The sequence below is a fragment of the Strix aluco genome, chromosome 9 (assembly GCF_031877795.1).
Source record: "Strix aluco isolate bStrAlu1 chromosome 9, bStrAlu1.hap1, whole genome shotgun sequence".
NCBI classification, from domain to species: Eukaryota; Metazoa; Chordata; class Aves; order Strigiformes; family Strigidae; genus Strix; species Strix aluco.
Window position 1 is genome coordinate 3,155,472 of NC_133939.1, and position 60,948 is coordinate 3,216,419.

At 49.2% G+C, this 60,948-nt stretch overlaps 2 protein-coding genes across 7 annotated transcripts; both read right to left on the reverse strand.

The window, feature by feature from the left end:
* Nucleotides 1–1,928: 1,928 nt before the first annotated feature.
* On the reverse strand, nucleotides 1,929–29,748 carry IGF2BP2 (insulin like growth factor 2 mRNA binding protein 2). Of its 4 annotated transcripts, XM_074833436.1 has the most exons (18): nucleotides 29,422–29,748; nucleotides 28,808–28,868; nucleotides 17,467–17,515; nucleotides 16,991–17,042; nucleotides 16,360–16,423; nucleotides 13,779–13,851; nucleotides 13,579–13,646; nucleotides 9,369–9,503; nucleotides 8,821–8,943; nucleotides 8,395–8,530; nucleotides 8,085–8,213; nucleotides 7,122–7,145; nucleotides 5,565–5,633; nucleotides 5,293–5,409; nucleotides 4,944–5,018; nucleotides 4,556–4,687; nucleotides 4,169–4,282; nucleotides 1,929–3,570 (listed from the first exon to the last, which is right to left on the reverse strand). In XM_074833436.1, exons 1-18 carry the CDS (start codon nucleotides 29,609–29,611, stop codon nucleotides 3,475–3,477), a joined length of 1,707 nt encoding a protein of 568 aa, XP_074689537.1. In that variant the 5' UTR covers nucleotides 29,612–29,748; the 3' UTR covers nucleotides 1,929–3,474. The 4 variants fall into 4 exon arrangements, with proteins under 4 accessions (XP_074689537.1, XP_074689534.1, XP_074689533.1 ...); XM_074833433.1 differs by having other exon boundaries at nucleotides 7,122–7,142; nucleotides 13,579–13,851; XM_074833432.1 differs by having other exon boundaries at nucleotides 13,579–13,851.
* Nucleotides 29,749–37,298: 7,550 nt separating this feature from the next.
* On the reverse strand, nucleotides 37,299–58,279 carry TRA2B (transformer 2 beta homolog). 3 transcript variants are annotated; one of them, XM_074833437.1, is made up of 9 exons: nucleotides 58,184–58,279; nucleotides 51,092–51,225; nucleotides 46,904–47,066; nucleotides 45,873–46,061; nucleotides 44,481–44,596; nucleotides 43,207–43,290; nucleotides 39,386–39,448; nucleotides 38,534–38,607; nucleotides 37,299–37,711 (listed from the first exon to the last, which is right to left on the reverse strand). In XM_074833437.1, exons 1-9 carry the CDS (start codon nucleotides 58,217–58,219, stop codon nucleotides 37,701–37,703), a joined length of 870 nt encoding a protein of 289 aa, XP_074689538.1. In that variant the 5' UTR covers nucleotides 58,220–58,279; the 3' UTR covers nucleotides 37,299–37,700. The 3 variants fall into 3 exon arrangements, with proteins under 3 accessions (XP_074689538.1, XP_074689539.1, XP_074689540.1); XM_074833438.1 differs by lacking the exon at nucleotides 37,299–37,711 and having other exon boundaries at nucleotides 38,526–38,607; XM_074833439.1 differs by lacking the exons at nucleotides 37,299–37,711; nucleotides 38,534–38,607; nucleotides 39,386–39,448 and adding an exon at nucleotides 39,519–40,303.
* Between the last annotated feature and the right edge of the window lie 2,669 nt (nucleotides 58,280–60,948).

The following is a 60,948-nucleotide window of genomic DNA, read 5'->3' on the forward strand; positions in this document are numbered from 1 at the left end:
TGCTTGTATAAATAACCATGTCAGATTGTTTCTGCAGTGACATAGTTACCATAACGTGACTCCTGACTGGTGATGAGGTATCTCCTCTCTTCAGCTCTGGGGGAAAGACGGTGGTTTTGGAGACATCCCCTCAGTCACTGTGGGTACGGTCAGCCTTCATGGCGCTCCTCCTTGCCTGAAGAGCTGCTGTCCTGGGAAAGCTGATAAGGTGGTTTGTCTGTGTTGTGGGTCAGCAGCTGCATCAGCCTTTGCTTTCAAACTGATTAGCTTAATCCGTCACAAAATCAGAGGAGATTCTCCAAAGAATGAACTATTACAAAGGCAATCTGTCGTGTTTTGTCCTTACATGAGATATTTAATCTCCTCTGGATCCCTGAGGACTCAGAATCTGTTTGTTAATGCTAGGAGCCAGGAGCTTTAAGTATCCTTTCCCTTAACTTCAATTCTCACCATTTGGGGGATGCAATTTTGAGGCTGACCCTGCAGTCTATTGCTGATGGTAGCGGAATTTTTATTTTTGGGGGGAAAAAAACACCACCAAAACAATGGTGCAGAGGGGCTAGTGGTGGAAGGATGCTTTCCCGGTCCCCCTTGAGCAGAGAGGGCTCAGATGTTAGATGGAAGGAGCAGGGTGATGCTGCCATGAACAGCTGACCTGGACGTGCAGCCAGCTGGTGCCTTCCCCATCCTCCACACGAACCAAAAAGCCCTTCTGTGGTGTAAACGCCGTTGGGGGGCGGCCGCTGCTGGTCGCTTCGAAGTGTCTGTGGGTGTTGAAAGCCTCCTTGTGTCAGCTGGTGGGGCAGTTGTAGCAGTCACTAGCCCCTCTGTCTGCAGGGGCATCCTGTGGGCTCTGGCCTTTCGGCTGTGGCTCGTTCATTGTGCTCTGAGAGCACCCTACAGTGAGCAACAGGCTCTTCACTTCTGTGCTTTGGATCAAGAGTTGCGTGCGGGCGCTGGGCCTCGCTTCTCGTTAGTAAATGGCCTTTTGGAGGTGACGAGAGAACACGTGTAGAGCCTGAGTAATTCTGCGTCCCCCGGCTGCTGCCCTGGCCGGGGGTGGGGGGGATGCACACTTGTGATGCTGGCTGCCCCGTGACACGGTTCTTACTCACAGGGAGGATGTGGGGGGCCCGGCCGGGCCAGTCTGGGTCTGACTGAGCTGGTCCTGCCAGGAGCAGGGTGACTCCTCGCCGCCTGGGGCTGGGGGTGGTAGGGGGACAGCACCCACAAAGACTGATGCTCTTTTTGCAGTTGTGCTGTAGGTGGGGAAGGGACACACGGGTGTGCCAAGTGACTCTGAGGCATTACACACGTGGCACCTTCCCAGGGGCCACCTTGCCCGGGGCACTGTGGCCCCAGAGTCCGGTGGGTGGGAGGGAAGGAAGCTCTGGTTCCCTCACCGTGGCACCCACCAGCACCCCACACCATGCCCAGGCGCAGCCCTACCCCTGCCCGCTTCTCAACGCAAGGGACAACCGAGCCCTGGTTTGGTCCTTTCCCCCTTCGGTGTTGCCCCTCCACCCGCCCCAGCGGTGGCTGGTGGGACCGAGCTTTTGGCCAGTTGGAGAAGCAGCCACGGGGGTGGGTAGGGCTACATGAGCACAATTAACACCCCGTTAATAACCGCAGCAGTGCCACAGCATCGCTTCGCCTTCGCTAACTGCGGAGAGGCACGGCCCCTGGTTTAGTGCGGGGAGAGGCAGCTTTGTGACAGCAACACCTCCCCAAGTGACTGGGTAAAGCTACACCTGCCCACGCCTGCAACCATCCTCCCTTAAAAAAAATATCCCCGCCACTCCCCCTCTCCCCCGGCTGCCCAGTGCTGGAGGCAGGAAAATGGGGTGGCTACCGGGGAACCCCCACCCCGAGCTCAGCCTGGCCATGACCAGTGCGAGGCACTCGAAAGAAAGCAACGGAGAGCAAGCTCAGGCTCTTGTTAGCTGGATATATTTCTCTTTTTTTTTTTTTTTTTTTTTTTGTTGTGGTGGGTTGTTTTTTCACAGAACACTTCGCAGTGGAGGAAAACGTGGCATCGCAGCCCACGGGTCCGGCGCTGGCACCTCACCCCGGCACGGGACCCACCGGCAACACGCTGCTCCCGTCCCTCCTCTTGCCCGTTGGGTTTCACCGCTTTCATTCATTGGGTGGTTTTTTTCTACCTTTTTTTTTTATTTTTTTTTTTTTCCATTTTTTTTCTTTTTAAACATTTCTCAAGCTTTCTCCGAAGGAATGGCCACTGGCTCTCAGCTAGCAGAAGGAGACTACGGAAGAGCTCTGGGACATGTGGGATGGTTTCCTTCTCCTGCCTCGCAGCTGACTTGGTCGAGATCGTTTTCCAACTCGTTTTTTATTAAAAAAATAAAAAAATGCTCCAACTATCAGTTTTACAAGGCATACAAAATCTCTAAAAGGGAAACACAAGCGCAAGGTGCTGAGGTACGAAAACCTGAGGTAGTTTTTGTGTGTATATGTATGCATGTGTCGTGGGGGGTTGTTGGGTTGGGTTTGGTTTTTTTTTTTAATTTAAAAAAATTTTGCTGGTTGTTTTTTCCAACCTCTTGTAAATCTGTTTCCCCCCACCATTACCCCCTCCTCTCCCTGCAAGAGGGATCTTTCCCCAAAGATCCCTGCCCAAAGCAGGCAGGGCTGGTGCTGCCCCTTGCTTTCCAGGGATGTTACCGTTGAGCATGGCTGGGTTGGGCAGGGATGGAGAGAGAGAGAGGGGACAGACAGACAGCTGGAAAGGGGGGACAGAACAGATGCAAACCCCAGTTTTGGACTCTGTGAAGCAAAGAGGAAAGGGCGCGTGAAAGAGATTCTTCTTTTAGGAGACGGTATCCCTTCTGTTGGCTCATACAGGCACTGCTCTTCTCAAAGCCCTTAAGAAACTGCTTTTTAACACTCATTTATTTTTTTTTTTTCCCCTGCTGGCAATCCTACATCTCTGCTCTACTGTGCATTAGAGAACCAATGGACTAGCTCATTTCCTTAAAACTCTAGAAAAGCCTGCTTTTGCTAAAAACAAACACCCGCCTCCCCCCGACCCCTCTGAAATTAAAAAAAAAAAATCCTTAAAAAATTTAAAAATCGGCGTTAGTTTCATTATTGATATATTAATTCTAAAATTGATGAGTGCCACGCTGTGCGCCGCAGCCCCCCACGCCGGGCGAGCTCCTCCGGCCATGCCTGGATGAAACGGGTGGCTTTTAGGAAATTAAAAATAAAAATATCTCTCTCTGCCTATGTTAGTCCAACTAAAGGGATAGCGTCGGGAGGCGATGGAGTAAGGGGGAGGCTGCGGGAGGGAGAGAGCCCTCCCCGTACCCCTCCGCTGCGCATCCTCGCAGTGCCCTGGCCGCGGGAGCAGGGCTCGGGGGGTCTTTGGTTTGCTCCCCTGACCTGCTGGGGGGGTCCAGCGGCGGCAGTTGGGGTTACATTCATCGGGCGGTGCTGGCCGGCACGGCGGGAGCCTCACTTGCTGTGCTGCGAGGCCGGGGCTCCCTGAGCGTGTTTCTGCTCCTGCTGCTTCACCTGCTGTACGATTTCCCTGATCTTGCGCTGTGCAGTCTTGGGGTGGGGGGGGGGGGGGCAGAAGCAAGAATCAGGGGTCAGGGTGGGCACCGCGAGCAGTTGTTCCCCCTCTAGGCACAACAGCATCTCGCCACCCTCCGAGCTTTTAATTACGGAACGAGCACGCGGTGCGGCCCAGCTGTAATTAAGGATTAGAAGGAGCTGCTCTGCTCCCGCACGGATGCGAGTGGAGCGCCGCAGGGTTTTTAGCTTGTGCTGCTTCTATCGCTTCCCAAGATCCTGAGTTTTGGGGTGCCACCATCCCACTCGAGTGGTCAGAAAACAAGGACGTGCACCCAGGTGGGATGTGGGTGCCTGCGAGAGCTCCCTGCCGGCACTGACGCCAGGGAGGAGCCGATTCACACCCCGGGGGCCACTACGCACGGTGCCCAAGACATGTACTTGAGCTAAATTAAACCAGTCTTTAATGCCAGCACAGCTGGGGAGAGCTGCCAAAACACCTTTAGTGTGCCCTGGGTGCACAGGAACCACCCAAAACAGAGCGGCAGGGTGCTCACGCAGCGCTGTGCTCGGTGGCTTTCCTTGGTGGATTAAACTGGCTGGGAATATCAGAAAAGCCACGGCCTAACCTTACCTGACTGGCAAAGAAATGCCCAATGATTTTAACGATGACCTCCTCGTTCTCGTCTGGGGTTTGGTCTCGCGGCACAATGACTTCTGCACTAGTTAAATTTTGCAGTTCGTTCACCTGGAGCAAATGAGAGAGCCCTGGGTTTTGTTGGGGAAAAGCCAAAGTCACCCCCAGCTCTGAGCCAGCACGTGGTACCAGGCTGCCCTGGGTCACACCCTGTCCCCTCCTTGGGATGGTCACCACCCAGCAGGAGACACCACCAGGACACAGGGCTGGGGTCAAGACGTTGCTGCGATCACTGAGCACCCAGGCTTTGCCCCCCCCATGCCAGGCAGGGGCGATGGGTGATGCCCTGGGGCAGGGGGGAGCATCCCTGCACCCCCCACCTACCGTCTTGCCACCTTTGCCTATCACGCGGCCGGCGGCGAAGGAAGGCACCTTGATGTGGGCTTCAAGCTTCACTTCTTCTTTTGGGTTAAAGAAGTTTTCCTCTTTCAGCTTCCCAAATATTCGCCCCTGGGCCTGGAGGGGAGACATAAGGGGAAGTAAAACCGGTGGAAGTAAAGCCCTGGCGGTGCCTGCTGGGCCCTCCCTCCCCGAGCGCGATGATGTGCCCATGTCCAGCAGCACCAAAACCACGGTCCTGAGCAAAGAGCTCCCCTGGCACCCGCGGAGGCAAACCCAGGCTGGCAACACAGCAGTGACCAAAGGGATTCTCTCGACTTGTCCCTTAACATCCCCCCAGCCACGGCCCCCACCCCGTCCGTGGCCAGCTCACCTTGAACTGAGCCTCGGGCGGCCCTGTGATGATGACCATCCGCTCGCTGGCGTCAGGACCTTCTGCCGGGGCTATCTACAGAGGGATGGGGGAGAAGGTGCATCAGTGTGGCCCTCCTTTGGCAAGAGCTCCCCTGTGTGGGACAACCCCCCCATGCAGGGACACCCCCCCATGCAGGAGCAGCCCCTCCCACTCAAGCAGGGGTGATAACCGGGGCGTTTCAGGACTGCGTTTCTACTAATCTGAGGAGTAAAACAACTCCCCAAGGGTTTCCATGCACTGCCCTTGGTAGTAGGAAGGGGAAACTGAGGCACGAAGCCCAGGACCAGCCCCGCAGCACCCTGCTCACCTTGATGGAGGCACCGGCAAACCGCGCCAGCTGCTTGATGTGCTGCCCCTTCTTCCCGATGATGGCCCCCACCGCCTGCGTCGGGATGAACAAGTTCACAACCTCCTGCTCTGGCAGCTGGCAAGGGCACAAAAAAGCAAGACAGTCAGGGGACCAGCCGAACCGGGGGCTGCCTGCCCCCCTGCCAGCATCCCAGGGCAGCAGCTGCCTGCCCCAGCCTCGTGCCCACCCTCCCAAAGCGCCCTCACAGAGGGAGGTACAGCGGCACTTACGGGGTGCTGATGGGGGAAGGCACCGGCTGGGGGGGCTCCATACAGACCCGAGAGGTACGCCGAGGAGCTCTATGGCGGGAGAGAAAACGAGGGTCAGTGACATCCCCAACACGCCAGCCCCTTCCCAGCCACCCCCAGCCCGACACGGAGCAGCGTGCCACCACCACAAGCTAGGCAGGGACACGGAGACAACCCTTCAGCCCCTGAAACCCCTCCCAGAGAGCGAGGGGGTACCCGAGGGCACATCACGGTGGGCGGCAGCCCGGATCCTGCACCTGCAGCACAGCGCAACAGGGCGGGGAGGTGGATGGGAGCTCCCAGTCACCCCCAGTTCTTCCCCGCTGCTGTTTTTCTGGCTGTGTCCTGCTAGTGTTTGTAGTGGAAAACTGGCCCCTACAGCCTTTTGGAGCAGCCTGGGAAGCTGAAACCGTGCTGTAACCACCATCGGTCCCCTGTGGAGAAGGTGGGAGTTTGGTGGGAACTGAGCAAAACATCTAGTTTTGCTCTGATTTCCATCACCATTTCCCTTTGGCAGTTCCAAGAGAAGAACAAGCAAAAAGGCTGAAGCTGTTCTCCCAAGACCTGGGCTGGGGACAGGGAGAAAGCAGTGGGTCTCTCCACAGCCAAAAGCAAGGGGTGCGTGCCAGCACCCCAAACCAACCCAACTCAACCCAACCCAACTCCTCTTCAACTCTTCTGTGTCTCAACCACATCAGACATTTCTCCTGGCAGCAGACACAACTCTCCTGGTTGCAAGCGCAACCAGATGCTACCTGCAAAGCTTGGTTACTTGGGCAGAGAAGACCCAGCTCCCCTGCCCATGGCAGACATCGCTCTTGCTTCCAACCCTCTACTTAAATTCACGGCACTGAGGCTTTTGTGCTCCTCCTCACACCGAGCTCATGCTCCCCGTGTCCACCCTCTGCTTCTGCCATCGGGCTGCTTCATGTCTCCTACACCAGCATCTCCTCTCCTGCCCAGCTGGTCCTCGTGGCTGGAGTGGGCACAGCACCTCCCCAGCTCCCCCCCTTCACCGTGACGCTCCTTCCTCGTCCTCCATCCTTGACAGGTCTCTAGAACTCTGGAGTTGAAGTGGCAGCCACCAGCCCCAGGTCCTGCTGAGGACACGGTCAGAAATGACCACTCTGAGGTGTGAAACACAAAGTACTTAAGGGAAAGGAGCTGCCACGGAGCCAAGCTGGTTTCCTATGAGGTTTTTTTGCCAGCTCCTTGTTTTACTATCAAAAATGATGGCAAAGGCAATTGCTCCTCTTGGCCTCACCGGGGTGGCTTGGAAAAGGCCACGCAAAGGTGAAGGAGCCCACACCAAACGCTGCCCTTCAGAAGACCTGCCCAGCTCCTCTCATCACACCAACAACCGCTCCAGCAGACGTTTCCCGAAGGCTGCGCTCGCTCGGGCGGCCGATGCAGGCAGAGCATCCTCCCCTTCGCGGGCCGGCAGCGCACAGACAGACAGACAGACCCTCTTGCTGCCCTCCAGGGCCATCACACGCGTCACACTCATCCACCCCTCCACACCACCAGCCTGTCACTCACCGTTCTCCTCCGACCGCTCTGCTGCTGGCGTCGCCAGGAAAAGAAAACAGCACAAGTAAATTAACCCGCGTGCCGGTCGCCACGCAGCCAAAGCTCATCAGCAGATGTATTTAGACAGACTAACAGAGACAGACCACAGAGCCTGGTCACCCTAAGGGTCCTCTGCAGATGCTAGTGGGGTGGGGATGGACCTTCTCTGTCAGCACTTTGGCCAGCGTGTTTCCCTGACACTGGATCATCCCTGCCTGCGTGCAACATCAGTGGTTTGGAAACTGCTTCCCAAGCTGGCTTTGCCCCAGGTCTCAGCAGCCACAGCACCCCAAGAAAGAGGAGAACCCTTGCCGGTGAAGTCAGGTGTGGATCAGCTCCCAGCAAGCACAGCCCTTCGGGTGCTAGGGCAGGGATCGGAGCTGACGGTGGTGGTGGTGGCACGGGGTGTGCTGCTCGTCCCCTTTCCCGCCACGCTCTGCACACCCTTTGGCGATGCCGGCAGGGTCAGGTGGCCACCGAGACCAGACCTGCAAGGCACAACTCAGTCCACACCATCACAACCCAGTGGTGGGTCTGGGGTCAGGACCAAAGACCACCTACATGGTTTTCCCATGCCGGCACAGGCACAGATTGCCCCCAGCCACCTTCAGAGAGCAGCACCCTTGAGACATGGCCAGTCCTTAAACACAGGTGAAACCAAGCTCAGCACAACATGAGGATGCAGCTGATCTTCCCAGGGAGCTAAATCCAAGGAGGGACAAGCCACGTTCATTCACTGTCTTCTCCACTCTGCTGCTGTGATGAGCATCTTCCCCAGATGGCCAAGAGTCAGAGCTCTTGTTCAAGGCTCCCCATGAGAAGGCTCCTACAGCTACAGTGTCCACCCAAACCCAACAACTACAGCAGGAGAGTCTAGGGACCACCCTGCCCCCAAGAACACATCCCCCACACCCCAAAACCTCTTGCACTTACTGCAAATGGGTGGTACGGGGCGGCCGCTGCAGCCCCTCGAGCCCCTGGGGTGGATGGGAGCATGGATAGCCCTGTTGAGAAGATGCCCAAAGCACTGAGGTTCAGTCCTGGGATCAGGTTGGCTTGTTGCTGGGAAAGCAAAGACAGGGAGTAACGTGTAAAAGGCAGAGTGAGGCTTTTGGGGTTCTCACCACACAGTGAGGACATGACTGGCGAGGGCCAAGCCTTGCCGTAACAGAAGGACTCCCCCCGCAATTTTCTCCTGGCCACCTCAGCAGTGGCATCCCATGCGGGAGGGCTGGGAGCTTACATTGATGGCCACCACGTCGTTCTCATAGGCCTCTCGCAACTTCTTCATGATCTCCACTTCGGCGTTGGAGCACGCCTCCGTGCTGCCCTTCACCGTGATGGTCCGCTCGGGGTTATAAATGGTTAAATCCTGCAAACTACCCCACAGATAAATCTGGAGATGCAGTTACATTTTTTTTTCTTCCAAGTCAAAAAAAAAAAAAAAAAAAAGAGGAAAACTCAAAATCAAAGATGAGGGTTCCCCCATGAGACAGCGTGAGACCACACGCCCTCTCCCTGCCCAATGTCACCATCCACCTGGGATGAGGAATGCCCACCCGGGATGGGGAACGTGCATGGGAGGACACAAGTGCTCTGTTTTCTGGCTCCCGTGCTGCCCGTACCGTGTTGAATGGAGGGGGATGGCTTGGTGCTCATCAGGACTTACGGGGAGATGGTGATCTTCGTGCCCGTGTCCTGCTCGATCTTCTTGAGGTTGCGGCCCTCCTTGCCAATCAACCTCCCCACCAGACTGTTGTGTGCTAGGATTTTCAAGGGAATCTCTTCTGCTCTAAAATGGATTAAAAAAAATAATAATCTAAAGGTCCATTTGGCCAGGAAACCAATTTCCAGCAACGGGTACTAATGATGTGGTGGAAGGAGCAGAAGAACCACCACCATTTCCCACCATTCTATCTCCTCAAGTTCTGGGGAACGGGAACGCAGGGACTTCCCAAGCCTATCTATATTTTGTGGTGCTCTGTTCTCCAAGTTTGCCTACATGCTCTTTGGACCCACCTGAGCTTCTGGTCTCTACAGCACCGTCAATGACATCAGGAAGAAGTTACTGAACTGTAAGTTATTAACTGACTCAGGACTCTATCCCGAAACTCTGAATGCCACCAGTTCCCTCAGGGGGTGGGGAGTGACAGAAGATGGCTGAATTTACCTCCTTTCCACCAAATCTGCCTGTTTTGCTGAGCCAGGGGCACTTACAATTTAGTTTCATCAGCCTCCTTTTGCATGATATCAAGGATCATGCGACATGCTTCAGAGCACCCCTCTGGCGTGGCATGGATGGTGATGGGCTTTTCGGCGGCGCCGGCATTCTCCTTCCGATGGATGTCAACCCTACGGCAAAACAACCAGCAGAGAGGAGCCCCCTGAGATGTGTCTGGTGTCACACAAAGGTTTTCAAAAGCTCAGTAGCTGAGCTTGCTATTCACAGAAAAGCTCATTTCAACACCCACTCAAGCTTTGGGGTGAACCTGGGTCTCGCTGATGTACATCTACCGTCATCTGGTCTCATGCAAACCCAGGCAGTGTTTCGATTCAGTAGGTTTAGATCAGATTTGAGCTACGTTCACCTTTATGACCTGAGGTCTGTGGGGGAGCTGAGGGATGTCAATCAATGTGAAACGATGCATCAAGAGGGGGCAGAACAAATCCTCAACTGGACAAAGCCCTGAGCAACCTGGTCTATCACCTCTGACACCAGTCCCTCTTGGAGCAGGAGACCCGATTAGAGGTCTCCAGAGGTCCCTTCCAACCTCAACCTCTCTCCGCACAACACCCGAGGCTGTTCAGCAACCAGCGGCTGCCACAACCCTTGTGTGTCGTTCGGGACAGAAAGACAACTTACCCTTAGGCAGCGTTTGTCACGACATGGAGGCACACGTCAACAACAACGCTTGTACTCACGCCCTTCCACGGGAGACCAGAAAGCTCTCCCTTGCGCACCGGCAGGGACCGTGCTCTAGCTCCTCTGGTCCTCCCCTCAGCTCATGGCGGGGAGGAGGCACATGCCTCCAGCTCGCTCCTCACCGCTCAACCGTACCTGGCAAAGGCCCTGAGAGAGAGGGAGAGAGGAAAGCAGGGTAGGAGACTCCTGCACGTCAACCACGCATCTTGAAGAACAGGGGTAAGCAACCTTTCCATCTTCACACGAGTCTGCGCACTCTTCCCGCCGGAGGATGATGCTGTGCAGCCATCCTGCCATCAGCCACCACCTCGGCATCCCTGTCACTGCTGCAGCCAGGGTTGGGCTGGCCCAGATCTTCTGAGGAGGTGCAGTAGGTGGCTGCTCAGCCACTCAGTCAATGCCCCCAGCACTCAGCTCCAACATGGTGCCCTCTGGCCATGTCTCTCTTTTCGTAAGAGGTTCCAATCATGACTGCGATCATTCATGGGTGCTGCTGTGCATGCAAGGCCAAGGGTTGTGGTGCAGAATCACCCCTAACCAGTGCCACATTTGGATGTTGCAGGGTCACCGTGGGTTTGCACAGGTCAACTCTTCCAGGAGCTCATGAACCAGCACGTAGCACAAGGAGACTTCATCTACAGGTAGAGGGTGAGCAGCTGGGTGAACCTTCCCCGAGACAAGGGAAGAGCCTACCCCACCAGCTTCAAAAGGGACCCCAGGGTGGTTTCATTTGAGCACTGAAGAGGGAATGAAGACAGAGTTTGATCCCTTTGCAGGCTACATCTTTCCAGATCTCCTACGGCTTCAACCAGAGCTGCTCAGGCAGGAGACTGGTCCTGCTTGGACTGTGCAAAGAGGTGCTGGAAACACCAGCACTGCTGAGCTCTCCCTGCCCCTTGGTTACGTCTACAGTACACGGTGAGAGAGTTGCATGCTGTGTGACACCCTCGAAGGCACTCCCAGCTGTGGAGTTCCAGCAGGTTGACATGGAGGATCTGTTCCTTCAGAGGCAGCACCCAGCAGGCACAGGGACACCCGCTGCCACCCTCTTTGTCGGGGAGAAGGCAAATGCATCACGACGTGCCACAAAAGCAATGACAGGCCCACGCTCCAGAGCAGTGCTGCAACATCACACCGGGTTGACGCTCTCGGCTAGGTTGAACCGATGAGGAATCCATGAATGTCCCAACAAACCCCACAGACAGGACTCAGGCCACTTCGTGAACCCATGAGCAGTTGAGGTTGGTGGAGATGGGGCACGCAGCTGAGCCTTTGTACTGAAGCGGGGCCGAGAGCCACGGATGGGCTGAACGGACACACCGAAGTGACGAGTACCCTGGACAAGCCCAAGAGAGGGACATAGGCTTGGTTTGTGGCTGACCTCCCACCCATTCCCAACCTGGATGTGCAGGCACGAGAGAAGATGGGGGGCCAGGAAGGGGCTGCTGCATTCAGGCATGTCCCACCCCGAAGAGCTGGAAGGTGGAGGAGGGCTCTGGACTTCCCAGAATGTCCCAGGGCTGCTGCTGCACAGCTCCATTCCAACAAGAGGATGGAGAAAGGGACCCTCAACCCCCTAACCTCAGCAGCAGCTGCCCAGGACCCCAGGGTGCTGCAGGCAGGGGAGACAGGGGCAGCTGACAACAGGGATAGTGGCACAGGAGTAGGGCAGCTTTGCCCATGATGCAGCAGGAAAAACCTCCAAGACACCTTACAAGGCAGCTGGGAGGGATGCTGGGAACATTTCTGAGAGCAGTAGCCCTGAGGGACAGCCCTCTCAAGGTGGATGGTACGGTGTGCATGTAGGGGTATCCTGCCCCATGGCTGCTTGGTAGCAATGGTCCTCTCCTCACCAAGTTACAAGGGCTGCAATCACTGTGGAAGGTCATCTGGTGGGGTGGCTTCTTGGTCTGGGCTTGTCCTCAGCCAAGGATGAAGATGGCTCAACCTGGGGATAGTTTTGTCCCCTGGAGCTCAGGAGCATCTCTGGGCATCACTATGTGTGGAGACAGGGGTGAAGTCCTACATGACCAGAGGAATCCAGGACCCAACGTCACTCTGGGCAGCAGCAGGGGCTGGGCAACAGGATGACACCAGCACCCTCGTCCCCAGGATCATCACACTGGTGGGTGAGGGTGGCCTGAGCAGGGACAGAGCTGCGGGCTGACACCCCAAACTGAAGGCAATGGGCTCCTGTGACCGCCCGAGCCGGGTGCATGAGGTGTCCCTTGCCCAAGGCTGGAGCAGAGGTGGTGGCCCACCATGGCACATGGCCTCCTCAGGCAGGTCAGGAGAGGTGAGAGCACGGAGCACGGCCTTCCTCCATGACACCAGGTCTTTGGGGCAGGCACGGGGAGCCAATCCACCAGGAGGGACAGCTCGGTGGCAGAAACCACCCCAGGCAGCAGCGTTTGCCCTCATGGTCAGGAGAAACTGGCAGCCAGTGCCTCCCACCTTCCTCACCAGGCTCAGGGCTTGCAAAGGGCAACCTTCCAGTCCTGGGTGGCAAGGACACAGCTACACCCCTTGCTCATCACACCAGGGGACTCACCTGGAGAAGAAGGGCTTGCGGCCAAGTGGGACCAGCTCACAGCTACTAAGTGGCCACGCTTTAGGGCTAGCTGGGCTTGAAGAGCTCCTCTCCCTGTGCATCTGCCCCCTTTCCGTACAAACCTCTTCCTGCAAACCCAACACTGGGGTTCAGCTCGCTCAGCTGCAGAGCAGCGCATCTTCCTACCTCCTGCTCAAGCGGACGTGCTATTACCAAATAATTTGCCTCTAAAAGCTTCTCTGAGAACTAGGACGCCCCGGAGGATGTTCTGGTACAGGAGTCCTATGTCCTGTGGGATCACCAGGTTCAGGATGATGAGCATGGGAGAAGACAGCTTTGGGTTAAACACAAACAAATCTGGGCAGGAACAAACCATGCAGGAAAACCATGCAGAAAATCAGTGGTGAAATCAATGTGAACGCTGACAAGAGAAACACGGAGAACTTTGGCAAGACAGTCCCCCCCCTTCTTTTTTTTTCCTTCAAAATTAAAAATGCTAGATTGCAAAAAAGGCTTCAGTTACAGAAAGCCCATCCTTCTCAAAACAGTGCTCCCACGGTGCCCCCTTTCCTCCTACAACAGCTCTAGCCCATACGGGGCGCTGCGGGATGAGCAAATCCTGCGGGCAAAGGCTGCGTGGGCACTGACCACTCTACCTGGGATCCCCCTCCAGCATTTTATCCCCAGATTTGCCATCTCTCCCTTTAGGGTTCTCGTAATTAGGCTTTAGAAACCCATTCCTGGCCTTTTTGAACGTGCAACCCCCTCTTGCCACACCCAGACCACCCTGGCCAGCAGGAAGTTTAGGACACAGGCTCTGCCACCATCCCATGAAGGCTGCACCCCAAGAAATCAGCACTGGCCAGCACTCAAAAGCCCCAAGTGCATGGAGGACCCATGCCAGGGACCTACAGCACCCTACGGAAAGAAACAAAACCATTTGAAGTACTTACTTGGACTGGGTTTGCTTAGTAAGGTTCTTTATGGTCAAGCCCTCCTTTCCTATGATCGCACCAACAAACTGCGTGGGCACCAGCATCCGCAGTGGGAAATCGAGCTGTTTGGGCTGTGAGGAGCCCCCCGGGGAGGAGCCCCGCTCCCTGGAAGAGTGGCCCCCGCGGCGGGATCGCTGTGGGGGCGGAGGGGAGCTCACCTCTTCATCCGGGATGTAGGAAATCTTGAAGGAATAGTTCTCAAACTGGTGGTCGCTCAGCTTCTCAATTGCCCTGCAAGGTAGGGAGATGCAGAGGGTGGTGATGGGATCTCCAGGGATGAGCACCCCTCCAGCACCCTCAGCACTAGCCCTTGTAGACCTGCAGTCCCTCCCCAACCCGCATCTTCTTCCCTCCCTGGTCTGGAGAAGGTGACCACGGGAAGCCAGAGCCCCCCAACTTTCTCAGTGTGGAGCAAAGCCCCACAGCATGGTGGGACGATGTCCCCTCCCATGTGGGTGCCACCAGGGCTGGCACACAGTTTGTCCCCCTGGCAGAGGTGGGATCCCAGCCTGGGGATCTGCCACTTCACCTGGGGAAAGCGCTAGCCAGCAGCTGTCACACAGCATGGCAATGGCCTCACAGGCTTTTTGGACATGGAAAAGGTGACAGAGGGGCTCCGAGCAAGAGACGCTGCTCCAAGAAGGACACAGAACGTGGTGCCTCTCTATCAGGAACCCCAAGTGTCTTTCCAGCTCGGTGAGGCTGGAGGTGCAGCACCTGGACTCTTCATCCCCCCCAAGCCCCTCCTCAGACGTGCGATGCTCAGCCACGCCGGAGTCTACGATGACTTCTGTGAGCGGTGATGGCTTCAGCCATACTTCTTCCCTCTTCTACCGCATCTCGCTTTGGCTATTTAGAGGCTATTTACACCAGTGCAAGCAGCTCCTTGCCAGGCTTGAACTTCAAATCCAGTGAGGACTTCTGCAGCTTCACCATCCCTTTCCAAAATCAGCACAGTGCCCCGCAGTCTGATTTCTCTGCCCAGGTCTTCCTTTCACCTGTTCCTACCACAACGTGCTCTAAACCAAACACACGTACCCATGAACCACCCTCTTCTCCCATCGCTCGCTTCTGCGTCGAGCTGCTGAGCACCACCTAAGACAGGTGTCAGCCTGGCTGGATGCAACCGATCACAGCATCTTCTCTAACTCTGAAGCCTCTTACCCCAAAGCATCAAGCATGGCTTGTGTTGGTGAGACTCTTCACCTTCCTTTCTTGCCACATAGCCCAAAACACACCAGCTCACGCCACGTTTATCCACGGTCCACAGCACCTTCCTCCGGCCAGCCAAGGCTGGAGCACACCCAGCATGGCCACCCCAGCAGGCACAAGGAGGACTCTCCTCTGGGCTCCCGGACCAGCAGATTGCTCTCCCCATCTCTGTCCTCCCAAGTCCAACCTCATGATGGGTCAACTCAGATGGGAAGTTGCTGGAACATCCATCAGCAAATGGACTCTGGCGAAGGCTCTTCCTTGCATGGGGTCTGCCTGGCTCTTGGGTCATATCAGAAATATCCTGGCCACTAAGTATGAGATGTGCTCACTACTTACTCGTAGCTAACTTACGGCTCGTGTCTAGCACAGGGCTAAAGTCAAGTATTTTGCTTGAAATAGTCCTTGCATTTCTGAAATAACCCCTAATTTGTATTTTTTTCCCTCTGCTGGATACGATAAATCTTTAAGCGTGTCTTCACACAGCCCTACTGCACTGATGCACAGCCTCCTCGGGTTCTTCCATCCTTTTAATTTTTTTCTTGATGGATGGCATTTCTTTAAGACTCCTCTGCACAACATGCAGGTGATTTACCCTCTGCTGTCCTCCCTCCCCTGCAGAAACCAGCCATGTACCGCTTGGCTCCCTCTCACCTCCTCTAACCAGTTATTCATCCACCCAAAGGCCCTCCCTTGTCCACGGCAGAAGAACTTTTTGACAGCCTTTTAGAAGTCAACCAGCCAGTTTCTCTCGACTCCAGGAAGCAGGAGGCGACAGTCTCTGCATATTTTGGTCTCCAACTTGAATCTTCCCCAAATGGCGGAGGGTTCTTACATCTCCCATCCTCACAGCGTTTCTTCACCAGCTCTCCCACCTCCTTCACCAGCTCTCCCACCTCCTTCACCATATTCCACCTCTTCAGCAGCTCGGGCTGGGTGCATTCCCAGTTTAGGTCTGGACTTCCAACCTGGGAAGACGACTCTTTGATGAACTGCTTATTTGACCTGACCCTCAGCTTTCTAGAGTGCTCTGCTCCCTGAAGACAAGGCCACTGCAACCCTGCAGAGGACCTTGTAGGAAGGACAGTGCCCAAAGGGAATTGCAAGATGGCACATCTGGGAGCCCCCTGGGGACAAGAGGAGAAGGCAGAGAGGAAGACAGGACAACCACAGGGCTGATGGTCCCAAGCTGGTGCAGCAGTACCTGTGCGTGTACGATGGGGCACCACAGGAAACCCCATCTCCCATGTGAGGGGGGAAAGAAGGAGACTGCCCAGCAGTGGGACAAAGAGAAGACTGCTGGCAGAAGACACAGGAGATCACACAAACCAACACCTGCTTGCTGTATCTTGAGAAGATACACAGCCAGCCCTTAAGGCACTTGAAGTTTACACTGTAAGAGCTTAGAAACAACCCAAGGAGGCTTAGAGAGAAGACAAGAAGCCTGAAAGATACCTAGGATTCCTCTGTAAAAGTTCACGTCGTGTGAAAATATGGACAAAACAAAACAAAACCAAACCCACTTACACTTTTGCTTCTTCTTTAGTTGCATACGTTACATTGACAACGGCTGTTTCTGTGTCTGTGTTGACTGAGGGAAGAGCAAGAGAAGGAGCATTACAGCAGAGAGAGAGACATCGTCACTGCTCCCAGCCTCCCCAGTATGCCCCAGAGGGTGTGGCAGGTGGGGACGATGGGAGGGCAATGCCTGTCCCAAGGGGCACTGCACAGGGTGTGTGTTTGTGCACCGCTGTATTTGCCCCCAGCACAAGGACTGGGCTGGGCTGGCAAAGGACCATAAGGTGTCAATGCCAGATCCCGCCACCCTCGCCAAGGAGGATTCATGGCTGGACATCACCGATCCACCAGCAGACCCCAAACAACACTCAACTCGTTTTTGCTTGCAGGGACAATTGGGTTTTTTAATTTTCTAGTGACCAGGAGAAGCCCTGGGGATGGAGGACTAATGGCCCATGCCATCCCACTACCAGATGGGTGGCCCCACCTCTGCCAGCAGGGCTTGGGAAAACCATTTTATCCCAGTACCAATGACTGGGAAAACTAAGTTTCACCCCACTGGGTTTTCTCCGGTGTGGGCAGAGCTGTGGAGCAGTGCTGGGACTTTTGTACCGACGAGGTCCATGCTGGACCATCTTACCTTGCTCTACATTCTCCACCGTCCCATACTGAGCTAACAGTCCATCCAGCACCTGGGGGAGAGAGCAGCAAACAGGACAGGTGAGGCAGGCAGGCAGGTGAGGTTGCTGGGCAGGCAGGGAGCAGGCAAGAGAGGCTGCCGAACAGGCAGGGAGCAGGCAGGGGAAGAGCCTGCTTCACCCACAGACACCCTCCAAAGAGCCAGCGTCACCCAACCGCTTCTTAAATGCCTTCACCCACCTGCATCCCATTATCCCAGTGATGCCCTACTACTCAAAGCCGCCCTATGCCTCTGGGACCCACAAGCAGGCAGGAGATGGAGATCAGTTCATGCTCCACCTCCTTCCTGGGGTTACTGGGAAGGTAAAGGGTGGCCCATCTGCGGACTACAGGCTCCAGCAGCACAGCTTGTGCTGCTCGGCACGACTGATGGAGGAGGTCCTGAAGGGGATGTTTTTTGGATTGTCCACTTCTTACCTCCCACTGCAGGTGGGGGGGGATGTTTCGGATCTGGATCTTCCTGCTCCTGCAAAGACAAAGCCCAGGGTTAGGGTCTGCAAGCACTCTGCAGCAGGAGGGCAAAGGCTTTCCAGGAATCAGACAGCAGCTGGCAAGAGCCTGCCAAAGCATCCTGCTTCCCCACGCTGAGCTGGAGCAGCTCATCCCCAGGGAAAGACATTTGTCCCAGCCTTGCACCAGCCACCACCCGCCGGGGCTGAAGCTGTCTCGGGAACGCTCCCGCCTCATGCTGGCTGCTGGGTTTCCAAGGAAACCTCCTGAAACGAGCCTCTGCAGAGTCACGGCCGCACAGGCACGGCTGGGATGCACGCACACCCCTGACCACGCTGCCCCAGGCTGGCTGGGGACAGGGGCACAGGACCGCAAGACCCACTATGGCCAGTCCCGCTACTCCTTGAGGGGGGCTCTCCAAAAGTTCATCCTGCTGATGTCCACCACTTCCCAGCAACATGGGTCTGCTTTCTGTGGGGAAACCTAAATACGTATCCTCAGAGGCCTGTCCTTGGAGATGGCCAACACACTCAACCTTGCCTTGTTCCACTCCCAACCTCGACGCAGTGCAGCCTCAGGGCACGGATGCACAGGAAGCATTGCAAAGGCTTCCCAAGAGGTAATGGCCACCAAATGCCTCCCCAGCCTGGCTGCAAGAAGACACACTTGGGCAGCGGGGAGTTTTGGGACACCCAAGTCCATGGAGGATCCAGCCAAGCCATGAACTCATCCACCGTCTACCTAGATCAGCATTCATAATCCTGCTTGTAGTCAGTCAGCTCCGACCAAAGCAGTGCCCTGTGTTCTCACCTGGCCCAGCTCCGACGCTCTGATCACAGCAGAGCCAGACCACCTCTCCCAACATCAGGCATGAGTTTTCCGACCGAGCCACCCCCCACACACACACAGAGCTGGGTTTTGGGAGCCAATCAGCAGCTGGAAGCTGGTTTTACAAAGCTTTGTCCTTCCTTGGGATGAGCTCAAGGAGGATGTTTGGAAGGACTGATGCCACCCACCTGAATGCTACATGGGGACATGCAAACAGCCACCACCAGCCCCCGCTGACAGCCAGCAACACCCTGGGCTTTGGGCCAAATCCTGCAGGACAAGCCCTGCTGGAGGCGGGTGGGAGGAGCTCTGCTTGCCCACAAACCATCAATACCCAACACCCTGATTCCACCAGTGATCTTCAACAGCTGGAAAACAACACCTTCAAACTTTGGCCCAAGCGGTGACGCTGGTCCCTGCACTCGCTGCTCATTACGCAGGTGCACCCCGAGCCCCTGCAAACAATTTCGGCAGATAAAAGAGTTTCTCGGGTAGGTTTGGGCCCAGACAGCGGGCACAGGGAGGAAACGTGGGGCACATTGAGAACTGGAGGAAAGGCTTTCATGCAGACCCAAAGCAGCCAGGGCTGGGGAGAGCCATCCACCACAGCGCTGGAGGTTGGCGTGCTCCAGACTTGATCCTTCTACAGTGGCAGCACGTTCTGCTTGTTCCTAATTTAATAGTGCAGGACAACCAGAACCTTATGATGGACAACCATCTGCCTCATGAAACATGAATTTGGGGTGCAGCACAAGCAACATGACTATAAGGATGCTGGCAAATATATGCAGCAATCTGGGGCGTCCGCCCCGCGTGCAGCAGATAAAACGTAGGCTCCAAGCAAGAAAGGAACAGCAGGGAAAGGATGTTTCTTGAGATGTGGGCTGTGAGGGAAATCCACAGCTTGTCCCACAAGAAGGACCATGGTCAAGCAAAGCAGCTGGAACAACCAAGGAGCCTTGTATCTCATAGTGCTGCTCAGACAAGTATGGTCAGTGGCGCGATCAGCAACGGACAACAAGCCCTCTGCTCGCGTCCAACCGAGGAGGTGTGCTCAGTAAAACCCTGCGTGGGTTTGACAGACGGCTTCCCATCTCCTCCTCTGGGGATCCTGTGTACGGCTGTCCTTGCTCAACAGTCACCTCCCCACCACAGCCCAGAACCGTGCCCGGTTCACAACCTGCCCCCCATGCTGTGTGTCTCTCCAGGGATGGCTCTGCCCGCCGAAAGAAACTGGTCGTTGCAAAAAAAGTGGGGAAGCCAGAAGCAGAGAAAATGGCACTCTCCGGCAGCATTACCAAACCTCTCTCCTCCAGCAGCCATTGACCCCTTCTGTCCTCAGCTGCCACCAAGGATTTCAAGGTTGGGCATGCAGCTGCATGACCCCTGCTAGGCAAGGACCAAGATTCATCCCATCCCATCCAACCCCACCTCATCCCATCCCCAAGCCATTCCCACCCCACGCCAGGGAGGAGGCAGTAAGGAGAACTTGGTCCAAGGTGGACCATGGCAGTGATGATCCTACGCTACTCACCAACAGCCTAAATCCTTCTGCCTGTCCTTGTCACCTGCCCGTGGCTGACACGGCACCGCTGCTCCCAGTACAAACGCTCTGCAGGGCTTACTCCAGAAAACAGGACACGTTTCATTTTTTAAAACCGCCAACGTTTCCCCAAGGGGCTATTTTAAGACGCCCAGGTGCAGTCCTGGGAGGTGCTCAGCTCCTGCCTGTCCCCAGAGATGCACCCTGCTCCCGAGCCAGCCGGCGGCATGCTGCGAGGCCGGTTTGCCCAAGCAAATCCCAGCCCAAGCGCCAGCAAACCTCAAACCATCAGCACCTGAGAGCTTTACAGGGAAAAGCCCTTCTCAGCTCTGAAAGTCCAACCAAAGCCCAGAACTGGCCTCCCCCTGCTGAGTCTGACATGCTGCCCAGTTGCTTCTACCACCTTCCAGCCCCAGAACAGAACTGGTGGCCCCTTCACCTGCCTTATCCCAAGATGCCACCGCTCAGCTGCAAGCCAAAGCATTGCTACAACCATCCTCCTCCTCCCCCAGCCTGGGAACCACCTGTGCCCATGGGATGCCACAGGCTGGACCACAGAGAAGCCACTCTCCTTTTGGGGTTCACTTCACTCGGCCTGCCCCGTCACCGCAGCCCAGCAGCCTGGGGGACGCAGGACATTTTGAAGCAGCTCATCCAAGTAAAACCACCACGCTGGCCAGAGTGGTCCCCTCATCAGCAGCGACTCTAGAAAAGCCTCTGCCTTGAATCAAACTGCACCGGGACCATCGTCTCCTTACACCTCTGCCAGGGCAGTCCTGGTCCCCCAAGGTGCTGCCTCACCCCTCCATGCAGCTCGCCCACCTCCTGAAACACCCAAAGAGAAGAACCACAGCAAGGTGCCACGTAACACCACTTCTCAACAGGACACTACAGCATATTCCCGCTTCCAACGTCCATCTGAGATGATGTAGAGCATCTAAAGATACCCAAATTGTGCTCAAGGCTTCACCCCCACCACCTGGCATTGTCTCCCAACAGCTCACTATCACCACTCAGCATTTAAAATAAGGTTATTATTCCTACTGGGTGTATTTTTTTATATCTCTTGTAATTCCCCATCTGGTTGAAGCAGTGCTGGACCACGTGCAGTCATCGCTGATGGAGTGATGGACGTATATCTGGGGCCATGATGGATAAATGTGTTATTCCCAGGACTTAAATGCATTATTCCCATGTGTGGTCCTTCCAGGACAGGGCAGCAGAGCTCAAGGTCTCCAACACCTCTCCTGGGAAGACTTTGGGGCAGAAAACCCCTTCATTTTCATTTTCCTCACTCCTCCCAAAACCTGGGAGACAGGGGATTGATTTCAGTGCACGCAACACAACTCCCAGCACGGGACCTCGTGACGAAGGCAGCAGCCACGTTTCACCCGACCTGTTTTGCAGTAGGCTGGTAGGAATTTTAAAAAAAAATAAAAAATCATAATAACCAGTAACTACAGGCACACAGTTTGTGGAAAAATACTTAATTGTGCAGGGCAACTAGGCCTGCTGTAGCAAGCTGCCCTCAGATAACCACGAGAGCTGTATCTTTCTGTATCACCCTCCTGCTCTTCCCTACCTGTATGTACCCACCAGCCATCTCGGTGCCCAGCCCACGACAAAATGCCCAGTGGAGACCAAGCATCAGCTTCAAGCGCTAAAGAAACCAGATTTACATAGGTTCATCTGCTTTTTTTTCCTTTCTAAATTCACCCCAAAATGGTCCTGGCTCAAGGAGGAAACATCTCCTCCATCCCAGAGCTGGGTTTTGGGTATGGCGTGCCAGCCAGCATCACACACAGGACGAAGGAGCCGGCTCTCTAAGCAAGTGAGACTGTAAGCTGGGTTCATGAAATAATCCATGATGGAGCTGCGCTGTATTTCACACACCCGTTAGACCAAAATTGTGAGGTCGATATCGCAACTCTGCAGGGAAAGGGGACAGAAAACCCGTGACCACCCTCACCCCACCAGCACCACCGGCGGATGTCCACGAACGAGAGCTTCACATGCCACGTGCCAGATATCTGTACTTGCTGAAATCAAGCAATAAAACAGAAGATGCCTTAGAACTTGTGGTTTATTCCCCAGAATCAGGTGGATTGGGGGTTTTTTTGGCACATCTCTCCCCTTTCCAGCAGCCCAGGTAAGCAGCAGCACTCATATGGCTTCATGGCTACCCTGCCCACAGCTCCCATGGAAATAATGGGTAACAGCCACCCCCAAAATGCAGGGACGCAGAGGAATAAAGATGAGACAAAGCTGTGAAACGAAAACAAGCCACCAGACTCCCTGCCCAACCTCCACGAGCCCTCCCTGCATCTGCCCATCAGGCTGCAGCGCCGTGGACCACCCACCAGCCCCACCAGCCCCTGGTCTCCTGCTCCAGAGGGGCTTCACCTCCCACAAGCATTTGGGAACCAGAAACTCAATTTCACTCAGCTGGCTTAAATATAAGCCTTACAATGGTATGTAAGGGATGGCTTCACCACTCTTTGCTCTAAAAAATGAAGATTTTTTTTTTTTTTTTCTAGTCAAGCTTTGTAGTATCTTACTATAATAAAGTCACCTTCCACCTCAGATCAGTACTGAGGGCAGAGAACACACTGTCTGGCAGCTCCTGCTTTCAATAAAAATCAGTTTTCAAGAGAACTGGGGAAAAAAGCAGAGGGAAAATGTGCTGGAAACCAACCATCTCCCCAGCAGCCCTCCTGCTTTATTTGTCCCAGGCAGGAAAACATCTACCAGAAGTGATGCTCATCATCAGGTAGGGACCAAACTTAGTCCCACGTGAATTTTTCAGACCCAGCAGCTTGGAGCCTGAGACAGGCACACTCCCCTGTCCAGGCAGGGAAGAAAGCAGCTGTTGGGTTTGTGTCTCTTTATTATTATATATACAAACCTTTTTGGTCTATTGGGGTCATCCTTGACAAGTTTTGCTCTCGCCCAACCCAATCCAGCAGCAGATCTTAACGAGCAACGGCTCCATCAGCGCTGGGCTGGATAAGCATTAAAGAGCTGCCCCAGTTTCAACCAGTTGCCAAGAGCATCGCGGATGCATCTGCTCCAGTTCCCCTCCCAGCCTGGGGGCTTTGCCTTGACGCTCTTAAGGAATTAAAATCCGTTCATGTTAAAGCCCTGTCCTCTTCCGCAGGTCGAACAACCTGCTGAGCAACGGAGTGGGGGGTGTGGGGGGGGGACAGCAAGGACAGCACGTGATTGATACATCCCCGTGAGCTGGGGATGTATTAACAATAGGGATGAATGGGAAACAACGTCCCATCTGTCACAGCTTGTCTAGATTAGGGGGGAAAAAAAGAGGGGGGGAGGAAAAAAGAGGGGGGGAAGGACAAAAAGGGGGGGGGAAGGACAAAAAGGGGGGGAAGAAGAAAAAGAGGGGGGGAGAAGAAGAAAAAGAGGGGGGGAGAAGAAGAAAAGAGGGGGGGAGAAGAGAAAAGAGGGGGGGAGAAGAAGAAAAGAGGGGGGGAGAAGAAGAAAAGAGGGGGGGAGAAGAAGAAAAGAGGGGGGGAGAAGAAGAAAAGAGGGGGGGAGAAGAAGAAAAGAGGGGGGGAGAAGAAGAAAAGAGGGGGGGAGAAGAAGAAAAGAGGGGGGGAGAAGAAGAAAAGAGGGGGGGAGAAGAAGAAAAGAGGGGGGGAGAAGAAGAAAAGAGGGGGGGAGAAGAAGAAAAGAGGGGGGGAGAAGAAGAAAAGAGGGGGGGAGAAGAAGAAAAGAGGGGGGGAGAAGAAGAAAAGAGGGGGGGAGAAGAAGAAAAGAGGGGGGGAGAAGAAGAAAAGAGGGGGGGGAGAAGAAGAAAAGAGGGGGGGAGAAGAAGAAAAGAGGGGGGGAGAAGAAGAAAAGAGGGGGGAGAAGAAGAAAAGAGGGGGGAGAAGAAGAAAAGAGGGGGGAGAAGAAGAAAAGAGGGGGGAGAAGAAGAAAAGAGGGGGGAAGAAAAAAAGAGGGGGGAAGAAAAAAGAGGGGGGAGAAAAAAGAGGGGGGAAGAAAAAAGAGGGGGGAAGGAAAAAGAGGGGGGAAGGAAAAAGAGGGGGGAAGGAAAAAAAAGAGGGGGGAAGGAGGAAAAAAGAGGGGGGAAGGAGGAAAAAAGAGGGGGGAAGGAGGAAAAAAGAGGGGGGAAGGAGGAAAAAAGAGGGGGGAAGGAGGAAAAAAGAGGGGGGAAGGAGGAAAAAAGAGGGGGGAAGGAGGAAAAAAGAGGGGGGAAGGAGGAAAAAAGAGGGGGGAAGGAGGAAAAAAGAGGGGGGAAGGAGGAAAAAAGAGGGGGGAAGGAGGAAAAAAGAGGGGGGAAGGAGGAAAAAAGAGGGGGGAAGGAGGAAAAAAGAGGGGGGAAGGAGGAAAAAAGAGGGGGGAAGGAGGAAAAAAGAGGGGGGAAGGAGGAAAAAAGAGGGGGGAAGGAGGAAAAAAGAGGGGGGAAGGAGGAAAAAAGAGGGGGGAAGGAGGAAAAAAGAGGGGGGAAGGAGGAAAAAAGAGGGGGGAAGGAGGAAAAAAGAGGGGGGAAGGAGGAAAAAAGAGGGGGGAAGGGGGGGGCGAAGAGGTGGGGGGGGCGAGGAAAGCCATCCCCTGCATCCCCATTCAGCATCAGGACGCAGGGCTGCCAGCCCTGGTGTGCGGGGGGGGCAGGGGGACACGCAGAGCTGCAGCGAGGGGCGGTCAGCCGTGTCACACCATGTCACACACCCACCCTCTGCCACCCAGAGCCACCCCACTGTCCCCTGGCACCCGCCTCTCCCCGGGGACGGCCGATGGACAGCGGGCAGGGGCAGGCAGGGTGTCACCACGACACCCAGCAGGGCAGAAGGGCAAGTTCACACCGCTGGAGGAACTCTAAACTGACAAAAATAGTAGGTAATTCATGATAAACAGTCATTATTTTCCTTTCAGCGTTGGTCTCTCCCCAACGCCTTCAAACCCAGGTAGGCTTCAGGGTGGTACCAAGAAGCATCCCAGCACGCTACGGGCACCCTCCCGCATCCCCGACGCCACCCCGCGCCCATCCCCGCGTCCCGGCGGGCGGCACAGGGACCAGCAAGAAGGCAGCTAAAGAAAAACAAACCCACTCCAACGCCAGCCACCAGCGTAACCACACCTGAAAACAGACACAATAAAAGGAGCCGCAGCCTCACACCCAGCGCCGGGATCACCTCCACGGGGTCGCTACGGGCCACTTCCATAGGGAACAGCACCCAGGACCTATGGAAAATCTGCTGCGCGCCCAGCCCGTGCCCGATGCGACCTGCGTCGCCCTGCCAATGTCATATTTATGTGTGTGTCTATATATAAAAAGTATCTTTTAAAATATATATAAATATCTACGTACAAGTGTATCGTTATATATATGTAATAAAAGTATAAAGTATCCTGTATATACGGTATCTTTTATTTATATAGACGTATAAACACTAAATAAAGACCAAAAGATACATTATTAATTTATATAAATATAAAATATACTCAATCTATACTTAAAACCCAGACTAGGGCTGACAGCAGCCCCACTTTTACCACTTTGAACTCAATTTTCAACGCAGCGTAACCCAACATGGACCATACACGAGAAAATCTGTAGCAAGTTTAATTCTTTTGGCAAAGCAAAGCAAACCCTCCCCAGGCTGCGGGCTGAGAAAAATCTCTTCTTGCTCTTTAGGTTTCCTCCATTTTTTTAAAAAAAAAAAAAAATCAGAGATGTTTTTAAATTAGAGATATTAGAACCAGAGAGCCATGGGAGTATTTTTTCTGCTCCTCGTGTGTATTTATAGACGCGCACGCAAATAGGTGCTGGTGGCTTTTCCTGGCAAAGCAACTGGTTGCACGAGGGTTTCCTCTCCCCTAATTAAACATCTCATTGACGACAAATAATTAAGAATGAGGAAAGAAAAGATGGGCTGCCCACGGGGAGACAAAAGGGCTTGTACATTTATTCTGAGCCTTAACGTCACCGGCGTTTTGGGTTTAAAAACAAGGGGGTGGGGAAAGATAAATAAATAAATAAATAAAAGCCAAAATACACGGAAACAAGAATTGATGCTCACGAGAGGAAACTTATTTAAGGATAATTCCTTTTGAAATAGGAGAATATCCTGCGGATCCCATAAAATCACCCCCAGCGAAGCTGCTCGGGAGGGCATTTTCATCGCTATCCCTCAGCAACCTCCATCTGGGGCAAAACCAGACAAGTTCTGCCCTTTACTAGAATAGTAAAAATTTTTTTAATTTTTTTCTTTCTAAACTATTACAGTGATTTCCAGCCTCCCCCTCCATGCTGTTCAGATGTGCCTCACGCTTTTATTTCTCACAGCTGAAAACCACAGCAGAAGCAGAAATTAAAAGGCACCTTTGCACTGGGGAACCCAAAAATTTCACTGGTTTGGAGACATTAAACGGGGCTTTGCTAAATCCCCGCTGCTTATTAAAATCATCATTTTTTTATCCAATCTTTGTATAAAAGTCAGCATTGGGGTGGATGGGTTTTACTTTCCATATTTCACAGACAATCCTAATTTTTTTTTTTTAACATTTTTCTTTCTCATCAACAGGATTTACAAAGATTTCCGAGATGTACAACCCATCTTTAAGGGGAAAGATGCTGAACGCTTGGATACAAAATACTCTTGAAGGGGGATTGCATCGCCCCACTTTAAGCAAATAAAAGTATTCCCTGCGCCTGCTGAATTTCAAAATCAATTCAAAAATTAATTTAAAAATTTAAAATGTTGATTAAAAAAGAGGGTGGGTTTTTTTTTTTTCTTTAATTCCCTAAGGCACAACACGGCATATACAAGGGGAGAAAAAACAATCGACACACTGTTGGATCCTTCCTATAGGAGCCCAAACCATTTGCACGGCAGCAGAATGGCTGATTTTTAACTCGTGAGAGGCAGGTCGGCAGAGCGGGCAGGATTCACGCTCCTTCCCACCGCCGTCACGTTTAATTTGTGCCTTCGGAGAAACAGAAACAACCCCCTGCCAGCAACTCCCGGCGGCACCTCGAGGAAATCCCTTCCCCTGCCTACAGCAGCGAGATGTCGGAGGTGTTTTCCAGCCCATTTCTTATCGAAACTTATTTAATATGTATATAAACACATCGGTAAAATATCTCTCTGTTGGATTTGGTTATAAAAATGAAGCACTCCAGGTGAATGAGGGCAATGGAGGGGTAGCGCCGGGCATCGGCACCTCCTGGTTTCCATCCCCGTGACGCAGAAATCCCAGGGAACGGGAGCCAAGAGGGGTTTGGGTTCCCCAAACCCAATTAAAACACAGACTCATTTAAATAACTGGGGGGATTTTACCATTTGAGCCCCCCTGAAATCCCAGCGCCTCTCTGGGACTCAACTGCAACTACAAAAATTGGGTTTCCTACAAATTTAAAGGGGGGGGGGGAAATAAAACATGACCACGTGAGGCTTTGTTCTCTGCCAAAAATCACACTATAAAAATAAAATCTATAAACTACCGAGGCAAAGGCACAGCCCCCCTAACTGGCTATATTAATATAAAGCAGAATATATTTTTTTTAGCTGTGAAAATAGGTATCGGCTTAAATTAGATCTCAATAATCTGAGGAAACTTGGGAGCCGAGCTGTAATAGAAAACTTGGAGCCAGAGTGGTGCAAAATAAATCAGTGTTTACTTCTGGGCTGTTTAAATGTCTTTTTTTAAAAAAAAAAAAACTTGGAAGAAAAAGTAGCAGCACCCCAGCCCAACAAAGAATTTAGGTAATGATGAATTCCTTGTTTACATCCCCCTCGGACATGGTAAAGGTCGAGTCCCGGGTTCAAACTATCTTTCCAAACTGCCCATTTCTGGGTCCATCACTCTTAAAAAAAAAACTCATTGGTGGACCAGCCTAAGGCTGCTGCAGAGATTTAGCTTAGAAATATTACAGCTAGGATTTTTTTTTTTTTTGCTTGTTTTTGAAGAATTTTTTAAGGTAAGAGAGCGTGTGATCCCTGCCGAAGAAGAAATCCCGCTCCAGCAACACGTGATGCCGGGCACGAGCCGTTCCCCCACCGAGCCTCAATTACACAACAGCATCTCCCCCCCTTGCCCCATAATTTCAAAATTAATACTCCAACATCAATCACAGGCCAAACCACACCAGGCAGCAGCAAATTACCCAGCAGGACCATCCGATGGGTTTTTTTTTTTTTTTTTTTCCGGCGCACGGACCTTTTATCCCGACACATGTCGGGGGGAAAATAAAAATAATCTCGCGACGAGGCAGCTACGCAACACGGTCCCGGGGTTTATTTTCTCTATTAAACGCGCGTGTCCCCGGCTGGCCTGGGCGCTCCCCTACACCTGATTAAAATAAGAGGGCGCGCTTCGACGCAATATATCGATGCGTTGAGTTTTTGGATCCTCTGGCAGTAAAAAGGGGGAAAGAGGCGCTTGGAAAGAGCAAATTACTGAATTACTTATTAAAAATAATATTCTCCGACAGCGCAGGCAGCGCCGCTGCTGTGCTCGACCACCCTCGGTGTAAATCCCAGCCCACCCCGTCAGCCCCCCCAGGAGAAAGTGGGGGTAAAAAGGCTCCCCCCCCCAAAAAAAAAAAAAAAAAAAAAAGGAAAAGACAAAAAAAAAAAAGGCGGCTGTTTTCCACTGGCCCCGGCGGGGAGCGGCCGCCCGCCCAGCGCCGCGGCCCCCGGCTGCCCCGCACCGCGGAGGGGGGTCCCGGCCCCGCTGCCCCCCCCCCGGCCCCCCGGGACCCCCGTGGGAGTGGATGCCGGCCCGTGGGAGCGCTGCCGTGGGCCGGGAGCTCCCTTCCCCCGCCTCCGCTTTCCGGAGCGAAAGTAAAACCCGGCGGGGCTCCCGTTTTTTCCCCCCCCCACCACCTCCACCCTCCAGCTCCCGGAGCTTCCCCGGTGGGCTCGGGGCGGGGGGGTGGGGGGGGCGTGTGTGTGATGGCGAGGGGGTTACCTGAGCTTTTTGGGTACGGAATAATCCACCTCCATCACTTTGCCGTGCAGCTCCACTTTCCCTGCGGAGACAGCGGGGCGCTCAGCATCCCCCCAGGGCAGCTCCCCCCTTCCCCGATGCAGCCCCCCCCCCCCCCCCCCCCACCTCCATCCCACCGCCCCCCCGGCCCCGCCGCCGCCCCGGCCTGCCCGTACCCGCCCTGCCGGTGCTCTGCCTGCGCCTCCCGGCCGCCGGCACCCAGCCGCCCCTTCGGCCGCCCTTTGCTCCGCGCCCCCGGTGAGTTGGGGCAGGGCACCTCGTAAAATGGTTCTCGAGGGGGAGCGGGTGCCGGGGGGGCGGCGGGTCGGGGGGCTCCGCGCCCGGTCGCCTCTTAATAAAATCGAAGAAAAAAATCAGTGAAAAATACCCGAGGTTGGAAAGAGCCGGGGCGGCCGCGGGAAGGAGGGAAGGGGGGGGGGGGGGGGGGGGAAACGGGGGACGGGGACCGGCGGGGATGCCCGGGGAGGGGGGTCAGCAGGATGGGGGAGCCCCGGCGGAGGGGGTGGGGGGGCGCGGGGGGGCGGCGGGCGGGAGCCTTGGGGGGGGCCGGGGCTGGGCTGCGGCGCCTGGCTTACCCGAGAGGGTCTCGATAGCCCGGATGGCCCAGTTTTGGTCCGGGTAATCCACGAAGGCGTAGCCCGACTTGAGCAGGACCTGGCCGGCCAGGGGCAGCTTCCTCTCCCCGAAAAGCTGCTTGAGGTCGTCGGCGGTGGCGGCGGGGCTGAGGTTCCCGATGTACAGCTTGTTCATCCTCCGTCGCTTCATGGGGAGCCCCCCCACCCCCCGGCTCCTCCCCGCCCTCGGCGGCCGGTAGAGACGCGGGGACGGGAGGGTACGGCTCTGCGCCACCCGCCTGCCCCAGCCCCAGCCCCGCAGGAGCCTGCGAGCGCGGCGGGCAGCGGGCGGAGCCGCGCCGAGCCGAGCCCAGCCCGCCGCCGCCGCCCCCGCCCGCCGCCGGGACCGGGAGCCCGGCCCCGGGGCCGCCCCGTCGGGTGACGGGGCTCGGCGAGCAGGTGGAGCCGCACGACCCCCGCCGCGGGGCCGGCCCGGGATGTCCCCGCCTCGGCGCCCGGGGCGGGGGGGAACCGGCGGCCGGAGCCAGCTCCTCTCCCGGGGTGTGGGGGGGTGCCTAAACCCGGGCTGAAGCGGCTTCCAGCGGGGCCCGCAGACCCCCGGAGCGGGGTCCCAGCGATTTCAGGGCGGTGGGTTGGGAGGTCCGGCCCTGCCCGCAGCTCTCTGCCTGCGCACCCCAACACCTCTGCCCCTAAAAACCCATCGCTCCCCATCACCGACAGTTTTTGCCTTGTCCTTGCTCAAAACCGCTTGAGGAGTTCCTTCAGGGAGAGGGAAACCGTCTCGCTCAGGAACCAAGCTAAAAAGCAGTAAATAAATAAAAAACCTGTATTAAATGCGCTTTTTCAGAAAGCGCGAGTGCGCAAACCCGCCCCGACCGAGGTCCGACCAGCCATCACTACGTGCAAGCCCGTCATCTGCAAAGCTTCGAGAAAAGGCGAGCTGGGGCTCCGACACCCCAGCGCTGAGTTTTGCGTGTTCTCAGCTCAGCGGTAGACGGCTCCTGTCGCTTCTGGGGCACGTGGCTGTCTCGGGGGCTCTGCTGGAGGATGTCCTCAAGTGGCCAAGAATGAGTGTCACAACCTGCCTCGTCCGATGAGGGGCTGGATGCTGCAGATTAAATGACTTTTTTCTCTCTCTTCTTGAAAATACAAAGCCAAATCTTTATGGAAGTGCATCCAGGCCGTGACCGGAGACTAAAATAAGGTGCAGAAGTAATACCGGCTGATGGAGGGAGACAAGTGTCCTTGGAGCGGAATGTTGTGCCCTAAGGCCAGTCGTCATTTACTGCGGGGGGGAGATGCAGGGTGGTAAGAGAGGTGCCCAGATTTTAAGCTGTATGACGGGACAATTAAAAGCGACGCTCCCTCCTCCAGTGCTCCATCCTGCTGCCACTCTTCCCCTGTCATGCGGAGGTGCTGGATGGAGTAGGAATAGCAGTGACGGGTGCTTGATGCCATGCGTATAGCAAAAATAGATGTGGTTGGACTGCGATGATGCAAAGCGAGAAGAATCCTTTCTCCTCCAATTTCTTCGTCTTTGCTTTCAACGCAGCTCCTGCCGGGCTGCTGTTCAGCAGCGGGGCTGGGGGCTCTTCCATCCCCGGCACCTTTTTCAGATGCTTTTAGGCTGAAATGTGTTGATAATGTCCTTTTTAAAAAAGCTTCCCCTCATTCAGGTCATTAATTCATCCTCAGTGATGAGCAATCCAGAGTAACGGGGCAGGGAGCTGCCATTTCGTCGCGTGAGGTCATTGCCACCGGGAAGCAGCAGGAGAAACCCAAGGCTGCTGGAATAATTAGTGCCCACAGGTTGTAATACTCATCTGTGACTCGCTGCTCAAGTCTTCTGCAGGAGCTGGATGTAACATAGGAATTCTCCTGCAATCACCTGCATGATCTCATCCCTCCTGCCCCTGACTTTTGGCTTTGCAGAAGGAGCTCGACAACCTTCTTCAGATGTTTTCCCAACCCTATGGAGCCGGTACTCTCTTTCCAGAGTTTTTGTGGACCAGTCTCAGTCTGGATGAGGTGGTATGTGCTTTGGGAAGGAAGATTTAAGAGCACCGATACAAAATAGCTGGCAAGGCAGCAACCACACAGGCAAAGCTCAGGGTAAATGATCCTAAAGGTGGTGCAGGACCCAGCAGGAAAGGCAAGTCTTCTTCTAAGGGCAGCCCTGCAGCTGGGATGTGCAGTGAGATCATTCCTCTCTGAAAAGAGATGCTGCCATGGAATGAGTCTGGGAGGTGGCGACGAGACTGATAAAAAAGAGCAAAAAACAGTGGGAGCGAGGGAAGGTTGCAGGAGAGTTTGTTTAGTCTGCAGGAGGACAAGATAAAAGGCTTGTGTGTGTGAAGGGCTGCCTTGAAAACACAACAGGAGAAAAACCTGAGCGTTTGGCTGATCAGACATGGGAAGAGAAGGGGCTGGAGGTTTTGGGAAGTGTAGGACAAACATCTGGGACTGCCACATCAACCCTTGTGCTGGGGCTGGCCTAAGGGGTTCCCGAGTCCCCTCCAAGCTCCAGGATAAATGGGGTTGGCCCACAACTCTGTTCCATCCCGAGCCTTTGGTAAGCCTGTCTTGGAGCGGGCAGGTTAAGATCACCTTTTCCTGATGGACTGGTCTTACTGGAACGTGCAGTCTGGGCACTGGTTGGGCTCCTGTTAACGGATGCTTTTGGGGGAGCCTGGCTGGGGCTGCATAGGGGGAACTGTGTTGGGATCCCTCCTTGGATCCCACAGCTGGAGCATCCATCCCCAGAGGGTGTTGGGAACAGGACAGAGAAAGGGACAGTGCAGGGAGGGAGGATCCTGCCTTGAGCCAGCGGGAAGGATATGGTGAAACCATCCCATTTTCATCAGTAGAGGGGCTCCAGAAGTTGGGGTGTGCTTGGCAGGGCTGGCAGCAAGGTGGACTTGGGGATGGTCCCAAGGGAGATGTCCTCCATCAGCCTTTCCCCTGCTGTCACAGGGATCAGAGAAGCACAGACATCCCCCATGGCTGGAGGGGATGCGAAAGCATCGGTGGACAAACAGAACATCTGGCTGCATGGTCTGGCCACATCTCTCGGTCAAAGCCAGGGAGGTGAAGAGCGTGGCTTTTCTGCCAGCAGACAGAAAACCACACACCTGCTCTCCGAAGCCGAACGCAGCAGGGTTATAGCTGCAGGTGTGTGCCCCAAGGGGGTGGATAAACAGGCTACACGGTGGGAGGAAAATGGGGCCAGACAACCCGCTCGCCATGCTCCCCAGGGACTCAGCTACCTGCCTTGTCTCTCTGACCTGCCCATTTTCCCTGAACCCTTAAGGATATTTTTCACTCATTCATTATGCAGGAGAAATCTCAGCAGAGCTTTGTCCCATCCCTGCCCCATCGGTTTTGGGGGCAAGATGGGATACAGCTGCTCATCACTCTGTGCAGGGATGCACCTCTGGTTGCAGAGACTTCACAGAACAGGCAGTGCCGAAAAAAAAAAGCCTCAAATAAACTCTCCCCTACAAATTAACTCAATTATTTTTTTCTTCTAAGTGGCACAGGTGACTTCATGTGCCACAACAGCTGCAGAGAGGGATCAGCGTGTGCTGGCGGAGCAGCTCTCACCTGCCTTCCACCACCGTGTGCCAGGCGTGAGGCACCATGAGACTGGAGCAGACCCGAAACTTAACTCTGATATAGCGTTGATGAACTTTCTTGAAAGTGTCTTTTGGCTTTTAGAAACCTCCTAGCAAGGAAACCAAGCAGCTGCTGCGGAGATGAGGGAAGAACATCTGGCTGCAGTCAGCAGTGCTGAGCACTAAAGCAGCTCACCTTGGTAGGGTGAGATTATCCATCACGAACAGCATAGTTGAGAAAATAATCCAGAATTTGGTTGAAAACTGCTTCTGCGCTTTTCAAGCCATGGGGGGAATCATTTTGCTCACTGTTTGCTAGGACACGAGTGAAAAACCTACTCCCAGAATTTCCAAAGCTTTCACATCATCAGCCTGGGGGATGCCGAGGTGCAAGGCAAGTCTCATGGCTGGGTAATTAATAACTGGGTTGCTGTTAATTGCACCTGCACAGGGGCTATGGATGACTGAGACATAACTCTTTAATGGAATGGTGGACAGACTATCAGTAGAGATGTACCTTTCCAACAGGCTGAAAGTTTGGCAGACTCTCCTAAGGTGATCTTGAAGGTACAGATGTCTCAGACCAAGGTGACTGAGCAAAGGCCGGGTGCCAGAGACGGGCACCCAGGAGAGCCTGACAGAGCCATACCCGTCATACTGAAGCAGGAAAAAGAAAGGATCAGCTTCTCTCAGCCCTGAAAGCAGCTCTGTTGGGGTGGGAGCACCTGCGTTTCATGCGACTGATTTGCTGGAGCTGAAATGTGAACCACAAAATAAATCGCTTGAACCCAAATTAAGGAGCTGCTAGGGAAAATAGGATTCGCAGGAATTCATGAAGTTCAGTGGAGAGCTGAAAGCTGCTACACTTCTTGTGCAGGGGGTGCCAGGAGAGTGGGCTGTGGCCCTGTGCTCTCCAGTCCCCCTGTTCAGTGCCACACTGGACCCAGACACGCTCAAGACCCACTTTCAAGTTAATTTTTATTTGTAAGCCACCTTACAAGTTGATTTTAATGTTTTTCTGAATATACCAAACCCACGACTACGCTTGGTATCCACCCTTACGTGCCGATGCTCAGCAGCTCCCTCGAGCTGCGCCACCCCCTGCGTGCCTGGGGGACCAGGGAGATGGTGCAGGGTTGTGCAGGGACCGGAGCGTAGCTCCTGCCGGCACAAATTGACCCAGAGGAAACTCCACCTGCACCCAGTGGGAAGAGACCAGCAGCGCAATGGCACAAACATTGCCCGGTTTCCTTTTTCCCTCCTGTGCTTTGAAAGTTTTCTGTTTGTCCTACTCTCGACGGGAAAGGGGGTCAGCAAAGGGCACAGCATTTCACATCCACCCCAGCAGATGCTGCTCGCGCAGCCGCCGCGGCAGAGGATGCTTCCCTACCGCTTGGTGGGATTTCTGCTTCCCAAGTTCAGGGTGTGCTTCTCCCCCCTGCCCTGCGATGAATTTCTGCGTTACACGCTGGCAGAGCGTCGGGACATCCAGCAGTGATTCAGACGTGGTTTCGAAGCACATCACATACCACAGCAATCTGTCATTCCCACGTAACAGGGCAACATTACACACGCCGGGGAGCATCTGACCAGGGGCTGTTTCTGGACTGACAAGCAGTTGGAGTGATTCAGCGGCAGGAAACACCCAGACAAAAGGCTCTTCCCAATGCAAGGCTACAGCAGCACTAGGGCTGCTGCTCTCAAGCCCTAGAAACAGCTTTAAGATGGATTTTAGGGTGCACATGGGCACGCTGCCTCCCACCAACACAAGATCCCTGCTTCCTTTTGTGCCCTTTGGGGAGGAAAAGCCTGCTTGCGTCGGGGCAGAGCACGGCTCCGCAGCGGACCCGAGTCTTACCAGAAATAGCAGGTATCACCGTGCGGGGAAGGGGTGGGAGGATGCTCTTCTGGCAGCAACAAGCCATCAGATGAACTCAGCTGCCAGGAACTGCACCACGAGAGTTGCGAAATCCTAATTTTACTAAAACATAAAGGAGCTTACCAAAGGACACATGTTCTTGACTGCGTGTTTGTCAACCCCTGCTGAGCGATTCAAAGGAAGCGTAAGACCGTGACTAAGAAAACGCAGTCGGAAGAGTGACGAGACTGCCCGCTCCGCGACGGAGAAAGGTCAGCTCAGCTCCAGCGGGGGGACTCCACCGACCCAGGGAAGCCTCCTGCCCCCGTCTGTAACACAAACCGCAGCACCCCAGCCCCAAAACGGCCCCACAACACCACTCACAGCAGGCAGGGACCAGGGATGCTCACATCCCACGGGATCTTTAACCGGGAGCACCAACGTGGTTAGGGATGGGATGTTACTGCTGAAGTCCCATCGACCGATCTTACAACCAGACAGTAAAAACTGATATTTATAAAAAAAAAAAAAAAGCCAGGTATTTGCAAAAACCTCCCTAAGACAGCTGGCGGACTGCTGTTAGCTGCTTCCCTTGCCAGGCAGCTGCAGGTAGGACTTATTTCTTCAGTCCCTTGCTTTGTGCAATTGCTCTTCCTTTGTCACCCTGCTTCCCAGAGCAAAAGGAGAAAGCATTTTCTTCCCTACAGCAGTAGAGAACATAATTTTTTTGAGTCTAGAAATGAGTATACCACTATTTCTACACAAAAAATATTCTCACTGTGGAAATGGGGAAAGCTCAAATGCAGCTCCTGCAACTGAAGATTAATTAGATCATAGGTCTAACTATGCGGTATGACAGACATAGGATGTAGTGTTTGCCCAAGATCTTTTAAATCCAATAGATAACTTCATAGCTGAAACCCAAAGCGAATGATTCAGCGCCAATTTGAAAAATGAGAAATGGACTTTAGAAGCACTTAATGTGCAATTTAGCCTCCATGGGACAGCCAACAACCGGCTGCTCCCAAAAGAAAGGGGATGTAGCTCAGAATACACAGTCACTGGGATTACCTCTCGGTTTTTTTTGTTAGGCTGACTATTACAGTAGCTCCCCCTGAATAAAAATTTGGGGGTAAAACAGGCTCACCCCTTAAATCCCAGCCTGCGATGACTTCGGTGGCACTCCTTTCTGGCCAAGTGCCAGCACAGCAGTTCACACAGCCATGTTTTAAACTCTAACACAGGAAGACTACAGGGGCAGGCTCCCGATGGTCCATCCTCCGGTGCAAGCTCTTGGTGTTGCTGTATGAGAGCCCGAGGCTCAGCAGTACTTAAGAGAATCAAACCAGAAAAAGCTCAGAAAGAAATCAACGCCATGTTATCCACCGTTCCTCAGCCTGTGGAACACTGCGTGCCAGCCTGGACCTTCCTACCACCCTGAAAGAGTGGGAAACAGAATCAGAAATTACTCAAGTTAAAGAGTCAAGTCACTGGAAACTTCCATACAAAGATTTAACTCAATCCAAAAACCACAGCGGATCAGAAGCGGCGCAGAAATGCACAGGGAGCAGCTGTCTGTTCCACTCCCATACAGCGACAGGGGAAAGTCATCAAATAAAGATCAGGAGGCTGCAGGTCTACAGGGTGCTGTAACTGCTCTTAGTCCCTGAAAAAAGTGTGGAAATTGCCATACAGGAAATAAGAGTAGAGGGATTTCAAAAGCCAAGAGGCAGATGTAGCCCAGCACCGCGCCGCTCTTGTTTTCTAGGTCCTCCATGCGTGGTCACCGCTGGAGCTACGATACGAGGCTGAGGGAAGTTCTAGCCTCACAAAAGTACTTTCAAACCAAAGAAATTTCCTGTGAGTGTATAAGTTCATGAATCCGAGTAGGCAAAGTGGGACTATGCTGTTAGGAAAAGATCATTTGAGATTTATATTGCATTTTAGCCGCATATGCGGGTAAAGATGTACTCTTTACAAGGACAATCATCAGTGAATAAATAAGAAAAAAATCAAAGTAGTCTAAATGTTATTTCCTTGCCTTCTCTAAGTGTATGGTTTTCTACTCCCACTGAAGCCCTCTCCGGGTTACAGGTGACAGTCTGCTAACAGCTCACCCCCCTCAAAGCTCAGCAGCATTACCAGGAGTTTATTACCAGTCTCGCTCCGTGTGTACAGTGCCAATGAATGATGTTTCTCGCTCCTGCTGCTGTACAATTTTGCGCATGGACTTCTTCACATGCTGGGTTTGCACACCTGAAGGTATTACATTTAGAGAACAGCTACCCAGCAACACAAAATTAGGGTGAATTTTACTTCTGGGCTTTAAATATTACTCCAGAACACACAGCGTTTAAGTGTTGTAGTCTCTTTTCAACCCATAACTTACACTTTGCAAAAGTAAGTAGGAAAAGAAAAAACAAACTTCTTTTTATTTTATTTTTCACTTTTTGAAAGCATTTTACACAGGTTTTGATCTTCAGAATACCTTGGAATCCGTAGAAAAAACTAACTGAACAGTTTGTCTTTACAATAGAAACCTTTCAGGAGTCAAAATTGAGACTAAAAAAATACATGCAAAACATACTCCTTTCAAAACACAACTGGAAACAAAGCACCAAACTACACAAATATGCAGAATGAAACAGCATTTAACATCACAGAAGTAGTCTTCAAAGGTGTAAAAGTCACCTATTCACTAGGCACTGTTCACTTGTTTAAACAGAAGAGACAATAAAAAATATTGTCCACAAACTTGCAATTTCAACTCAAAGGCTGTAGCTAGAAATTCCTCTACATGTCATGCTTTAATAGCGACCTGAAAGAAAAAACAGAGCATATACACTATTACACTTCCAAGGATTGACAGATTTTTAAGAGTTTTGTCTAAATTCACTGCCACCCCTCAAATCTGCATCAAATTGGAGAGTTCTGCCAGTAAGTTCCTTTGTACAGAAACCCCCCCAACTCCTGTCACATGCCCAGGGCTCGTGTTTCAGCGCACAAGAACTCACACTGTAACTGTTCTGGGTTTCCCTACCTATCAGTAAAAGCAGTTACAGTTGTTGTCATTCGGACACAAAGGATAAACATGACAACACAACCTATTCATTCACTCTGTATCTGTTACAAAGGGAGCATGCTAGGAATGCTGTTGTGTTTTATTAAATTTCTGCCATCAGAATGCAGCTTTATCTTCCATGCAAATAAGCAATTCAGAAAAAAAAAAAAAAGCACTGTTTGGACCTCGGATGCAGTTAATCTCCTCTTTAACACGTTACATTGGGAAATTAATCTCAGTGTTAAAGCATGAAAGGCTTGGCAATTTGGCCTTGCTGTCCTAGAGGTAACCAAACTGTCAACATACTACAAACTCCTGTTTTAACAGAGTTTCAGAGAAAGAAACAGTACCTCAGACTTTTTAACAAGTGGTATTATCTAGTTTATTTTTTTTTGCAAACTAAATATTTACTCTGCCTTCAAGGTTGTCAGTTGCTCAATGAAACATTAAAGGGAACCGTGGTTCAAAAAAAAAAATAACCACACTGAAGTCAAATAGTCTTTATGGACACAAAAGCGCCAAAGGAGTTCAGATAAAGGGGAAGTTTGCTTTTGCCACGTGAGCTCTAAGGCTACTTACGCGGTGAATAGGATCGAGATCTGGATCGAGATCTGTAGCCCCCTCGGCTGTAATACGGGGATGGTGACCTCCTCCTGTGAAACAGGGCAACAGAAACAATCCCCGCGTTAAAGCCTGCGGCAGGTGAGCGGCAGCAGCTTTATGTGGAGACTTCTAACCCGGTCCTGCTAGCAGGCATGTACTTGGGAATGCTAACGAGCACGTAAATAGCTGAATAACATTTTTACTGGGTAACAAAGCAAATATTTGCATTTTCTTCATTTTATTTTTAGTAGTATTAATTTGGACTAATAGAGGAAATACAAGCTCTCTTGCATTCACAGTTTGACTACATGTGATTTTTGGTGGTTTTGGTGTTTCAAGCCACAAGCATCCCAAACAAACAGTCTAAGCCAAATCACACTTTAACTTTTAATCTAAATTATTTGTTCTGAAACAAAGAGTTGATTTGATTAGCAATCACTGCTACAACTAACCCCACCCCCAAACCCCTCCAATCCAGGCACGCCCAATTTTTGAGTTTCCTTGCCTAGTACTACTAATCTCCCAATTAAAAAAAATAAAAATCCCCAAACATTCAGGACATCAACTTCTTGGCATAAAACACAAGTTTTTCCTGCACAACGCTGTGCTAACTTGTCCCTACGCTAACCTCACCCCTTTACACAGCAATGAGGGAACCCCTGAAATGAATTGCACTGCTCACTGAAGATCTGCAAGTGCCCAGCACCCACCCAGTTTCTGTTAAAGTGTTTAAAGATAACCTATACTTGATTCATAGAATATTCAAAAAATACCATGTGTAAGAGTATTTCCACTGATGACCAGACACTGAAAGCTTTCCTATCGTACCTGTAAAACTGATCCCTGTCTTGAACAGCTCTCCACCCTCCTCCTCCGCCACCGCCACCTCCTCTGTGAATACAAAAGCAGAATAACTTTTGAAAATTTTAAAAATAAACAAAAAGTTCATTGTATAAGCAAAAAGCATCAAGAAAATGATGTGAAGACAAGAACACATTACTTCCTACACTGGATAATGCTGAATTACTTCATTACGTTCATTTTTATATATTCCTGGAATGAGTTGGCTAAATTCTGTCAAGGAGCAGTTAAAGAGGACTCATGTCCCAGCTGACCAATACTGTATTTTACAGGGTCATACTCTGCAATGAGCAGCAATTTAAGATTGGTACACAGCCTTTGCTTCTAAGACCATTTCTGTTCTCAGATGCTTACCCACTCGAGGTAAGCAATTTTTAAATTTTTTTTTAAAGAAGCAGGATCACTTCACTGTTCTGAGGAAAAAGTTGTTTCCAAGGTGTAAGCAGGGGAAAAAAACCCACACCCTTACATTTTAACACTTCAAAATCATGTTTAAACAAGGACATTTAAGAACTGTGGTGCAACTTCTCCTTATATAGAAGCTGCCTAGAACTGAAACAATACATTGTAGTACTTAAAAATATAAAGTGGTTGGGCTGGTACCTCCACAGATTTAGATACAATAAATCATTACCAGGAGGAGACTAAATCAAGTCTGGATTATGGTACAGGCACTGCCTCAGATGTCTCACAGCAGCTCAAAAAAGGCTGTAAATCATATGAAGGACAAAGAACCCCCAAAACACCACACTTTGTATCAGCAGGTGTCTTTTGTTTTTTCAGAAAAAGTCTTCTCCATCTGGTAGATAGCCAGTGTACACATTGTGTTTTTAAAGGTTATTCTTCAGTTTACAGATACTTTTCCAGACAAGATTAAGCATCCCACTGCGATGAGAAGAATATTAAAGTTTTAACATGACATTTCCCATTGGAAATTTTATTTCCCTTAAGGCTTCACTGCACAGAGGGCAAGGAAGGCAAAATAATTGTTACCAATTGATTTTCTAGGGTGGAGTACTAGTATGCAATGCTCTACTGCATCTTTAACAATTCTAACTTTCCCTCCCTCAAAGACACACTCACAACATAACACTATTCTCTCTCCCTCAAACAACCAAGACCCACGGAATGAGAAAGTAGGTATCTAACCTGGGCAGACCATGATATTTTTAAAGTAGCCACACACAAACCATTTGTAGCTTATTTTCACTCTTTCAATACCTACTACGAAGACATCATAAAGGTTCCACAGTAAGCTTTAAAACGTTGGGGTGGGGGGGTTTTTGGTTGGGTCCTCCTCCGCTTTTTTTTTGTAAGATAGGAAATGGAAATCCCAGTTGCTGGAATTGTCAATATTCTGAGTATTTCCACCCCAAAGCCCTAGCTCAGAACAGATGCAGGATGGGAAAACATGTAGGAAGGACAGAACATTGCCCAGTACATGACTGCCTCAAAAGAGCTGGGCTGAAGCATGGCCATGAATTCTGATACACTACACTCAGACTATACACTAACTGAAGCAGTCCACCTTCTCACATCACTTCTTACTAGTCTGCTGTTCTTCATCTAATGCGTGTACTCTTCTTTACGTTCAGTCACTATCACAGTCTGCAACTATTCTCACTAGCACACACCCAGAACTGACGTAATTACAACTTCTGATAATGTTTTACAAACATCTGAGCTACTGTTCACTATCAGGAATTAAAAAGGTAACACTTAAGCACTAAAGACTTAGGGTCATGCCATAATCCAAACAAGGAATAAGTTACATTTTAAGAACACACAAGCAACAAACAACAGATTTCAAGGACAACCAGTACACCCTGACTGACCCTTTATGAAAGGGTAAGGAAATTTGTATTGTGAAGAAGCACAAGAAGAAAGACCAATGGTGTAAAACTCTTACCAAAAACTACATAACCCCCCACGTGTTTTGCTGGTCCTTAGGTGCCTCTGTCATTTTGATAGGTTTACATCAGATCCCCATACAAAAAAAAAAAAAAGAAAGCAAACTAGAAGCACCACTTAACAGGCTAGCAGGCTATGTTGCAAGTCATCTGTTCCCCAACACTTTAGTGAGCTGCTTCAGTTAATTTATCTGCTAGATTTCAGTTAATTACTTTTAGTACATTGAGACGAGGCTATGTGAACTATCACAAGCAAATTTTTGTACCTTGTGCTCTGAAACAAACTGAAGTTTACTCCAAGAGCCATCTACCACATATGAAAGCCTACACACAGGTGCTGGCCAGGAGAAACCCAACACATCCTGGCTCTTGTAGGCCCAGTATCAAGCTCAGATTTTAGTTCTCCAAAATGTTCAAACCACTGATGTTTCAAGAAAATGGACTGTTAGAGGCAGAAGTACCCTAATGATTGCTTCCCAGAAACGAGAGCAGAATGTTTGTGGCTCCTGTGTTCGGCACCTTGCTCCCCTCCTGTGCCCAGCAGCACTAAAGCACTGTAGAAGCAAGGCACCTGATTTAAGTTACAACAGCAAGGCAGGGAGGGGAGAAACAGACTGGAAGCAATGACAACAGTCTGGGAAGGAGAAAAAGGGGCTGAAAGAAGTAGGAGGGGAAGGAGGAGACAGCTGCCCTCGCTCCCTGACAATGACCATACAGTTATCAACGTAAGTATAAAGATGGGACTTTCTTCTACACCTAGAAAGCAACAGAAGAGTATACTGAAAGCTAAGATCACAGAATTTATTATTTCCTTCCTCTTTGAGCTATAATGCAATAATGCAATTTGAATTCATGTATTTCCAGGAATACATTGCTGCCATCAGGGAACAATCATAAATCGACCCATTGCTGATGCAATCAAGCTTTGCAAACCACTCAGGAAGTACTACTACTAGAATTCTGCAACTACAGGAACCTTTGGTAATTGCAGACAGAAAAAACCCAAACTCTTATCTTTGTGTCCAACTAACAGTGTTTGTAAATTGTGAGGATTTCACAGGGAACAAGTCTTGTTGGCAGTCTTAATGGAAAAAGGTGACAAACTTGATCGTCACCAAAACCAAATACATGCCAATGACATTTTCAACAAATTTTATATCAACTTTACTAGCCCACTGACAACATACATGGTCACCTGAATATTCACCTCTTTCGGCTAACTACTATGCTGTCAAACACAGAATTTTAGACTGAAGACAGACAGAAATAGGAGGTGTGAGTCCTTCAAGTAAGAACACACACATCCAACCTGACAGAGTATGTTAAAAATGCTTTTCTATGCAAATATCCAATACAGAACAGGTAATGTTCCACTCCTTGATTCCTCATTTTTTGGCAACATTTGAGGTGCCATAATTATTAGTAGGGAATACTGGTGACACTGAAATTTCCCACTTTTTGTCTACTACACTACGCTCAAAATGTAAGCCAGAGCTATAATGCCAACTCTATTATTAGTTCTGCACCTCTATTCCCACCATTTCAATGCTAACTGATGAATCAACAAAATATTCTTTTAAAATAAGAGCATAGAGAACATACTTTTTTTCAAAACTTAATGCAGATTAAAAAAAAACATTATGGACTAACTCATGCCACAGGTTAAATATCACAAAGTATTTCTCACTCTGATCAATTTGATTTGTACTGAGCAGTCATTTTGGTCAAGATTTCGTAGTAAGATTCCAGAATGTCAGTGAGTGCAAAAATACTTTGGCATACATACATAGGATGAACTGCTTAACACTTATATATGTAGAAATGTCGACAAGAAAGCACAGTTTAAAAAGCAGTTGAGTATTACAAACATTGCCTCACCTGTATGATCTGCTGTAATAGTCACGATCATCATACCCTCTATCATACCCTCTGTCGTAGTAATCTCGTCGTCGTGAGCTGCCACTACAAGCAGTGAAAGAGAATTACATTTAATAAAATATAAAACATTTTGTTTGCAGTGCTTTCCAGTAGGCAGTCAGTTAAGTATATACCATTTTAACTGGGCTGTATTATTACCGTGTGTCCTCACAGTTGAAATGATTGTGAGCACTCTACTTTCCCATCAGTGCAGATGGGAACAGAACTACTTAAAATAATTGCTTTTTAAAATGCTTGAACTTTAATACAGCTACTTTCCTCCTTGGCCTGAAACCTCTAAACCTTCTGGTATCACAGGCACATGAGGAATTCCATTCTGTGACAACTCTTCATTCACTTTTAACTCTTAGAAAGCTTCTTTTAAAAGAACTTTCCAATTAAAAATAGCCTGCAGTCTCAACACAACATCAGCAGCTACATAACCACCAGTACCACAAGCTGAAAGTCTTGGGACAAAACTGGGAAATGACTCGGGAAAACGATTTACATTCTTGGCAACTTTAAGTCAAAGGTGTACTCTGTGTATAGGGCAAACTGCATCACACAGCTGCTCAGTTAGTATTTGTCAATTCACTCTTGAAAACTTGAGCTTGCAGAAGACATTAATATTTGAAGGTACATAGGACAACAACTTATTTCGAAACTGTCAAAAAAAAATCTTACTGTAGACTTACCGAAATGTTTAGATTATTCATGTCTGGGCTGCATAACTAAGGAACACAGGTTTCTGCTCACTTTGTAATCCAGGCTGACCCCAGATCAGTCATCGACAAGTGCCACATAAATTAACCCCTCCTATCTAATGAGCTGACAAGACATGCATTACTACTGATGGCTATCCACATGTAACAGTCTTTTTTTTAATTCTGAAGAGCCTCTTATCAGCTGAGTTTATTAGTTCTCAGAAGCTTTGCCAGATAACCACATCAGTGTTAGCAGAGCTCTTAAGGAGACTTTTTTAAAAAAAACATAATTGGGCATCAACAGCGATTTTTGTGTTTTAGTTTCCAGTACCAAAACATGCACACACTGTACAGCACACAAGTCACAAGCAAGGAAACAGCTTTCAGAACAGCACACTAACACAAAAGCCTGATAAATTAGGAAAAACAGGCAGAATCAGGTCTCTTAGAGGTGATACAGAACAGTTTTTAACAACACACAAGACAATTAATCCTATCCCATACTGGAAAAAACCCACACAGGCAACTTACTAAGTGGGTCTTCCCATATAGATTCCAGGGGTAGGTGTGTGAGGTCTTTTTGTTATGGAGAAGTCTACCCGGATCCTTCTTCCATCCAGCTCCATCCCATTGGCACGTTCCTTTGCCTAAGCAGAGTGATAAAATACAATTAGCTGTAGGTATGAACTTTATTACCACTGCTTCAAGTATGAAGAGAAGTCCTAAAATGGCTCAGTTAGGATGCGTGTTCAGGTTTCACTTATGCTCTACATGTAACACCAAACATAAAACCGTAAGACATTTGAGGCCAGCTGGATATAAGCTTCAGTAACCACTTAGAATGTGATATATTGCATAATAAAGCCTGAAAGGAACATAATTTAACAATTGTTTCAGCACCTCTGTTTCTAACATGATTAATAGGAATACTTGAATATGCTCATGTAGGGGGATGTAACTACTCCAACACACAACATGAAGCAAAGCATTTAGAAGAGCACTGTTATGTTGAAGATTTTTTTTCCTTGAATACATCCTCAAAACCTACCATAACTTACCATTGTAATATCCAAGTCATAAGTAAGTCTGAAGTAAAAAAACCCCAAACCATTAAGTTTTTTCTGCCAAGTAGCAGGACCTACATCTAAAGCTCCAACCTAACACGGAAGCCCTTCACGCCAGATTTGGGAAAGAAGACACTAGAGCCTTTAAGTAGTGGAATTTATGCAGAATATAAGCGTAGTTATAGCCCATACACTCAGCTGGCCTGAGTGTAGAATTCTATACCTGGCGAGTACAGAATTCCCTGTTCATTCTGCAGCACCTGTAAGCACAAGTCTCTTAATTTGTTTTATGGTATTGACACAGCTGCAACTGACTGAATCCCTTGGGGTTTCCCATGGACATCTTCAGGCACCAGGAAGCCACTGCACATTTGCCTGGCCTTTTATTTTCAGAAAAGATTCCCCCCCGCCGCCCCTTTCAGGCCAAAGCACTAGAAGTCAGCAGAATGCATGCTAGCGCTCCTACAGAGAGCTCTGAAATGACCCTCTGGTCTGCTCTGAACATGCCCATTTTTAAATATAAGATCACATGTGGAGTTAGGAAGGAACTCTCATCTCATAATTAAGAGAGCCTGTGTTTCTATCTTCTTTTCCTTGTTGGCATAGTTTGCACTATGACTAGCCCCTGAAGTTTTCTTTTGTGAATTACACAACAGCTCAGCCTGCACAGGGACCAGTATTCATGCCTCTCTGCTTTCTCTTCTGGTACACAGTAGGTATCTTCTGAACTGACATTTATTATGAGGTGCCAAGTATTTTTTAGGCCCTGAGTTTCCCCAGGCTATATCCTGTTACAGAACACACATCCTAGCAGCTGAGAACACAGCAAACATGCTACACATTTTGTACCCCAACTTACTTCCTTAGCATCCTCAACATTTTCGAAGTACACAAATGCAAATCCTCTTGAACGCCGAGACTGCTGATCATACACAATGGAAACATCAGCAATTGGACCATACTTGGAGAAAACTTCTCTCAGATCTCTTTCTGTGGTGTACAGACTCAATCCAAACACGCCAAGACAACAATTTGGGTCAGGATTTGCCTAAAGGAAGGGACAGATAGATCAGTATTAGAACAAAATAGCTTGTATTTGCAGTACAAGGTGTTTTACAAGCTGTGACTGTCAGAGCTTCAAGACAAAACAAAAACAGAAGATACTGCTGAGATTCAGGTTGGGTTAATTTGCTAACAAACACTATTACTATCAAACCTACAGATACACAAGCCTCCTTTCACAAAAATACTTTGTGTTTCTCAGGGTGCTGTACAAACTAAACTACAGTTATAGCACACAATAGGTACTGTGTTTTAGAAGTTTTCCCTCCAAAGGCTAGCTAATGACTGTTGAATGTGGAGAGATACACACACAAGCCTGGATCACATCTTCATTTGCATCAGTTATCACTTTTTTCTCCCGCTGCTTCAGCACGAACCACACCACACTCCGCCACCTGAGCCTGTAAAGCAGCTAAAAGCAAGCTGATTTGCACGCTCATTTAATAAAGACACCATCAAACCAGCTTTTAATGAAGCATTTTAGTTTTCCAGGCTCTCTAATCAAGAAAAACACAAATGTTTCTGCCTCCTAATTCTACCCCCATCCTTCACTGCATACATTCACTCATTTATTACAGCAGGTATAGTGACAACAGCCTACACTGGTAGCACTTCTAAATGCATCTGCTAAAAAACCAGACAAACAAGACACCCCCCTTCCCCAATCTAAGCAAAGTTATGGAGATCCATGGCTTATCAAAAGCCAAATGATACTTAACCTCAACAGTATCTTTCAAATAGACCTGAGCCAGAAGCAGAATGTTTTTCTGGAAAACCCCAATTAACTCAGTGATTTCAGGATGTATGTCAACTACTTCTACAACATACCCTGTTTCCAATATGACGTCTGCGAGTAGACATGGGTGAATGGCTGTGACTGTGTCGTCGCCGATAATCCCGACTGTAAGATCTACTTCTGGATCTCCTATGAGAGCGGGAACGAGAGCGGGATCTTGTGTAGTGTCTACGGGAACTCCTCCTTGATCTAGATCTGGGGGAAAAAAAAAAAAAAAAGAAAAAGGTAGTGTTGGGTTTGTTTGGTTTTTTTTAATCCTTAAAAAATACGTCAGGTATACACAAACAAAAAGCCCAAATAACCATTTTCTAAAAACCTGCAGTACCACATGATTCAGCTATAAGATTCAGCTATAATCGATTTAGTCACTACTCTCAAGGACCATGTCCTAAATCTTTACAAGTAGATTACTGCAGATGCTCTCAGAGCATTTCTACTGCAGAACAGGAACCTAAACTTCCATTTCAGTTAGGTTTTAACCTTCTCCCAATAGCTTTTAACTTTTTCTAAGCAGGCTATCTTGGTTTAACACAGTATATGCTTAGAATATTCACAGTAGCATTTAAGTAAAAATAGCTGGGGTGGCTTTCTTTTAAAGACTTAACAGAAAAAGGAAACAGAATATGACTTAACATAAAGCACACACGATTGCAGAGGTGCACACTTTTGCTACACTGAAAAGTAAATACACTTTTTACACTGTGCATAACTGCAAGCACAGAAGTCTGGCAAATGCCCCTGAAACAGAGTTTAACACAACTGAAGAAATTAAGCTGTAGTAGGCTTATTTACTTCCTGGTATTTCAACAGTTATTTAACATTAGCTGTTCATGAACGTCTATATGTTCACACTTCAAGTGTATTTAGGCAAAGGTGCAACTGCTCACTAATTTCAGCCCAGGCCTCCTCAGAACAGTCCCAGAAATGTTTTCTGACAGCACTCAGTCTGGGGAGATGAGGTTCTGAAACAGTTCAATTCCTTCTACTAAACCCTCAGCCCTCCCAACACCACTTTAGCCGAAAGGATGAGCAGGCAGTTAAACTGGAATATTACACCTGAGCTTGGCCTGCTGATTAATCTGCATTCCACACAACTACAAAGAAAATCGCTGCAAGGCTGAGAAGTGCAATAAACAGTTTAATATTCAAAGGCTCTTAGTCATAAATTGTTAATCTTCAGACTCTTGTGTCTTAAATGTCCCTCCTCTCATTTGTGAAAGCCAAGGCAGTTAAGTACTGACTGAGACCATAAGCTAACCATCATTGCACAACCATGTTTCACAGTAACACCACCACTACGCTGGCATGAATGAAGCTCTTAACCTGAACCCGTTTTTACTCCTGAGCATTTAACAGCTTCTTCCACAGTCAGGATTTCTCACTAGGTAAGTGTCACCAGACAGCCAAACCGCACGATATACACTCTGTACGTTACACGCCTCCTTCAAAAAATGCCTTCAACCTCCTCAGAAGCGAGCCAGCTAAGTTCTGTCTTCCTAAACTTGAAACGTGTATATGTGTCCAGAAGAAATGACGTCAGCATGTCCCACTACAATACTTCTAATTATGTATTCAGGAAGAATAAATTATTTTTGGCAGCAAAAAGTAAAGGAAAAAAAGAGAGAACTTCCCTGAGGCAGGGAAGACAGTAAAGACAGACAGAAATAATAATAAAAAAAGAAGTTCAACACGTATGCACAGCCACATTTCAACCTCTAACGTAGAAAAAAACTGAAGGCAAACAGAACTGATGGTTCCAGGTAACAGAATGCTCCCGTTACACTGAACAGAGGTGGACATTTCTAAACCAGGCAATCCATTATGTGAGAGAAAAAGGCTTATTTTAAACAGGCACTGCTTATATTGCTGCCTTAAATGTCATACTGCCATTATTCTCCTTTGCTGCAAAGCCACCACAGCTGAAAATCCCGCTTCTTTGTTAAGAATTGTTTAGACTTCAGAATCGGCCAAAGATTACAAGTTTGCTATGCTACTGATGAAAAAACTTCAATAAAAGCAGATTTTTAAATCAAGTATATCCACACCCCAAATGATAAATACACCAGGACACAGATTTGTTCCCAAATCAAAGTTTAATTTATAAAGCTGGTAACTCAAAAATACACTTGCAACAGAAACTACCAAGAAATACAAAAGTTCTCACAAGGTTATTTCTCTGGTGAGAGCCAGAGTTAGATGACCTGCTCGTAATCACATCCAAGTGTGTGACAGCACTGAAAGTGATGCAAGTACGTTGGTTCTAAATACGTGTCTTGACACAATTCTGCCCAAACCTGCTAATGAATGCACTCTAACTCTGCAATATATTTCCAGCCATGGGCATTTTCAAGACAGCTGTTAAATGCTCAGGAAGCCATGGTAGTCATAAGCTTCTACTTTGGTTCATCAAAAAGTACAAAGTCAGTTGCCAGGGTATTATTTAAAGGGTGATTTCTTGTAAGATAATTTGCTGGGTGTCACAAATTCTAGATCTTGTATTTGCTTCGTCCAGCATTTTACACAATTTGTGATTGCATTCTTACACAGTATTATGGTTATTCTGCAAGTGAGAAATCCAGTGGTTTTTTAAAGAGTATGGAATCCCTAGAGGTTATGGATTAAGGTGCAGAAGGACATGTTGGGCTGGGTCACAACTTGCTTGTTATTTTAAAATTTAAAGGTTCCCCAAAGGTGTTTTGCAGTCTCCTCTGAGGTTTTCAAAACCCAACTGGATAAAGCCTTGCGAACTTGGTCTGAGCCCAGAGCTGACTCTGCCTTGAGCAGTATTTTGGACTGGACCCTTCCTGAGCTGTCCTATCAATCTCTCACTACTAGCAATTCCAGAGGTCACTCCAATTTCATACTCTTTAAAGTGCTATTACTCTACCAAGTATTTATTAATTTAATTTGACATATTTGTTCCTGCACTACAGGGATTGCCAAGTGCACGATTTGACACTTGTGACTGCCTGAAGTACACAAAAAACCCAAGCCCATTCCTCTGTTGTCAAAATTTCCTAAGTATGTTCCTTCTCACAAAAGCCTTTTAAACTTATCACTTTATCTTGCAAAGAGATCTATACACATATTTGACAGTGTTTTCCATCACGGGTGATTGCTAATAGCACAATATCTTCCAGTGTTGCCATCCTTCCTCCAGCCTGACCCCCAGGCTTTGGGAAGCCTAATTCATTGCTTATACACATAAAAAGTATATTGTGAACAGCTCAACTGGAAACCCCAGTTTTTTTAACCTGAATGCTTACGAATGAGTAAAACTATCAACACGTTAATTTCTGTAGTCAGCACTCCATTATCTATCTTAAGAAAATAATGTCATTCACCCATTTACAGGTTTTGTTGCCTCTCCATTCGTTAAATACGTACCTCGTACACGACACACCTGGTAAAGCCAACGTAAAGTGGCTAGCAGTGACATTTATAGCCTTATTTCTAGACTATCAGAGTATTTTGTCTCAGTTATGTCTGCTAACAGTTTCAAGGGGAATTCTGTCACTGCACACAGCTCGTTTAGCAGATGTGTGTAAGAATAGGCAACACTGCAAAAGGCATTTTCACAGCGTTCATGTCGTCATGTAACAAATACAGTGAGCAAGCTACTTTCTCCACAACTTTTTTTGAGCACTTGGAAAGCTGTCTAATCTTTAAATCTTTCCAGGCTGTTAATTTTCAAGCGAAATTAATATACATTTAAAAGGTCAGACAGGTGTCTGTTGAAATTCACATTTATCTCTGCTGCTTCTTTTTCATGGAAGGTACCATTAAGTCCTCCAGAAACATCACTGCTTACAGTGAGAACACATAATACATTAAGGTGACCTAACGTGGAAAATTTGCTGATGCACCTATTTCTTTTTAATGCACAGAAAAACTAAGATCTAGAGTTCTTAATGCTTCATCCTCAGAAGCTAACTATTATTCTACAACTTAAAAGGCAGGCCACCTCCAAACCGAGGTGTCAGCAGAGATACAAGCCTATGTAGCAGACTACCTATTAGGAAAAGCTGCAGAAATATTTAACTCGATAGTTTAGCTTTTCAAATCCTGAAACCACACCCCCCCCCCCCCTTTGTATTCCGTGTCCACAAGATCACCAGTTATCTGTGGAAACAGAATTGGGCGAAACTGGGTTTCAGTTCACCTTTGACATAATCATCTGACTTGTGAAGAGGAGGAAGAGGTAAAAGAAGTAAACTCACCTGGATTCAGACCTGGATCTAGATTTTGACCTGGAACGCCTGGAATCCTCCTTAGATCGAGATCTTGCAGGGGTGTGCCTCCCCGACTTGCCAGACCCATGAGCACTTCCGCTTCTGGAAGCAGAACGGGATTCCTGCACGCAGATATTGAAAGCCTAATTTGTACACAATTTCTCGTTTACCTAAGGTCTGTAAACAAGCTCCAGTGAAATAAATGGTAAAAATTCATATCTATGTGTCCGGGCAGTTGGCATTAGAACTGCCTAGATTTTTAAGAACTTTTTTTTTTTTTTTTTCCCTGGTAGACACTTCTTTACCCTGCATATACTTTTGCTATTAAACAGATAATGCATGCATGTTTAGCAAAATATACAGGGACACATAAACAGACTAGTAATTACTTAGCGTAGTGCTTTCAGATTCCAGATTACTTCTTATCTTAACTTCATTTTTATTCCTTTTCTTCATTCTTCCGTTTCAAATTCTGACTTCTTTCATCTTCCCCACTTCACACAAATTGCTCAATATTCTACAAGTGGGACTTCTGGTCTGATAATTAGCATGCATTCACTTTCTTTTTTTTCAAATTTCAGCTTCACTTATTCCTGAGCTTCAAATAATTCTCATTTATAAAACTTGTCAAATGGCGACTTCCGCATTTTCCTTCTTCAACATTAACCTTAATAGAAAAAGAACAGGATGAAGAATATTTAAAAACTCCAGGATAAAATCTAGTGCCAAAACTGAAACTAGAAAAAAAATGTTTTGTGGACTTTTACTATATATGCAGTTCAAGAATTGAATCTACCAAATGCCTTACTATTTTATAAACAGATTCAGTCAATTCAGTTTAACTTAGTACTAAGTAACTGAATTCGCTATTTATGCCTATATTTAATAGCAAATGCACAGTGGATCAACTGAATATCTACTAATGAATTCAGCATTAGGAAACTCAAAATACTTTGCACTGTCAGCCACATGCTTAGACAAAATCAACAAGAAGTGACTTAAGTAAGGTCCCTGCTGCGGCCAGAGACAACTAACTGATGTGCTTTTGGAAAGCCGAAAGCACACCACGGTTGGTCTTTCAATGACTTACAATTATGTTATTTTTTGGGACAGTCTCGCAGTTTAAAGGCCTAGTTCGAAGGTTTATGAGCGCACTCACACCTACTCTGCCTGCACAAGTGTGATTACATATGCAGCCTTCACGCTTCCAAGTAAATAATAATTTTTTCACCAACCAAAAATGCTATTTTGTGAAACACACTCAAACACTGATCTGGAACAATACCCCATCTACTCTATTATCTACTTGTAATCTTATTTGGTAATGATATAACCTAATTAGCATTTTCAACATTTATATATACGTATCTTTTTAATCAGTATGATGCTTAACTTCAGTCATGTCTTAAACACTTGGTTTGAACACACTAGATGGTATTCTTTATTTCAAGATGTTAGAGAAAATTTAAAATTCAGCAGTAGAATTCTATTTTTAACTAAAACCAAACAATTCTAAATTCTGTGTCAATTCTGATCAAGAATGCTCACTAACAACAAAGTACCAGATATTTCCCAAAAAAAGTTTTATTTTTGTAGTTATCTCTTAAACCTGAGCACTCAAGAGGCATTCCTCCTTACTAAGCATTCAGAAATTCACTCGCTAACCCAAAATTTAACCGTGCTTAAACCACCTCCCTACAACTTAAAACAAAGATTAGCTATTTACAATTGCCTACAATACAGTACGGGGGCGGGGGGGGGAGACAACTTGAAGGATAAAGCAGATTTTCAAGAGCAACAGAAATTATGCAAAGTTGGTCAAGGCCATATTCTTCTCTGTCAAAATGTTTAAGGAGGTGTTATAAACCATAGCCACCTCATATACTAACCCTGCAAAGTTATTGTGAACTAATTTAAGTTACAAATAACAAATTTAACCTACTCATTACCACCTTCAAAAGAAAATAATCCATGGAGATGAGTTTTGAGTTAATGTTTTCATTTATCCATAAGAAGTCTTCAACTCTTAAAAAGAGTTAGACAAAGCAAGACTGAAGAAGGGCTAAAAAAAAAGAAATCAAAACTAAGGTTGTTCTTCATTTGAAAAATACTTCCGTTCACAAAACATAACTCTCTTGACAGATTCAGGTTAGACAGGAGCCATGTCCAAATACAGGTGGTCTAATACTTTTCAGGACACAAGAAATGCAGGATGGGATGGAAACAGCAGGGAGGATCCTGTACATAAACATGCCCCATGCCCTTTTTAGGGTTTTCAGAAGTCAATAAGCTTTGAGGAAATCAGTAGAGAATTGCTATTAGCATAAGCAAATGACTGAAGTCTTCATCTATTTGAGGTTTTTTTTTTGTTTTTTATGATCTTTGCTATATTATGTTAAGATTGATGTGGAAACTGGACACCTAGGATCTGAGAAGAAACTTAGGAAGAAAAAACTGTAGGACAACTGTATATCTAAATCAGAAAATTAAATAGCTGGCTTATTTTCATCCAGCTCCTTTGGACTTTAAAACATTTTCCAGTTTTTAAACATCCACATTTTGTTTCCAGATCATCCTTTATCTTCACTCTACCACACTTCACAGGATTATGCCACTTCTTTATTACTTCCAGCCTCAAAGGAATTCACTGCATCTCACCTGCTCTAGATGTTACTAAGACTGGTAATAACCCCTAAAATTTCAAAGTTGTTACCCTCTGCACCCTGAACTCCCAGGAAATTCTCCCTGCCCAAAATTTCAAGCACCAGGAGCCTGCAGCACTCCAAACTTAGATAATGCCCCATTATACCAACACACACTGAGGGTTCACACGAGCCACTCACACAACTCGCTTCAACTGGAGTTTCTACTATACAACTATTTTGTTGTTCTTAATACATTTTCTTTTTCTACTTTTTGCTTTTTTTTCCTCTGAATTTTCTTTAAAATGCCAAAGTAGGCTCCTGTCATGACATGTGGAAGAAAAGAGAAGAAACAACCTTCTTTATCCTACCTATATTCAAACACTGCCAGTAAGCAGATCAAGACTGGTGTTCACTATTAAATAACCCCTTTTTTTCTAACTTGACTCTGAAGTGTGGATTTTTAAAGCCACCAAATGTCTTGATCCTTACCAACAGTTCTTCCCCTTCATCAGGCATTACTGGAATTCAGGTGGAAGCCCTGAAGTCCAGGCTTGTGGTTTCCAAATTATTCTTTCCATACTTTAACCATATTAAGAACAATGTGTAATACTGTAGGGATGATATTTTTAACACCCCTAAGCACACTCATAAATATGTGTTACGGTCATCTAGTCGTTCAAGGAATGTTACAACAGCAGGATTATTTGGGGGGCAGTAGACAAAAAAAGGTTTCCATGGACAGAAGTGGCTGTAAGGTCTGTAAGTGAGGACCATGTGCTCTTTGCACTTCTGAGATCCAGCCTTTCCTCACAGGAACACAAGTTACAGTTTCAGTTACTTAAGTTACTTCAGATACAGGCAAATAAAATTATTAGCATTTTTTAAATCCTAAATATCTATAAACCTATGTATTTCCACTTATCTTCCTAAAGAAGGGTGCAGCCTCACATTACACATTATCAAACCTGCATTCAGCTTTCTTCGAGGTGTAATCGTGCTAACTTCACATTCCTTCAACCTCTCTACTGCTGAATTTAGCAACTGAGCCAACAGGAAAATAACAGCTTTTCCCTCTTTCGCCTGAAGCACACGATCACTGCTGGGGGCGGTAGTCCACTCAGAGGGAAAGCAGAACAACTCCTTTCCACAACAGTTTCCAAACTCCACCAAAAAAAAGACAAAAACGTGCTTTGAAAAAACAAACTAACAGACCATGAGCACAGAAGCCCAGCTTCCTCCCACCACCTCTGCCACTCGCTGACCCTGTGGGCCCATTCAGGGCACCAAGCTGGCAGGAAACTAATCCATGAGCAAAAAGCAAACTATCTTTTGACAGTTTAGGGTACTGAATCAGCCTACCAAGAAGTCAGATCAAGTGCCAGCTGATGAAGGAGGAACACAGAGAATGACCTATCCTTTTGGTGGTGTCAAGCTATCAGATTGTTTCTAACCTTCTCAAACTGCTTCCTTAGACCTTCTTCCACAACTTAGTAATAAAATCTGCATTTTTGAAAAATATACGTGTGAAGTACCTTGTAAGAAGAACTACAAATTGAGCATTTATACCATTCTAACAGTTACTCTGATAAAAAAATAACCTGACTACTATATTAAATAGTTTCTGATCAGACCCACAGCAAGTTATCACTATTAACTAATTCACAGGATGACACTCAGTGTTTTTTCTTTTAACTAGTCTTCTTTCCAACCCTTCCATGCCTGAATCACATACACTTCAGTGAGTACAATTTCAGTGAATGAAAACAAAAGTGACTTGGGAAAATGTAGCAAGTGCAGCATACTGACAGCACCTGAAGTATATTCCACTATTTGAAGTATTGGTAACATTTAATAATTTATAGTCTCTTCAGTTAAAAAAAGTTTCCAGAGTTTAATCCCACTAGGGAGTGCAAACTGTAAAAGAGAACTGACTGGGGATTTTTTTTTTTCTTTTTAAACTGTGACATAAACCAGCTTAAGTTTGTGTGGCTGCTGAAATAGCAAGTCCCATTACTTGCGAAAGCACCTGGTATTTCTTCTTCATCCCCAATGATGACATAAGGACCCGTGGCTACACAATCAAGTCAAGCCTGCAAAACCAATACAGCTGGAAATGGAATCAGAAAAAAAAAAAAAATTTCAGCTGATTTAATTCCCAGATCTGACTGACTATACAAACACTAGTACAAGGGAAAAAGCAGGAACACATTTTCAGGAGCACAATTCTTGTTGGCAGCATGGACTTGGAACAGCTTAACAGACAGTTGTAAAGTCATATCCTAGATTATTTATCCAAACACTGTTTCTACTCTGCAGAGACTTTAGCACTTCCAGCTTGAAAAAGTAGAAAGCCATTGACTCCGTAAAATATAAGCCTTAAGTAAGCAAAAATGTCATAAATAACACTGGCAATAGCATTAGAAAAGCCACTCCCTGATCTAGTCTGAAATAGCAGGCTTGCAACTCTGGTTTTATCTTTCAGATTTACAAACATGTACATTGCATACAACTTACCTATTTACGATTCACATAAGTTCAGGCATAGCTCATTTCAAGCCTTGGTGAAGACTGCCTGCACATGATTTCTTTTTTTTTTTTTTAATAAAAGTATAGAAAAGATAAAATAGAAAAGCAGGTGGGACAGTAATTGCTGCCCTATCGTACCCTGCACAATTATGTTTCAAAAAGATTGTGCTATAAAGGTTTAAACATTTCCACTCATTCTGATTGAAAATACAATGCAGGTTATCCCGGCAAACTTTAACTAAAGTTAGGCTGCGGTCTTAAACTGTTTTTCAGTCTGACTTGCACAATAGCAATTAAATCAACTTTTTCAAAGACTAACACACAGAAATCCAGCTTGAGCAAGTCAGAAGTAATACTCCCTCACTAAAAATATATTAGCTGTAAGAGTGACATGAAGACCTCAATGAAAAGGTAACAACGGGGGTACTACAAGTTTATTCTTTAATCCCTTTCAGCCATTCACTTCCATCTAGCATTTTTAGCTTCCTGGAGACCAAATTTTTCTAACCTAACCTACCTTGAAGTAGAAACACACTATTAAAGCTTATTCTAGTGAACATGAATAAGAAAAAGCCATATTCAAAGAAGGACACTGCAATTTTGTGCTCAGAATTATTAGATTCCCTGTAATTTTGCCGACTCCAGTGAAGGTTTAAAATTTAAACTATTACCTCGAGAACTGCCTCTGATACTGCATTAAGTTAAAAACTTACAGACTTATGCTGAAAAAAATCCCCAAACACAGTATTAACCCGTGCATTAAAAATTAAAAAGACCTTAAAGGAAAACAAGACTGGTTCACTAAAGAAAAGCCAACTATAGGTAAACTGTATTGCAGATGTACATTACAAACGTGAAGCTTAGCAAGTCATCTACTGCGATATTAGTAAAATTCCATCCACACAGGAACATCTTGTAGTAACTATGCAGTTTAAGAGAACATCTACTGCAAGTTTCACAAAACAAAGATATTGCCCTAGCACCGCGAGCGTTCAGTCTGAGGTTTAACCCTTCGACTATTGCAGTCACATTTAAATTAAATTGAGACCAAGCCACCTGGATGCAATGCTGCTACTACATCAAGAAGTAGAGTTAATATGTTACAAGCAAGCGCGAGGAATAGCGAATCGGAGCTCAATTTAGAAAGTAATTCACCAGAAGTGAATTGCAATGCAGCTTTGGAGAGAGTATAACAAAGGCTCAGACTACTACCGGCTCGGGATTTTCCTTCCCTACCCAGAGGTTACCGAGCAGGGCTGAGGGATGGAGGACGAGGCACCACGGTACCAGCCGAGACCGCCGCAGCCCGGCTGCGAGTTCGGAGGGGCCTGAAGGGCCGCGCGCCTCCCGCGCTGCAGCGGGCGGACCGGGGGAGCAGGGCCGGCCGGCCCCCACCCGCCCGCCGGCGCCGCGGTGGGAGCGGGCAGCGGCCGCCCGGCCCCGCCACAACCCGCGCCCCGCCACGCTCGGGACAAGGATAAGGCAGCCCCGCCGGGGAGAGACAGGCCGGCGGGGGCGCAGCGGCAGGGCCCGGGACACGCAGCCCCGCCACCCTCGGCCATTTTGTCCCTCTCCGGCGCGCCCGGTCACCAGCCCAAGATGGCGCCGAGCAGACTCACCATGGAGCGCGCCGGCGGGCGGGCAGCTAGAGCGTCCCCGCCGCGCGCCCCCACCGCCTCCCCGGCCGGGCCAGCCGCCATCTTCCCCCGCCAAGCCCCAGCCCTGCCGGGCCTCCCGCGCGTCCGCCGGGGCCTGCTCACCCGCCGCGCCACGGCGGCCCCTCCCGCGGCGGCTCCGCCACCCGCTCCGCCCAGGCCGCGGGACAGGGACACGGGGGCGACCGCGCCGCCCGGAGAGGAGGACGGGGAGGGGGCCCGGCCGGGTAGCGCACTCAGACTCCGTGTATTACCCGCTCGCCGTAGTTCTGCTCCCCGCTGTCGCTCATCGTCCCGCCGCACCGCTCCCCGCCACCGCCGCGCCGACCCGACCCGACTGTCCCCGGCGCCAGCGCTCTCCGCAGAGGAAGTGACGCAGCCCCCTTCCGCCGCCCGGGAGGGGAAGGCCCCGCCCCCGGCCCTGAGGGGAGGCCCCGCCCCCGCCGTGCCGGCCGGGGCTTTTGGCGGGCGGTTGTCGGTGGTCGGTCCCCCCCCGCCCCGGGCTCGGCAGCTGCTCTGTCCCGGGGGCGGTCACAGCCTGGCGAGTGACCCCATCGGAAGCAGCGCCAGTGCCGGGTAGAGATGGTCCTGCCCGCCCGGCCGGGCGAGGCTGCGGCCAAGACCAGGGTCTCCGCTTTTCCCCCGACCTCATCCTCCACAGGCCGCGCGGGCCGTGGAAGCGGTTTAAAAAAAAAAATAATAAATCACTGTGATTGCAAAGGGCTTTCTTGGAGGAGGTGCCCAAGAGTTTCAAAGCATTAGTTTAGTGCAGGTTGAAGAGGGGGATATTTCTAAAACACCCGCGTGAGGGCAGCGTAGCATCACTGAACAGTCATTTTCGCTCAGTCCTTGAATAGTTCCTTCGTAAAACACGTACCACTGCGTCTGTGAGGAGCGACGCAAACACCTTTTTCTCCATCACAGGCAATCCGGCTGTCACTGTCTGTTGTCACATTTGTTTTCTTTCACCCCGGCAAAAGAAGCAGCACGAGTGAAGCACCATCATCCCCAAAGGGTCACCGTGGCTCTGGCTGTGCAGGTATTAAACAAGGACACCCAGATGGACTGGGCTGCCATGATTTAAAATACACCCCGTCAATTTAAGCAAAATACCGACTTACTCAACGCTCTTGAAACCCCACGGCACTGCGCGAGGGTTGAAGTCTGGAGACAGCACTCATCATCCCGGTGCAAGGGTTACCCCACACACTGAAGGATGCATTCCCACTCCACGACTGCTCCCATAACCATCTGACACACCAGCAGCAATTAGTTTTCTTCCTTTAAATTCATTTTCTGTACAGTGAGAGTTGGGATAATGCTCCGCACACGCCTGCATTTGGGCTGTTAAACGAGCAGCGAGGCAGAGCGCTGAACAGCTCAGTACCTCTTTTATCTGTGGATTTTTTTGCTCCTGAGATTATTCCCAGCACCATTTGCCACACAGATTTAAGAGCAACGTGCTCGAGCAGTAAAACTGAAAACGCCAGACAGCAGGCTGGCAGCAATCTGCAAAGTGAAGACAGCAATTTGACTGACAGCTTTAAACGTCAGCAAGCTCTGCTGTGTGGCGAGCAGCTCCGGCAATGCAGATTTCCAGGTGATGACTCCTGAAACGCTCAGGGGGACTCCAGCTCTGTTTCTATTAGCTTTGAGACTCATGAGAAGAGACAAGCTGGAGGCTGCTTGGCTGCTTTCCTTCTCCCTCCCAGCCCCAGAACACAAAGATGAACTTATCAACCAAAGAGGAAGGTGAACAGTATTTTCGCAGCTTTTGCTGATTTAAACGTACTGCAGCTTTTTTTAATGCCACTTTTCAATGGTTTCATCCCAATGCTTTGCTGGTGTTATAGCACAGTTAGTGATACACTGCACTGTACAAAGTCATAGGCAAGGGTGGAAGGATGTAGTCACAGAAAGCACCACCATGTTTATTGAATCCCTGAGAACTCAAGAAAAATCAGTTTTCCCTACATGCTGCTTGTGACAGAAGGAGCATCTTGTACTGAAGGGGCAGGGAGAGACATCTGACATGAGCTCTCAAAGCTGGCTAATATTCAGGAGCATGACATTGAAGTTCTGGGCTGTGTTTAGAAACCAAAACACTCACCCAAAATGTGCGGCAGAGAGTTTTGAGTGAAAGCACCTGAGCTCTACAGGGAATCTCCTTTAGTTCGCTTTTGTGGCAGAAAGTTTAACGGCCATTTGTTTTCCAGCCCTTGGTCTGTATTTATAAAGCTAGGCAGTCCTCGACCCTCAGAGAGGGTCCTGTGACTGTGGAAGCCAAATCTGTGCCCACAGCACTCGCTGCAGAACCACGCATTGACCCGCAGGGTCTGCCCACCCCTCCTTGAGCTCTTCCCGTTCACCAGCAGGACTGAGGAGACACCACTGGGGATACATCGGCCTCTCGCTGCTCCCCTGTCCCAGTGGTGGCGGGCACCCCCAATGCTCCTGAAAATGCAGAACGGGGTGCAACGGAAAAGGGACGGCTCTGATCCTTTCTATTCACATTTAAGTTCAGTCAGCCAAGAGCTGCTGCAGCAAACCTACCTTTCTGCAAACGTCTGAGCCCACTGTTCTTGGCCTCTGCAACAGTGACGCAGATGTGTGAGATGATCCCAAGGAGATTATCTCCCCGCTCCCAGAGGCACCCAGAGATGCAGCCCTTCCTCCCCCTTTTCACAGGGAGCGCAATTGGATTTAAGAGATGCTTTCTGGTTTGCTTGGGCCATTTCCAGCTTGCATGTCTATGATGTGAATATGCATTTGTGGGACTCCTGACCATGTTCTCCACAGCCACGTTCCTGTAAGATTTTTATAAAAAACACTTGTGCAGTTAAACTAGCAGAGTCTCACACATGCTACATCATCTTCAGGTTCAACTCATTCCTCAGAAGAGACCCCTCAAGTCATGCCCTCTAGTTTCAGAGCATGCTCAGACATGACTCGGGTTCAAGGAGTGACTGTCCTCTCCGTGCTCGTTTCCATCTGCTCTTTCAGCAGCAAGATGAGCTGG

Coding starts and splice junctions, on each gene's coding strand:
- TRA2B (XM_074833437.1), bottom strand. CDS start 58,219: ATGAGCGACAGCGGGGAGCAGAACTACGGCGAGCGG. Junction 51,226..58,183: donor AGCAGAACTACGGCGAGCGG/GTAATACACGGA, acceptor ATCTGCGTGCAG/GAATCCCGTTCTGCTTCCAG. Junction 46,062..46,903: donor GACGTCATATTGGAAACAGG/GTATGTTGTAGA, acceptor CCCTTCCTTTAG/GCAAATCCTGACCCAAATTG.
- IGF2BP2 (XM_074833432.1), bottom strand. CDS start 29,611: ATGAAGCGACGGAGGATGAACAAGCTGTACATCGGGAACCTCAGCCCC. Junction 8,944..9,368: donor GAGGCTGATGAAACTAAATT/GTAAGTGCCCCT, acceptor AATCCATTTTAG/AGCAGAAGAGATTCCCTTGA. Junction 8,531..8,820: donor ACGAAGATCACCATCTCCCC/GTAAGTCCTGAT, acceptor TCTGTGGGGTAG/TTTGCAGGATTTAACCATTT.